The following is a 72,089-nucleotide window of genomic DNA, read 5'->3' on the forward strand; positions in this document are numbered from 1 at the left end:
CTAACCACTAGCCCACGAACAGCAGTAGCAGCAGCAGACGCCCACGCCCATAGCTCCATCTACTCTAATGACCTCCCAGTACGCTTCAACGAGCTACTGCAACGATGGCTCGTCAACGCCCTATGCCAAAGGAGGCTCCAATGACCACCCGTGTAGAAAGGGCCAAGGCTTCATCATCCAAGCAGCCTGGCCACGTCCTGCTCGACTAAGGCTCACAGGCTACCCCTGCAACACACGCTCACGGAAGGCACTCAGGCCTTCCACAGTTCCTACGCTCAACAAGCCGCTTTCAGCATGCTCAAGCAAATCACCAGCCTCCTTAGCTACCAAACGACGCCTCCATCTCCTGCAAAAGCTCAACATAAGAGCTCTTCAACGCCCAATAAGTTTTCGTCAATGGAATTTTCCTGAGATTGCGTTACTACCTTAGAAGATTCCGGCCCACAAGAAGTTGACATGTGGTACATTGTAGTTAACCATGGTTATGTTTGGTCGGTCAACAGAGTGACACATGGCAGATAAGCTCCACCCTGGGTCAGGTCAAGTTGACCCCAGTTCTAGATAGGGTTGGTTAACTTCATGACACATGGCAATGTCAAGTCAGCACGCCCAATTAGCACTGACACATGGCACTAACCCCCTGCTTGGCGCACACAGTCCTCCACAGGCACACTGTGCACACACTACATGTGGACCTACCTACCACATCATCACGGTTCTCCACCGGCACACCCCTTGCTAAGCACAGCTGCCACATCTTCACTGCATGTGACTCACCCTACCACATCATCATTTTGCAATCCTTTTGGCCCCTCCACCTATATCAAGCTGTATCTCTTGATCCAGGAAGAATTTGAGGGCGCTCCAAAAAGGAAAAACGCTTGATTTTTTGTGATCTACACACTCATCACATCATACACACATTTGGGCCTAGGTATCAGACACTTTTAAGCCTCACCAGCAAATCCACTTCTTACATGCACATCAGCCTCTACATCGACGCATCTGACCTAGCACCTAAAACAAACAAAGAAAATGAATTATTTGATACTTTTTCATCACTCGACGGTTGATCTAGATCTAGTTCAGAGAAGATTAGATCATCCATAGCGGAGAGAACTCCAAAGCAGCCAATCAAAGCCATGCCAAAAAATTCCTATATAGTTCCTACTCGAAGTCAATCCCTATACTCACATGCAGTTTCACATCATCACATTACTTGAAACTTGCCATTCCACAGTTCAGTGAGCATACTTCAAAGTGTTTAGAGACATTGACTAAGTCTTCAATGACACATAGCACATGATTCGATTTCACACACACATGCAATCATTCTAAAGCCTATTTGGCTATTTTTCGGCATTGTGCACATCATTTTAAGCCTCTGGGCTATTCCTGGCATCATTTGCCACAAGCCTTGTAACAGATTGGATTATATATTGCAATTCTATATTCATCAACAATTCATATTTCACTTGATACATTTAGTGTTTTGCTGTTAATTCAGACAATGATTTCACACACTTTGTGTCGATTAAGTGAAGTTAAAGATGCAAGATCATAATGTGAGAGACATATGAGATGATAGATTTTGAATACATTTAAATCTATGAAATAAAGTGATTGAAGACATGAATAATATTATTATCACACTCCCTTCTTTTGTCCATCCTAGTCCTTCTACAAGCACATTCTTCTTTCATCACTCTTAATTTACCATCTCCTCACCCACCATGGATGTCCTTGGCATCATCGCAGATGTGGAGTCCAGAATCGATAGTCTCAAAGAATGGATTGCTGACCAAAGAGCAAGGAGAGATGCAAGAATTCGACAAGGCTCTCCACTTACACAAATGGAGAGAGAGGAATTCGATGCATAGAGGCGGGCAGAGAGGGAGGAGACTCAAAACATAGCAGAGAGCAAAAAACTTTTACAATGTATTAAAAAGGCATGATAAGATCTCTTAGACTTCTTAAGTAGCCTACGTTATCCTAGCACTCAGTATGGTCGATTTGATACAGATGCTGAAAGAACAATAAGGGCCTCCCAAAGAGACTATAAAGAAACAATCTATGATTGCTTGAATTTCTTCCTTCATTATAATTATGTTGAGGATATGGATGTGGAGTCCGTGGAAGACTAGGTTGTTGAGAAGATAAGAGATACTAATGATGAGATCTTCTAGTGTGGTCTTGGCCTGTGTGCCCTGTAATAGTTGTTAACTTTTATTTTGTATTCTTTGCAACAAGCCTAGTAGAGCTGAGCAGATCATCTTAGAATTGCTAATATAATTTATTTTTGAGTAGCGAATTCTCATGCAGTGTGGCTCTTATGACTCTATAATGTTATAAACTTTGACCCTATAGCATGAATTGAGTAATCTTATTGTTTTGGGTCGCAAATTCTCATCAAGTGTATCCATGATAAATTTCCCTTATGTATCCATGAGAGACTGCCCCTTATGTATTCATATATAATCAAATAATAATACAAATTGAATAAATATCATAAGTAAATATCCTAATGTATTGTAACATTTAACATTTAAAAAAACACTATCATTAGTCAACACAAACAAGGTAAAAATATTCAAGGACTCAAGTTTCTTTCTACATGCTCAATGGAATAGAGTATGAAGAATCCTCTTGAGGCTGTGATGCTCTAAGAGTTCATTGAGTCTCTACTTCTTGTGTAGATGGTGTACATTGAGTTTCTACTTCTGGTGCAATTTGTAGAATGCATTGAGTCTCTAATTCAAGTGGAGACTGTAATGCTTTTGCTATAGACTCATTCTCTGCTTGAGGCTGTGATGCACAAGGAGACTGAATTGTCTCTTGTTTTTCTTTGGATCCATCAAGTTCTTCATTGACATCATGTTGTTTCCCAATGGTAGCAGTTAGGTCATGAACAATCTTAGCCATAAAATCTTGTAGCTTGAGCTTTGTATATGCTTCTATTGAGACATGTTCAAAAATTTCATTGAGAAACAACATGAAGCTATAGGAAACTCTCCACCCACTACTAAACCCATCTTTCTGCTCCACTGCAAGGTGTGTCTAGAAATTTGGTTGGTCTTGATGCTCCCTGATTTTTATAACTGTAGATACTAACTTGTTTGTAGACCTGTCCATCATGACATATGACAAAGTAAATTTGTGTAGTAAATAGTAAGATGCATGTTCATAATGATATGATAAAAGAACACTTACTTGTTCAAACACCCTGTGAAAGTCTCTAAATGAATTGACAAACCAACAATGGTTGTCATCAAGATCCCATACTATCAGGCTCCAATGTGAGCTACATCACCAATAAAGAAAAAAAGATTTATTGACACAATATTACAAATAAAAGAGTAAAAGAAAGGTTGAGATGATACTTACTTCTCATAAATGGCATAAAGACGACTAGCATGCCATCCAAGTCTAAAGGTTGTAGCATTGTGAACATACATCATCTACCTTCTTCTTGGTATCACTAAGTACAACTGAAAGGAGAGAATCGAGCATACACACATGATTTTGTCCTAGTCTAGGAAAGTGAGATATAATGGTACTGCAGCAATAAATAAACAAATGTTAGAAGCAGATTGAATCAAATGATTGAAGTATGAAGCCAAGAGAAGTGAGAGTGCTCTCAACGGAAGCAAGAACGGAAGAGGGAGAGAGAGAAACAAAGAGCCACACAAGTTTTGGTGGGTGGAGAACCACCCTAATCTTCTTTTTCATTCATTTATATATGTGTTTGAGTATTGTACATAACTGGGGTAAAGGCACAGTGACCTTTAACCCCCACAACCTCCCACTTAAAGGACAATGTGCCTTTAAGGGAGAACAACCAGTGGGCATACTATCCAATGCCCATCAATACACGACAATACTCAAACCGCTGACTAGGTAGACTCTTCGTCAGCATATCTGCAGGGTTATCATCTGTATGAACCTTGACAAGCTCTATGTGCTTGTCCTCAAGTACCTCCCTGATGAAATGGTACCTGACCTCAATGTGTTTGGTCTTTACATGAAAGACCGGATTCCGTGCTAGCTGAATAGCACTCATGGAATGACTATGCAATGTCGGTACACCTGTATGAATCCCGAAATCTCCCACTAGCTGATCAAGCCATATAGCCTCCTTGCAACCCTCTGTGGCTGCAACATACTCAGCCTCTGTGATAGACAAAGCAACGCACTTCTGTGTGTGAGACATCCACGACACCGCACCACCTGCAAAGGTGAACACAACCAAAAGTGGATCTCCTACTATCCACATGCCCTACATAGTCTGAATCTGTGTATCCAAGTACACGCATGTCTCCTTTACCAAAGCAGATGCACATCTCCTTGGTACCCTTCATGTACCTCATGATGCACTTAACTGCCTCCCAATGCCTCTTTCCTGGATTAGCCATATACCGGCTAACAACTCCCACTGCAAATGCAATGTCTGGTCTAGTAGCTATCATAGCATACATAAGACTCCCAACTGCTGATGCATAAGGAACGTTGGCCATCATGTCCCTCTCCTCATATGATTTGGGACTATCTGTATGACTCAGTTTCACATATGGAGGCAATGGAGTACTCACTGCCTTCCCCCCCTCCATATTGAAATGCTGCAATACTTTTGTAACATACTCTTTTTGTGAAAGCCAAAGGAGTTTCCTACTCCGATCACGCATGATGCGCATACCAAGAATATGACCTGCAAATCCCAAATCCTTCATATCAAAGGCCTCATGCAACTTGGCCTTTAATGCATCTAGCTCATAAGTATTCTTGCTAGCCAATAGCATATCATCCACATATAGTGCCAAGATTATCAGGCTATTATCCTTAGCCCTTTTAGTGTAGAGGCAGTGATCAATTTCACTCCTTCTAAAACCCTGGGACCGAATGAAAGCTTCAAACTTTTGACAACATTCTCTAGGCGCTTGCTTAAGACCATAGAGACTCTTCTTTAGCTTGCAAACTAAATGCTCTTTGCCCTTTTCTTCAAAGCCTTCCGACTGCACCATGTAAATTTCCTCATCCCCATGCAAGAAAGTTGTCTTGACATCCATCTGCATAAGCTCCATATCCTTTGATGCCACTAGTCCAAACATGCATCTAAGTGTGGTCATCTTCACAACCAGAGAGAATATCTCATCAAAGCCCACACCCTTCTCTTGCTTGAACCCTTTAGCGACCAAACGGGCCTTGTACCTAGGCACATCATCACCTGTGACCTTCATTTTGTAGACCCATTTACATGGCAATGCTTTCTTTCCATGTGGCAAAGAAACCAAGTCCCAAGTCTTATTATTCATAAGTGAACTCATCTCTGATTGCATAGCATACTCCCACTTGCTTTGATCCTCACGCATCATAGCCTCTCTGTAGCAAGAAGGCTCCCCGCAATCAGTAAGCATCACATAGTCTACCCCTGGAACAAACTTTTCAGGTGGTCTAGACACTCTAAAAGATCTTCTCAAGGGAATTTCAGCTTGCTGTCCCACCTGCATATCAGCCACATTTGGCTCATCATTTCCACCAATAGATGATCCATCATCTACCCTTGATTGTATACCTGTGGGAGTACTTGGTGGTACCATTTATTGCACATTTGGTGCATGAACAGCTTGCTGTCTATCAACATATGCAGGTGGATTCACATCCTAGAAAGTGATTCTCCTCATTTCCACATCCCTCATGGGTGCCTTATGCATCTTCTTCTCATTGAAGACCACATCATGGCCGCATATGATCTTCTTTGCTTCTGGATCCCAGAGACGATAGCCCATCTCTCCACTTTCACCGTAACCCAGAAAGATGCATTTCGTAGACTTAGGATCTAGCTTCTTTCGAAGCTCTTTTGGCACATGTGCATATGCCTCACACCCAAATATACGCAAATGAGAGTAAGAGGGCTTCTTGCCACTCCATGCCTCTTCAGGAATACCACCATCCAAACTCTTACTAGGTGATCTATTGATCACATGCACTGCAGTCTTCATTGCCTTAGCCCAAAAACCACCAGAAAGACTTGCATTGGAAAGCATGCATTGCAACCTTTCTTGAATGGTACGGTTTATCTTTTCTGCAACTGGATTTTGCTCTAGAGTACGAGGGGATGTGAGCTCCCTCTTAATCCCACGTGTATCACAGAAATTCTGAAAGTCATGAGAGAGATACTCTCCACCATTGTCAGTCTGTAGGCATTTAAGCATTCTACCTGACTGATTCTCAACCAAGGCCAGCCATTTCTGAAATACCTGGAACACATCACTCTTCCAAGCTATAGCATAAGCCCACACTTTCCTAGTTGCATCATCAATGAATGTCACATAGTATTCAACCCCACCTAATGACCGTGTAGGCATGGGACCACATACGTCTGAATGCACCAAATCAAGCATTTCAAGCTCTTTCTTTCCCCTTCTTTTATGGGCTGATTTAGTCTGCTTCCCATAGAGACAATGCTCACAAAATTCAAAATCAGAGAAACTCAAATGCGGTACATAACCCAAATGGCATAAGAGTTTCATTCCATTCTGGCTCATGTGCCCCAACCTACAATGCCACAAAGAAGTGCTTGGCTGCTCGATTATTGCAACAACATGATCAAATACCCCTGATACATGTAAGGGATACAAAGTCCCACACTTGGCACCCTTGGCCAAAAGCATAGAGCCCTTCTGAATTTTCCAACTCTGAAAGCCAAAAGTGGTGTGAAAACCAGCATCATCTAGCTGACCCACTGAAATAAGACTCTTGGTAAGCTTAGGCACATGTCTCACATGTTTCAAAACAAATGCAGACCCATTTGCAAAAGAAAACTTTATGTCACCTGCTCCCACTATGTCACATGCATAGTCATTTCCAAGATGCACACAACCTGTCTTTCCACTGTCAGAAGTGGAGAACCATTCCCTATGGGGAGTAACATGGAATGAAGCACTAGAATCCAAAATCCAATCCAAGGAATATGCATCATCTGAAGTGGTAAGCAACTCTACAGATAAACTAGACATGAAGAGAACGTCATTGTCACTATCATGTGTGACTGCATTGATCTCCTCGATCTTCACTTTTCCTTTGTCCTCCCTTGGACTCTCTTCCTTTTGATTTGCACCCCAATTTGCATTCTTTTTCTTATCCTTTTGCTCTCTTTTTAGCTTGTAGCAATCCTTTTTCATATGGCCCTTCTTGCCACAGTGGTAACACTCAATGTTCCGTGCCCTGGATTTGCTACGAGACTTCCCTCTTTCTTGGGACTTCCCCCTGAACTATGATCTACCCCTTTGCACATTTAAGGCTACATCCTGCTTGTTGCCATCCATAGACTTCCGTCTAATCTCCTCGGCCAACAAGCTACCCACAACATCATCAAATTTCAGTATTCCACTAGGTGCAGAGTTACTGACAGCTGTACGGAAGGTATCCCATGAGGATGGCAATGAACATAAGAGAAATATTGCCTTAGTCTCCACATCAAAATTCATCTTCTGAGCCTGAAGCTGGCTGAAAATAATATTGAATTCATTCAAGTGAGAAGCAATGGAGACCCCTTCTTTCATCTGTAGCTCAAACAACCTCTTCATGAGGTAAACTTTATTAGAGGCAATTTCCTTCTCATAAGTGGCACACAGTTTCTTCCACAAATCTTCCGTAGTTTGCTCATTTACTACTGTGAAATAAACTGACTCTACAAGATGAAGTCTAATAGTAGACTTTGCTAATGCATTCAACTCATTCCAATCATCCTCAGACATATTTGCAGGCTTAGCTTCAATCCTTGCCAAGGGTTTAATCTGCTTCTTTTGAATAAGCACATCCCTTATTTGTTCTTTCCACAAAGAAAAGTTTGTCCCATCAAACTTTTTAATGCTGAAAAACTCCTTTTCAGACATGGAAGAGGATGCCATGATGCAAATGAAACAAAATCCCAAATGCTAGTGCCTGTAAGAGAGAATCACACCAAATTCCAGGTGCACCCAAATGTGTATGCCACAATAGAGTGAAATATCACCAAAACTCAAAGCTCAAAGCATCAAAAGATGAATCTGACTCATGTGCATATACTATACATCCATATGAGCAAATCTGGCCCAAAAGAAAATGCCAATAAGTGCCAAATGACTCAAGCATAAACACCGTCCACTAGCATATGCATCAATAATATCTCATCCAAGAGAGCATAGCACTATCAATGCATCACCTGCAATGTGTCAAATCTTTCCCTCAGCATAAAATAACATCCATGTGCAAAGCGTCCATAAGAAATAGCATCCCACAAGGCAATTTGGGCCTATCAGCGCATCCAATAAGGACCGCAATGCATCCAAATGGCCTATAAATCATCCACTGCAACCCAATGCACACCACAAATGAGCGCACACTGCTCAAACTGCAACCAGAGTGATCTGCATAAGGTATGCTCAAGAAATCATAGTCCCACGATAATGACCGCTACTGAAAATAGAACCTGAGATGCCTCAAAACATGGGCGCCATTGCATAATTAGACTCAGCAAGAAAATTTGCAAATATCTCTCTTCTGCTAGAACTCCAAAATCCCAACCGATGAGTGAGAAATGGGATTCAACACTTATCTACTGCCATGTGGCATAAATCTAAGGTTTCAAAACCTTAGAATGAAAAATGGATAACAGAGAGATGACATCGAATACACAGAGATCTATAACTCTGAAAATGCTCCACCGAATTGTGCAAGAATTAACAGGTAGGGGTCTTTGGGCATCCGGAATGCAATGGGACAGACGGTTTTGGCAACCGTGGTCTCAATCACTGGGTCCAACACACGGATTGAAAAACGTTTTTGGGAACAGAGCTGTTTGTAAACTCCATCGGAGTGTGAATGATGAGCAACATAGAAGTTTTAGGACTCTTGAGTCCATCGGAACTGACAGATCTGCAAATGGTTGCTCCAAACTTGAGTTCCAACACCCGAGCAAAAAACGTAGAAACTGACACAGTGAGTCAGAAATCCAATGAAATGAACCCAGATTCAAGAATGAAGGTGTTTCCAAGCTCCTGAAGTGAAGTGGACACCAAAAGTAAGCAATAGTTGCCTTTACAAGTCAATATGGAGTCTCTGTCATCGAACGGAACAGGAAAAAGCTCAAAAAACGACTTTTTCTTTGAAAAGACTTAAGAAGCTCTCAAAACCACTTTGCAAAACCAAAGTGACTTTTACAAAGATTCCTCTAAGGTCTCTACACACTCGGATGCAAGTAAAGTCACCCACAAAGCTTCCCACAGAGCTTCTCCTTCCTCCCACAGAGCTGCTGCTTCAAGCATTCATGCACGCTCAGCTAGATCACCCGGGCTCTGATACCAGTTGAGAGTGCTCTCAACGGAAGCAAGAACAGAAGAGGGAGAGAGAGAAACATAGAACCACACAAGTTTTTGTGGGTGTAGAACCACCCTAATCTTCTTTTTCATTCATTTATATATGTGTTTGAGTATTGTACATAACCGGTGTAAAGGCACAGTGACCTTTAACCCACGCAAGAAGTTCATAGTAAACCTGAGGATGGCCATCATGACTTTGTCATTAGCCTCTTTCAAAGGGTCAGAGAGGATTGTAACTTCCTCACTACGAAATGTCAAAACATGAGGTCGCTTGCTAATGATAACCCTGACCTCAAAAGAGCTCCCCATTTCATCCAATACACCAGTTACATTAGTATAACTTATGGGTGTAGTAACCACGTCATCAATAATTTCCTTAATGGTAGATGACATAAATGCATGCAAATGGAAGTCTATATATGTCAACAATGAGGTTTCACCACCGCTCAAATTAAAAATTTGAGCAAGGAGCAAAAAGCAGTTATATTTGACTCTCCACCCACAACTGTGGCCATCATTCTACTTCACTGTTGGGCATGTTACATATTGCTCTATTTGATCTTCTAAGTCACCTTCCAATTGCATAAGTGCATCTATAGCACCTACCAACTTTCGAGCTGATCTACACATCAAAATAGATAATATAAATGAATGTGCACATTGCATAGGATGCATCTCATTGAAGTAATTGTGACATAGGTAGGTTATAATTACTCTGACACACTGCCATTGATAGAGGCTATTGAATTGATAAAGAAACATTGCTTGGCTAAGATGTCCAGAGTCACCAAGCTCCAATGTGAGCTGTATTATAACTTAAGAATAACTATTATTTGACATAATCCTCCACAGTGTAAGAGATAAACTATGTAAGGATTGATACTCACTCCTCGTGATATGCAGTAAGATAACTGGTGCCTACTCAAATCAACAAGTTGTGACCACTTGAAAACATCATCTATGGTCTTTTTCTTGTTGCTAATTACATTAGAAACAAGAGGATCGACCGTTTATGCACGTCTCTATATATATAGGGGAAGCTGTTCTAAAACCATACTGTAAAAAAAAGAAAAGAAAATTAGTTCAGTTGATCCAATGGAAATACAAAAGCATAAAGTTAAGAAAAAGTTTGTATCAGAGGATGGCTATTATGACATTGTCATTAACATCTTTCTTGGAGTTTAAGAGGATTGAAATGTCCTCTTCATCGAATAGAAAAGTAAGAGGTTGTTGTCAAACTTAAAACCTAGCTAGAAATGATTTCCCCATTTGCTGCAAGGTATGATTATTTTCTAGACTCATCCGATGGATAGCCACAGCAACTTTTCTTTCTTGAGATGAGCTTCCTATATTCTCTACTCCAGCTATGTCCTCCTCATCCATGTCCTTCTCATCCTTCCACCTTTCCCCCCTATAAAACGATAAAATAATTATGAGATTCAAAATTTTAAATTAATTATAATTAAAAAAAGGCTTTTAAATAAAGAAAGAAAATTAAGGATAAATTTTCATGCCTCTAGATATCTTTGTGCTCTTTTTATGTAACCTCTTGAGGCAAGGTCAATGTCATATCCATCTCCTTTAGCTTCCTCACTTTCGTTAGTGCCCTCGCTATCATATCTAGGGCTTTCATCATTTTCATTCTCTTTCTTACTCTCATCATACATGGCCATCTCTATGTCAGCATCCTCTTCATGTGAGATCGGATCTTTCTTATCATACTTCATTGTGAGAGAAGCCACTCAAGGTATTCCAACCAAGCAGGACTCTCAATAATATTTACAGGGTGTCCTTTTTTTATAAGAGCTTCAAATAAATGTCCCATTTGACACAATGTGACTTCCCGTCCAGGTGGTAGCAAAAATTCCCATCATACTAATTAAAAGATCAGCACTTTTTGCTGGCCTTTCATAGTGATTGGTGTTATGATGGAGGGGACTTGGAGGTTCATGCTCTTCTAGCATTAGTTGCAATCTATTTGCATTCCCTCTTATGTTGTTCTATAAGGACTGTAAGGGCTCATCATGCACAAGAAAAAGGTTTCAAGACTCTTTATCTTGAGACTACATTCTCTCTTGTCCCTCTTTCTTGAGTATATACCATTGTTAATCTTAAGCTTATTCCCATATTGTTTTTCTAGGGTAGAATACATTTTTTCCTTGTCTTCTTTATCAGCAAATATGACGATGTTACATAGTCCCACTCTACCAATGGTGGTATGTAATATTCTATCAAGGAGTTAACGAATATCATCAGCTGATATTTCGTAGACAAAAAAAGGCTAAGGCCTCTCCCAAGCAGTGTCGTTGGACAAGAAATCATTCAATGAATCTCCCTCTCACTCAACACTCTTTCCAGACTCTAAAATGATCTCATGTATGTTAAAAAAGCCCTTGTTTATAGTTTTTGCTTTTTTGAGAGTGTGCTCATTGATGACTTTTTGTGCATATGCATGCACATTTTTCGGAATGTCATTCGCCATAGAAGGAGTAATTTTAGATCCTCCTCTTCTACCTTCACCCATGTGTACACCCAAGCCTTTTGTTTAGCCAACGGTAAAGATGATGCCGTCTACCTCACAATATTATGATCAACTTTACATTGGCTAATTGGAATATTTATTTTTGCCAAAAATATCGAACAAGAACTACTTTAGAGACTTGAATAGAGAGAGAAAAGAACATAGGGATGGAGAAAAGGAATAGAGACTCAAGGAAAATGATAAGAAGTGACTTTCATTGCCATGAGAGTAAGACTCCACTCAAATAACAAACACAAGGGAGAAGAAGAGGTTTTATACATGCAAGAGGAGTGGAAGCTCCAAGACTACTCATAGAGATAGAATGAACTAGAGAGAGATGGACTCAAGAGTCTACATAAGAGAATATCTACAAGAGGAGAGAAGGCTCATGGAAGAGGCTTGAGGAAACAAGAGCTACAACAACATGAGGCCTAATGGTGGAAGAGATGATGAACAAGGGACAGGAGGGCTTCTTTTATAGAGATTTTGTCACCCTCCTTCACCCATTTACAATTGCTGCCTGTAGATTCTTTTCCCCATCAATCACATAAGCCCATATGTCACCATCCATGTCCTTTTTGGCTACTCTTGCCAGGTGTCCCATCAAAAGATGCTCAAGACTCTTAAAATATTGAGAATGTCAAGAGTCTCCCCACATGGAGCCCATATGGACCCTCTCTTTTCCATATGTCCACGTCCTCCTTATTCCACATGGAAATTCTAGAAGGATTCCTCTTGACTCCACACTCCTCCACATGCCTTCCACATGCTTGGCATGTGGGCTCTCTTATATTATTGGAACACATGGACATGAGCCCACCTCTTTATATGAATCACTCTTCCTATTTTCTAAAAACCCCATAATATCCCATACACAAATAACTCTCACCCCATACCAAGGTATTTATAGTTCATACCTATGGTATTTTCAATGATCCATTCCACTCATCCTCTCAATCCCATACAATATCTTAGAAAATAGAAATAAGTGAGAGCCGCTAGGCTATCACTTGATACTCAAACTCTTATCAAACATAGAAGAAAAGAATATCAATGCTAAATAGAAAATATCAATTTTTGGCATCACATCTTTCCCCCCCCATCAGATCCTCTCTAGTGACAGAGAGGGTCTGCTGGCCCTCAAAGTGGTCAAGCATAGAAGAATTTAAGGCGATACTCATTGGTGCATCCGAGTATCACCATGCCATCAACATCCTGAAGCTGATAGGTTCCATTCATGAACTTCTTTTTGACTCAATATGGTCACTCCCATCGGCCGATAAACTTTTTGTCGAACCGCTTGTCCAGATGGCTATCAAATCTCATGACCAAATCTCCTTCTGCAATATCTTTCTTCTTTCGTAATTTGGTGTCAAAACGGGCCTTGTGCCTTTTCTAAGAAGCTTCCAAGTTTTGTAAGGCCTGTAATCTACATTCATCCAAGGCTTCTAGATATACCAAGCATTGAGCATAGGCATCCTCCTATCCTTCTTTTATTGTAACAACAGTGTGAAGACTATGTATCTCCAATTCAATGGGCAAAATGGCTTCTATTCCATACACTAGTTGGAATGGTGTAAACCCAATAGCTAGCTTGTATGCTTCTGTAAGCCCATAAAACTTCTGCCAAGTGCCTATCCCAATGGCTTTTATTGGTGTCTACAAGCTTTCCCATTGAATTGCACAACAATCCATTTTTTTTCTTAGCCAATCCATTACATTGGGGATAGTATGGCATGGACATGCTATGATTTATCTTTAGCTTATGCACCACATCTTCAATTAGTTCATTTCTAAAAGAGGTTCCTCCATCAGTGATAATTTCCAAAGGACAACCAAAGCATGAAAAATTTGATCAAAGAGAAATTTTGCAGTTGTGCTTGCCTTGCTATTGACTGTGGCCTTGGGCTCTGCCCACCGAGTCGCATAATCAGTGGCCACCAATAAATAATGCTTGCCCTGAGATGAGAGAGGGGTGGGCCCACAAAGTCCAACCCCCACCTCTCAAATGGTCCATATGCTGGAATAGGCTTTAAGGGACCAGGAATCAATTGTCGCCTTCCAAAATTTTGGCATACTTTACAACTTTGACACCATTCATATACATCTTTATGGAGGCATGGCCCAAAGTAACTTGCATTAAGAATTCTCCTAGCTGTGCTCGCTGAAGTAAAATTACCGAAGCATTCATGACACATTTCTAGGATTCTCCTAGTCTCCATGGGATGGACCACCCGACGGATCACCTTATCTTTTCCTAATTTATAAAGAATGTCATCAACAATAGTATAGGGACAAGCCTTCCTTACCAATCTCTGCTTCTGTTGTGGAGTTAACCCTCGAGGAAACATGCCTTCTTCCACATATTGCTGAACATCTTACAGTTCTGGCCATCCAGTGTCTACCAAAGAAACCACCCCCATTCTTGTACTACAATGGCTTGAGTAGCTAACTCATCTGCCCTTTGATTTTCTTTCCTATTTATATGAACAAACTTGCAAAAATCAAATCAACTACATAGTGCCATAGACTTTTGATTAAGCTCCTTCAAATGAGGACTTCTTTTCTTGTAATGCCCTTGCATTTGCTTTATATTAAGCTGAGAATCTCCTCTTACTTCCAATTCTTTAACTTGACTTTGAAGACAACCCTCCAAACCAAGAATCAAAGCATTATACTCAACTACATTGTTAGTTGTGATATCTGGAAGCTCTTGTCCTCTTGCCCACACCTCTTGACCTTCAAAATTCATCAAGACTATCCCCTTGGCTCCTTATTGGCATGAAGGACTAAAAGCCCCATCAAAATACAAAACAAGAGATGTTGGTAGTGTATCCCTTTCATCTTTGTTCTCCTTACATTTCTTTTCTTCTCCTAGATCCTCTCGTCTTGCGAGCAAATCTGCCATAGTGGACCTAGTGGTATTTTTAGTGACAAAAGAGAAAGAGAACTCTTGAAGCTCTGACAACCATTTTGCAAATCTCCCCCCAGGATAAGGCTTGCGAACTAGATATGCTAATACAGACTGAGAGGTAAGGAAGAAAAATGGTTGAGGTAATAAATAGGAGCGAAAGTTTCTAACTGAAAACACCAAAGAGAGGGCTTGCTGCTCCATTTCTTCATACCTTGTTTCCACCTCTGTCAGCTATCAATGGGCATGATATATGGGTTGCATTCTACCTGCCTCTCCTTTTTGTCACAATATAGCACCAACTCAATGCAAAGATACACTTGGATTTACATAAAAGACTTGAGACCCAATCAGGGGGCTTTAATATTGTGCACTTACTCATGGCCTCCTTAAGTTGATAAAAAGACTCTTGTTGCTCCACACCCCATTGGAAAGAAACTCCTTTTCTTGTCAATAAGTTCATGGGATGCACTATCTCTGTGAAATCATCACAAAAGTGTTGATAATACTTGCTTTTTCCTAGAATTCTGTGAGGACACTCTCAGGACTTGGCAATGCCATGATTGCTTGAACCTTGTCAGGATCCATTTGTAGGCCTTATTTAGACACAATATGGCCCAACAATATGGCCCAACAAGACTGCTTTTGTTTGAGCCAAATGGCACTTGCTAGGATTAAGACACCCTTTTGCTTCATCAATCCTGGCTAAGGCCATCTTTAACTTCTCCATGTGATCTATGCATCGAGAATAAATGCAAAAATCATCCAAAAACACCCTTATGAACTTTCCCAAGTAAGGCTCAAGCACTTGACTCATGAACCTTTGAAATGTAGTTGGTGCATTGCTCAACCCAAAAGGCATCACTCTATAAGCAAAAACTCCACAAGGTGTGACAAATGATGTTTTCTTTTGATCTTCCTCCTCAATACAAATTTGAAAGTACCCAAAATACCCATCACATATAGAATATATCTCATGCCCTACTACTTGGTCTAGTATTTCATCTTGGAATGGCAAAGGAAAATGATCCCTCTTAGTGCATGCATTCAAAGGACGAAAGTCCACACAAACCTGCACTTATTTCCTTTCTTTGGTGTGACAAATATAGGAGATATCCATTCTGAATCATCAACAGGAAAGATGAATCCCACCTCAAGTAGTTGTGTTACCTCTTTCTTTAGTGCCTCAGCTTGGATCACCCCCAATCGCCTTAAACATTGCACAATTGGCTTGCATTCTAGCTTCAACTCAATCTTGTGCTCCACAAGAGAGACTGGTCGAACTTGTGAATAGCTTGTTGCAAAGAGACATGGAAAATCATCTAACATATCCCAAAGGTGATATGAGCTTCCTTTTCTTTAAGGTCAAACAACAAGTCATAGCTTCCAATGCCTTGTCCTAAAGGAAAATTTGACTGGCTAATTCTCCTTCTAGATGCCCTCTTTTTCTTAATATAGTGTTCCTCTTCTTGATGTTCCTCATCTGCTTCTTCCTTGCTTTCTTCTTCTTTCTTTTCTTTACCACGCCCCTGTTTAGCCATCATTACCTCTCTTTCCTCATCCCCTGAAGAAGCTTCTAACAAGGATACTTGTTTTTCTTCTTTCTTTCTCAATCTAGGACACTCAGGATGATAGTGAACTTACTTCTTCCTTGCTTTCTTCTTCTTCTTTTGCTTTACCATGCCCCCTTTAGCTATCATTACCTCTCTTTCCTCATCCCTTGAAGAAGCTGCTAACAAGGATACTTGCTTTTCTTCTTTCTTTCTCAATCTAGGACACTCGGGGCGATAGTGAACTTTTTCATTACATTCATAGCAAGTGGCCCCACTCTTATCTCGAGGCCTCTCTTCACTCTTTGGTGCTGTAGGTTGTCATGCATTAACCAAATGCAATTTCAAATCAGCAAACTCTACCATCAATTGGGAGATATTATGATCTAACTCAGAGGACTTTGGTACCTGAGGAGTGCCCATTACCTCCACCTTAGAAGTTGAAGCTGTTGAAGACACAAAAGAGGATTCAATCTTTGGAGAAGCTTCTTTCTTGGTCACAATGCGAAGTGCCTCCATGTATGTTGTTGGATCTTTACTCATTACTTTTGAGCGAAGATGAGGCTCCAAAGCCATAACAAATTTGCTCATCTTTAAGTGCTCCATCTCTGCAAGGCTTTGAGGGGCTGATGATGCAGATGCCACAGCTTGGAAAGCTACCCTTTCATACTTTATCCATAAAGTTTCATATCGGATTGCCAACGCATAGACCATCTCACCCTCTCCTTGATAGAACTGGTCCAACTGCAACATCAAAGCATTTGGTGACTATACTGCCTCAAATCTCTACTTCATTACTGCCACCACTTGGTCCTAGTCCTCCTTGGTAGTGTCCAGCAAGGCCTCATGCCAACTCAAGGCTACACCTTCACGAAAATCAGGCAAAATCTCTACTTGATCCTTCACGGACCATCCAAAAATCTGGCATCCTCGAACAAAATCCCAAACATAAGACTTGGGGTCGGGCCCCTTGGGTCCCTCGAAACACTGGAATCTTCACCATGATGAAACATAGAAAGGAAACACCAAGATCCAACTAATATCCCAAACAAGATCCCACAGAGCCTTAATATATCAAGACCAACTTATTATGCATAACCACTTGTTAAAAACCCTCCACAATGTGATCCTCAACAAAATCTTCAAAAATAAGTGACCAACCAACACCATGAAAACATTGTGTATACATGCATTTAAGAATCACCTTTCTCACAATTGGAAGTGCACATAACAGCTTTTAGATATTGTACTCTTCATCATTTTCATAGAAAAATAATTTGAAAGCATTGAGAATCACCACTCCACTGTTATAGTAAAAAACTACCCAAAGACTCAACTCTTCTTCACACCAAGCTGCTAGTGCATGAAACAATCCCCAATCTATCATTGTGCCTACTGATGGTGTTGTCGATTCACCAATATATTCAAGAGTGCAAACATAAAAAAAAACTAATAACATGGGAGTGAGACCCTTAAAGAGAGCTTTGCGCTGATATAAATTTCATTGAAAATAGATAACTGGTTGAAGAGATATGGACAGTTTACTGAAAGGGGGTAAAAACTACCATAGAAATAAATAGTCATACATAGAGCCTCATAACGTCCTATAGTGGACCCAATGCAAGAAACTACTTACATGGGAGGGAGACCTTAAAGAGATCTTTGCGTTGATATAAGTTTCATTGAAATCAGACCACTGAGGAGAAAAATATAGGCCAAATACTGACAGGGGGTCTAACTGCTATATTAACTGCCATCTGCTCGTGTAGATTTTGCCTAAGCAAACTACTCCCTTAAGGCTCCACAATTATCAACGATCCAATACCCCTAGAATTTGCCTAAAAGAGAGGAAGAAGCTTGCATGGTGGCTTGGGAAATGGATGGACCATGTGTGCATAGTGAGCGGTCGAACAAGAACTACTTTGGAGACTTGAATAGAGAGAGAAAAGAACATAGGAATGGAGACTCGAGAAAAATGATAAGAAGTTACTTTCATTGCCATCAGAGTAAGAATCCACTCAAATAATAAGTACAAGGGAGAAGAAGAGGTTTCATACATACAAGAGGGAGTAGAAGCTCCAAGACTACTCATAGAGATAGAATGAACTAGAGAGAGATGGACTCAAGAGTCTACATAAGAGAATATCTACAAGAGGGAGAGAAGGCTCATGGAAGAGGCTTGAGGTGACTAGAGCTACAACAACATGAGGCCTAATGGTGTAAGAGATGATGAACAAGGGAGAGGAGGGCTTCTTTTATAGAGATTTTATCACCCTCCTTCACCCATTTACAATTGCTGCATGTAGATTCTTTTCCCCATCAATCACATAAGCCCATATGTCACCATCCATGCCCGTATGTCACAATCCATGTCCTATCAAAATATGCTCAAGACTTTTAAAATATTGAGAAGGTCAAGAGTTTCCCAACATGGAGCCCATAGGGACCCTCTCGTTTCCATATGTTCACATCCTCCTTATTCCACGTGGGAATTCTAGAAGGATTCCTCTTGACTCCACATTCCTCCACATGCCTCCCACATGCTTGGCATGTGGCCTCTCTTATATTATTGGAACACATGGATATGAGCCCAACTCTTATATGAATCACTCTTTCTATTCTCTAAAAACCCCATAATATCCCATACACAAATAACTTTCACCCCATACCAAGGTATTTATAGTTCATACCTATGGTATTTACAATGATCCATTCCACTCATCCTCTCAATTCCATAAGCATAAGCATGAGCATATGTCTCCTTCTCTTATGCTTATGCTTATGCTTATGCATAAGACTCCTCTTATGCATGAGCATAAGAGAAGGAGACATATGCTCATGCATAAGAATGAGCATATGTCTCTTTTTCCCTCTTTCCTTTCCCTCTTCTTTCCCTCCTTTCCTTCTCCTTCTCCTTCTCCTTCTCCTTCCCTTATTCAATCTCTTTCCCCCTCTTCTTCTCTCTTTCCCTCTTCTTCTCTCTTTCCCTCGTAATAGGTGGGGGGAGGGCTAATGCCCTCCCAATTAAGGGTGGGTATTAGCCCTCCCCCCACTTATTGCGTGCATAATAAGTCAACGTCTAGGCCGGCCTATTGTGCACACAAAAGTTGGGGGGGAGGGCTAATGCCCTCCCTTATTACTCCATTTAGCCCCCCTTAGACCCTACTTAACCACCCCCTTAGCCACTCTTCCTTAACCACCCCTTAAACCCCCTTAACCACCTACTCCTTAACCATCCTTTAGGACCCCCCTTAACCACCGCTCCTTAACCACTTCTCTTTAACCACCCCCTTAGACCCCTCCTTAACCACTCCCTCCTTAATCACTCACCTCCTCCTTAACTATCCCTTTAGGACCCCCCTTAACCACCCTTCCTTAACCACTTACCTTTAGCCACTCTCTATACTCCTCTTTAACCACTCCCTCCTTAATCACCCCCTTAGACCCCTCTTTGACCACCCCCTCCTTAACCACCCCTTAGACTCCCCTTAACCACCCCTCCTTAATGATTCCCTTAGGCCCCCTTTAGCCCCTTTAGTTCCCTTATTAAATTAAGTTTAATTAGAAATAAATTTACATTTAAATTTAATTTAAATTAAATTAAAAATAATTAAAAATCAAGTTTAATTTAATTTAATGTTTTAAAAAAGTAATTATAATTTATAATTAATTTTCTATGTTCTTATTATTTGATTTTTGAATTACATTTTAGCTAAATGTACTTCATTTTATTTTAAACTAAATAATTTTTAAATATATATTTAAATTATTTGGGTTGAAATATAATTAAACTTTTTTATTTGTTTAATTGCAAAGAGTCATGGCTCCCAAAGTTGCTTCCAACACTCCCAAGATGATCGAGAAATACCTTGAACATGGTTGGTATCTTTGGGGGTTCACTCAATAATTTATGTGACTATCACGTGAGTTCAACATAAAGGAATATTTAATTTCATTTGTTCTCACATTTTCACAGATAGAAGGGTTCCAAAAAAGGTATTAAAAAAAATAATTACACATTGAATAGGAAAAGGTTGCATTTTATTAATGAAAATTTCACAAATAAGGGGTTTCATAATTAGACCTTGAATGCACATGATATATAGGGTTCATACATAGTGACCCCCCTCAGGTTGGTATTTCATGGAGTGTAATTCAAAGTGTTTCTTGGTGATCATTAATGAGGCTGTGTTGATCTCCAATTACAATCATGAGGCAATAAGAAATGTTGGAGTAGTTTCAATGATATGTATTAAAGACAATGGTTCGATTGAGGTTGCATGCAGAAGTAAGAATGAAGATGTGGTATATAAGTTATGGGTTATTGACAAGAGGTACATGTTGAAGGTTGTACCAGACTCAGCGGAAGGATCTGCAGAACTACCTGATGCCTTAAGATTACTCAGGATAAATTGGGATGGTTTCCAGAGTGTGCCAACAGTAGTACCTACAATTATTGTGCCAGTAGTAGTACCTCCAGTTATTGTGCCAGTAGTAGTACCTACAATTATTGTGCTAGTAATAGTACCTCTAGTAAGTGTAGCAACAATAGTACCTATAGTAATTGTGTCACCAATAGCAAGTTTGCTACTAGTAGCATCTCATTCTAAGGTTGTACACCCTGCAACCACCATGGCATAAAGTACAAGTACTCCATCTCTAGCTAAAACTACAAGAAAGTGAGTGTCATCCTGGGGCAAGATCAACTTCCACAGCTACTCCAAGAAAGAGAACAAAAAGAACTCCAGCTCCATGGGTAGATCAAGTGAGTGTAGGTTATTTAGCGCCAGGCGAGCAGTTGGATAGTGAAAGTGAGGCTACAGAGTCCGAGAAAGAAGATGCATTTTCTAGTGTTGAAAATTGACATCCTCCTGAAGATGAGGGATATATTTGGGGATTGGTACAATTTCTCGTCATCACACTGCTCATTGATCGAGCTTCCTTGTTCACAAATCAACAGAAGCTAGACGTGCATTTTGCACGCAAGTTCTATGAAGAGACCAGGAATGCTAAAACTCCCTTTGTAGGCAATGTCACTCTCCATCCAATGAAGTCTGTGAGACTTCCAAACCTCAGTTGAAGGAAGTCACATTTCCCCAAAAAAAAAAAGCATGGAGATTTTCTCAAAGCCTTCGAAGAGTTTAAAGATAGTGAATTTGCTTATGAAGCTAATCTCTACCAGAGTAGATATGGGAATTAAATCGAGAAGAGATATATGCTCGCAAAGAATAGGTTCCTTGATAAATGTAGGTTTGAGCACATTGATGGGCAATAGCTTTGCAAAGCTTGTAGAATTTCCCTTGAAGAGGGACAAAAAGGAAACTTGAATCACACTCAGTATCTACAAAAGTTTCAATGGTTTGTCTGTTACATATGCCTATTTAATGATGACAACAAATATATTCTTGAATTCGAAAGGTTGAATTTAGTTCCGTTGGCTAGGAGGAAAAACTCAACTCTTTCTGAGATCCTAACAAAGGCAAGGGAGTGATGGATCAGATGCGGCTCACCACCACAAACAGTAAAGGGAAGGAGACCTACTACTAAATACAATATGAAGCAGACTCATTTTTAAAAATGCTTGAAGGGCGTAGTGAATGATACACAGTCACAGGTGTGCACGACTTGAAGACTACAGCTACAAGATATAGGGACTTTTCTTGCATAGTGTTCTATAAGAAGTCAATCTTTCAGATTATCTTGGATGTCTGTAAAGCATATGAATCAAGAAAGATATCCTATGAGGCACCAAAGCATGCGATAGGTCAAAAAAATACAACAATAAAGCAACTGTCAATTGTTTGGTGGAGACCATTATGCTATGTTCCAGATGAAATAATGAAGGATGTATGCCAACAATTTCTTGATGGTGACTGCTTATTGGGAAGAAGTGCAAGCAGTCACTTGGATGAAGTAGTCACTAGAATGGTCAAAAGCGAAGCTGTTTTATCAATAGTAATGGTTTTATTGAATTCGGATCAAGAGTTCACTGGAAAAGTTGCTAATGTGGATAAGCAAAGAGTCCTTGTTCTTGGTCAAATGATCGATAAGTTGTGGGCCAAAAAGTGGGTGTGTTCATTAGATGCGGATGGCACTCCAACAAAGGATGCAAGAGGAAAGATGCCAAAGATTTTAGACAAAGGTATGCGGAGATGAAGGAGAATACCTTGGCGATAAACTTGCAAAGTATTGTAGTAGTAGTGGGTTCAGCCTTCAGCTTCTCTTATGACATCCTCTTATCAAAGGAGGATACAAAACAACTCTCTATGATAGCACTACCTCTTAGGAGCCACTATTTGTCTTCCCATACACAAAAGTTACAAGCAATATATCCAAAAAAATTTCGGTCCCGTCCTCTCTTCAACCTTTTATAGAAGGGAAGATTAGGGCTAAAAAGGCCCTAATTTGACCTTTAAAAAATTTCCCCTACAAAAAAGCGTTGATATTTACATTGAAACAGCTTCGAGTTTCCATGACAGCATCGATAAACTATTTCGAGAGTCGATATTACTGTCCATATTAGTGTCGAAAAATTCTTTATCAATGTTAATATCAATGGTAATATGGATGCTAATATTGACCATTTGTTATTGATAATAATACGGAAAGTAATATCAAGGCTTAGGATTTTAAAAAAAAAAATTCCAATGTAATCTACATTGATATAAGTGTCGAAAATGAGGCCAATCCTAGCAGTGGCTTGCTTATGTCACTCCCCATTCGGACCTTTAAATCAATTTGAAGGCCACCTTTCTTAATGCCAATTACCCATGCTAAATCTTAATGGCAAGGATGTTCTTGTGATCGTGGAGCTTGTCTACATCGGTGCTATGATTATGACACAACAACACAAAGCAACTATAGATGCGCTTGGTAGATGCGCAAAATAGTGGGCGCGTCTATAGGCGTTGCTTTAGTAGAGGAATTACGGGCACGTCTAAAAGCGCATCTAACAACTCGTCTATTTGCGTGTGTATTAACACGTCTATTTGCCCATGTAAACTGTGAAAATATGGGCCCATCTAACATCGCGTTTATCAGAGTGAGACTTAGATGCGCATTTAGACGCGTAGATAGATGCAAACCAGAGAATACAGAAAGTGAGATTTTGGTGTACATCATTGCTTTCCAAACATTGCCCATGATTACCAAAGCACATAATTTTTTGCAAGCCCACATATACAAGAATTAAGTGAGGTGAGGAGAATGAGACAATATGTAAAATAGTTTTGCCAATATCAATGATGGGGCTACGGTTCGGGCTACGGTTCAATCTCATCCTCAATGAGATCAACCCTTGCCAAACTATCTACTTCAAAATCCAAACAAGTGTTTAGATCTACAAATACATTCAACCCACTACTACTTGTGCTACTCATGTGCTCATCAAAATCAGCATCTCGAATGGTAGGCTCGTCCTCATGGGTAATGGCCTCAATATCTGTATCTCCTATCTCATGATCATCCTCCTCTCTCGTATCACGGTCATCATTATGTCCATGGCCATGATCGTCCTCCATACGCTCCATATTAGTAAATGTACTATACATCACTTTGGAACGTGGCATAATAGGTATGACATGCCACCAACTATTATTATCCACCATTGGTTGATAGACAACCTAATTCAAACACAAATACAATCATGTTATTTTTCTTGCATCAAATATTTAAAGGCGAGTATTTTTATATGTGTGCATAGTACATGTTCACATTGTTGCGGTAGTACTAGTGTGTCCTTCCTACTTTGCCAAAACTTTGTGGAGTCAATAGTTACAAAGCCACTTGCATGGTGTTTGATTGTTGCATTAAGGCCTCTTTCCACCATGTCCTTAAACCACATTACATCCAAAACATACACAAAGAAGCGTCGAAAGTCAAGCATAATAATATCTTAGATTATGCCACAATCATCATCCATGGCTCCATTGGCTCCCTCAAAGCTAGCAATGATGTCGCAATCTTGTGTGTTTCTCTTATCATCAATCCGTTGTGTTCGAAAATGCTTGCCCTCACACCATATAGCATTGAATATAGTGCACTACACCAAGAGAAAATCAATTAAATAAGCAATCTAAATTATTGAAAGCTCCTAACTTATGCATAAGATTTTGTATACTGACCTTGATCATGCATCCCCTAGCATACTCCCATTCTTCCATTGTGATATGCATCCCCTCGCCTTTCTCTACTTTCTCCATTTCATCAAGTAGCCAATCCACATGAATATCCTTTGGAAGTGCTCTTAGATACTGAGGGTATGGCACATGAGATCCGTGGTGTGTATGAAAGAGGGCCCTTTCTTCTTGTCTTCTTGCCTTTGCATCCTCGTATCTTGTCACCCATCTTTTCATCACATCACTATTAAGCATGCAAAAGAGGTTGATACTATTATGCAACTCCGTGTCTATTACTTTGTTGTGTCCTTTCCCTTAAGGCACAATAGAGGTCATCCTTAGGTCTTCATCATCTCTCCATAGTCGTGGGAGAGAGCTATCCACATCAACAAGAACTCATAAATATATACAAGTGACTCTTGTACCAACCAACCCTCAGCCATGCTACCTTCGGGTCTTGCATTTTGTCTCACGAAGACCTTCAAGGTCTTCATGAAGCGCTCGATGAAGAACAACCATCGTGCATGTATAGTACCACACATAGCAATCTCATCCACCAAATGCACTATAAGATGTAGTTGGCTTGTGAGAATAGAACGTGGAAATGTCTCCTCCACTAAACAAACCACCTCCACTGAGATAACTCGAGCATTCTCAAGTATGGTGGGATCTATTTCCTTTGAGCTCACATACCTAGAAATGAAAAAGTACAGCATATTGGCAATATGCATTCAAACTTGCATGGAGCATTGATACGCATCATATTTTGTATCATGTAAAGTACCTCACAAGCTTGCCCATCTTGTAAATACAATCTTTCACGTCCTTCGATGCACTACGTGAAATGCTAGTAGGTAGTACGAACTGAACCCATGAGGAGGTGGTTAATTAGTTGCTTATATTTATTCACTCACAAATTTGAAAGGAAAAAGATATTATGCATATAAAATACTTACTTGGAGCATCTTGTGCCAATAGTTACAAACCCTTACCGACTCATGCCAAGTGGTGGAGGAGTCGTGGAACTGTCCCAAATTCTCATCCAATCTCCTGCGGTGAGTGATTGTGGGAGGACTTCATTCCAAGGGGCAACATATCTAGGATGATTAGGTGGGAGAAATCGATGGTGATTCTCATAGATGACCTTATTCAATGTGTCTGCCCGTGAGGCAACTAGTGAAGGACCACAAACAGGACATGCATGGTAACTCGATGTAGTGAGACCTGAACAATAGATGCAATTAAGAGTTGAAGGTGGGTTTAGGGTGCCACATCCTTTGCCTATTCGTAATTAGAAGTGCAATGCTTACCTAAACACTCGCCATAGCCTGGGAAGTCATGCATCATCCACATCAAGACTACTTTGCAGTTGAAGTCTCGTGACGAGGGAGGCCTGCTCACATCATGCACCTCGATACCTCTCCAAAGTATCTCTAGCTCGTCAATCAAAGGCTCCAAATAAACATCAGGGTTTTTGACTTTATGTTTCCCTGGAATTAGAAGGGACAGCATAACATGTCCTTTCTTAATAGCCATAGAGGGTGGAAGATTGTAATTCATCAATATCACTGGCCATACACTGTAAGACGTGCTTTTGAGACCAAATGAATTCACACCATCCATACCCAATCCAAGTCTCAAGCTCCTAGGTTCTTCCTTGAAGCTTGGCCATGTGTCTTCAATATGTTTCCACGTAGGAGAGTCCGCGGGAGTTCTCCACTTGCCATCGGTTGATCGATGGGAGGAATGCCATGACATGAGCTCTGCAATAGATTTGCACTTAAACATATGTTGGATGCGAGGGATTATGGGAAAATGTCACAGAACCTTACGAGGCACGTCCAAAGTTTTGAGATCTACTCTATATCTTGCCTCTCTACAAGTAGGACACTCTCTTGCATCCTTATGTAGTCCACGAAACAAAACGCAATCATTGACACATGCATGGATGCGCTTGTAATCTAATCCTCCCAGAGAGGTCACATGTTGCCTTACAATATCTCTTGAGGTCGGTAATTTATTCTCCCTTGGAAGCATTTTACACAATATCCTGCACATGAAGACCATAAATGAGGAAAAGCATTCGAGTAATTGACCCACTAGCATAATTCACCATGTTTGCAAAATAGACTTTAAAGCTTACTTGAGTAATGCATTCAAACTTGCATTGCTCCATCCATAGATGGTTTGCAAGTTTAGTAACTCAAGGGAGGCACGTAGAATACAGAATGTGTACCCCTCAAACAGTGGAGTCGATGTTGTAGTAGAAAGATCATCTTGCTCCATGCTATCATCCCTCCCTTGATGGACATATAAATCCTGCACCATATCATCAAACACCTCCTCCTCCATGGCTTCATGAGGTAATGGTGGAGGGCTACTATCACCATCACTCCATGCATCTGTAACGGTCCCTCCTGAAGATGCCACCTCATATCGCTGACGCTTTGCCTCCTCACGGCGAGCATAGGGCAACATATGTGGGTGTGGCACTGCATCCTGTATCAAATTAAAATGGGATCATAACTCAAACATATGAACACCCATAGGTATCTCAATCAACCTTAACTTACAAACCCTTACCCTGTTTACGATCACATCCCATTCTCCATACTTTGAGATGTGATTGAGTGTAATCTTTCATGCACGATACATGTTCCCTCGACATCGATCACATAGACATTTGATTTTTTACTCCAACCACATTTTGCGATGGTGGATACGAAGGGATTCATTCTCACTGGAGCTACTTGTTGAAGATGAAGACATCCTACAAACAAACAACCCACCAAATTTGCTCTTCTTCAAATGTTTAATTTTAAACTCTGTGGCACATCTGAAGGCGTGTCTAAAAGCACATCTAAAAGCGCGTATAAAAGCGCATCTAAAATCGTGTCTACTCTGTGTATTTAGACGCACCTATAGATGCGCTATTAGACGCGTTTATAGATGCGGGTTTTAAACTTGCTTTTAGCGCGCTCGCTTTGCTTTTCTTCACATTACTTATACTTTGCACGGCTTGCTTGCTTCCTTATTAGCAGATCCACAGTTTCAATGCTTAAGAGGAAGGCTCCCATACTTACTTCCAAGCTTACACTTAAGAGGAAGGCACCCACACTTACTTCCAAGCTTAAAGGAGAGGAGGACGAACAAGGAGGAGAAGCAACTTTGAAAAAGAAGAAGAACCTTCCATACCTCTATCCAAGGTAAATCTTTTTGTAGTTGATCTTTTTTGGAAGTTTGCTCTCTTTGGATTTGTACTTTCTCGTATCCAAAAAATGCATGATCAAGATATCAGTGTCACGTTTGTGTGTCGGGCGCAATGTCCTTTTCTACTTTTTAGAAAAGTCCGTCTGTCAGAGCGCGTCTATAGGTGCGTCTCAGAGTGCATCTAAAACCACGTCTATAGGCACATCTAAATGCACATCTAGCTTGTTTGTAGACACAGACAGACGCATCTATAGATGCGTTGTTATATGCAAAATAGACACGCTAATCAGACGCGTCTAGAGACATGCTCCGACAGTAATCCTCTCTTCCATTCCCCTTTCTTCTCAGCTCATTAGTAATAGATTTTTTTTCTTTTTTCCAGTTCAACATGTGGCCAAGAAGCGCTTCCAGCTCACCTGATCCCCGAGATTCTATTTGGAGGGACTTATACAACCTTTTAGGGCACTCTCCTAGTCCTATGGAGTTATACGGGTATATGACGAGTACTCTAAACACCACCCAGGAGTCGACACTATAGACTCCAAACCACCCCACACCAGCTGAGATCACCCCAGCAGAGTCAGCACAGCCCAGCCGGCTACACAGCGTAGGCCCATCTCCCATGCCATCTTATGCCCCTTCCCCCATGCCGTCTTATGCCCCTTCTGCCATGCCGTCTTATGCCCCTTCCCCCATGCCGTCAGGAGGTCCTTCTGCCTTGCAGAGCCGTCGACGTACTCTTGCATAGTCAAGACTCGATTCTCCAGCTACGAGTTGTCAGCGTAGTGCCATGCAGTCTCCAGCTACGAGTGGCCAGCGTACGAGCTCGGCATGACACGGTAGTAGGCATAGTAGTAGGGAGAGTGGTGGAGGATGCATGGCATAGTGCTTTGGGAGGGGTGGCAGTGGGGACGATGATGATTCAGATGATTTAGACGTGCCTCCGGTTGATGGTATGATATTCTATGACATCACTCAGACAAGAGGCATCTTGATGGATGCACGGGGGAAGGACATCATGGCCTTCATGTGTTCTATAATTGCTAACAATTATAGAGATTGCTTTATCCACTTCAAAGACCAGCCAAAGAGGTTGGCTGATGAGATCCTCGCTGCTATTCGCTCTAGGTATCCTAACCCCCCCAATCGCCAGTTCACAGATAAATGGGCCAAGTCAAAGATTGTTACGATACTTGGCAATAAAAGATCTTCGCTTAAGAGGCAGGCACTAGCGGAGCTTGCCAGGCTCGAGGGAGGTCAACCACCAAGGGGCCCGCCCCACACTGCTCACAAGCGTGAGTGGAAGAAAGCAATGAAGTCAGCAAGGGAGGACCACAGTCTGCAGCACGTGGAGGCACGAAGGATCCAGATGGAGGAATATGGAAGCGCGCATTTTGAAGCAAGGGATGTTGATTCATGGGAGGCCTAATTTATAAGTATCGATCTCAAATTATATTGCTTATGTAGTTTATTAGGAGGTTGTTTCTTTGTACTAATCCCTCCGCAAATTGTGTCGTCTTGCAGCTTGAGATCGTGGACAGATACCCTACTCCTGTGGAGATGGCCTACCACCACCACCATCATAGAGGAGATACATGGAGGCACTTCTATGATGACGGGTTGATTACTGAGGAGCAGTATACCCGGGCTACTAGAGCAGCCCCCGAGGTATTTGAAAGTAATTAAATAATGCCAAAATTATAAGTAAAGATTTGATTTTTCATACATTGATATATGTTGTCCCTTGTTTACAGGCCCGTGCACAAGACGAGGAAGGAGGCACAGAAGGGAGCGCAGAAGGAAGCATGGAAGGTAGCGAGGATTAGTCATAGAAGTAGTGCTAGCTACTCTTTTTTGTACTTAAAGCCACTGGCTTGGCTTCGTGCCTCTTGTATATACACTCTTATTTTTTGTACTTGAAGCCACATGACGTGGCTTAGCTTCCTTATTTTTTATACTTGAAGCCACATAACGTGGCTTAGCTTCGTGCTATATGTACATACAAGCTGCACTTTTTGAGCTTTCAATTTTATTGCATTTTGGAGTTGTAATGTTGTATTGGAATTGTAATTAAAATGGGGTTGGCTGTAAGAATTGAATTACACAATGTGGAAATGGGATTTAAATTTAAAAAATATTATAAAGCGCGTCTATCAGTGTGTCTATAAACGCATCTATATATGCATCTGTCTGTTTGACAAGCGTCTATTTTTGCATCTATAAACGCATTTATAAGAGCGTCTATTTAAGCATCTAAATGTGCATTTATACACGCGTGTGTTTGCTATATAGACGCGCTGGTAGACGTGGGTCTCCAGATGCAAAAATAGACACGCAAATAGATGCACCCGTAAGTTTTTTATTTAGTTTAGTAAACATGTCTGTGTGTGTGTCTATGGATGCTTTGTCTTGTTGTCTGAAATGCACTCCTTGGAGAGCACGTAGAGGAAGCAAACCCTACCACTATGTGTTAAAGGTGAGGACATCTCAATGCTGTCTACACCATGCAATCATTTTTGCATGCCCTTGAGAGGATGAATTGAGAGAGTCATACAAAGCATGTCACAGCCCATCATCACAATTGCGAACTCCAACAAAGATGATGAAGAGATGCAAAGAGAATTGAAACCGTGAACTCCAACGATCGTAACTCCACACGGCGGGCAAGAATACATCCAAGGGCCCAAGTTTTAATGTGACTGATCTAACAGCCTAGGATTGTCCAATTCTCCTCCCAAACCTCTCCTTAATAGAGAAAATAAATTTTAGTATTTTGGGTGATACTTGGGTCATATTGAACCCTAAACATATGATACATAGGCACTTTCGACAATCAATTGAAAGAAAATTTTGGACACGATCCATGCATAAGTCATAAATACAAACATGGTTATCACACAGCTAAAACTAGCAGCTTTGGACTTTGCATTATGAACCTTGCTATGTTACTCATAAGGAACCTAAATAACATCATCTCATATGATATCATATGAACCTTTGTAGCCCATGGTCAATTACCAAATCTTGTGTTATAAGACTAGCCATAGGTGAGCACAATTATTTTATGGTTCCTTTCGTCTCCACATAGATGGTCTTTATAAAAGTAGGAAAGCTCATACAATATCTATCTTTCTCGTATAGTGAAATGTGCATTGCCATATAGAAGGTATTTTGCCTTTAGGTTTAAGTAATTAATAGGCACATATAGATCATTGCATTGATTGATTATGTTAACAAGGGCACAAGTGCACGTGGGCACTCCCTCCTAGTATGGTGAGTGCTTTAATGAAAGCAAATGATTATAAAAAGCTAAATCTCGATAAAAGGCAATTTCATCAATTAACATCGTTCAAAAAGTTTCCAAGGGGAAATTCATGAAAGAGTTCAACTCTCTATCATAGCACTACGTCTTAGGAGTCACTATGTGTCTTCCCATACACCAAAATTAATAGCAATATATAGATCATGTATAAATAATTAATAGCGAGATACATATATCATTTTATTAATTTGATTATGTTTATTAGCACTAGCTTTCCTAGAGACAGTGCTTAAGGATTGAGTTGAGTGGGACTTTTATGATTATTTTTAGTTTTTTGGAAATTTTTATTAGGAATTTCTTAACCTTTACTTTTAGATGGTTGTTGGCTTTTTAGCTTTTAGCTTTTGTGTCGCTATTGGCTTTTCAGCTTTTAGATTGTGTGTGCTTTTCACCCCCCTCCAACATGGCTATAAATCAATTCAGGGGCTCCGCTCTCCCTCCATGCTTGAGCCCTCCCTAGAACGATTGCCTTGGCTTCCTCAAGCGATAAGTCTCCAAGTCACTTCAAGCTTTCTGGTTGGTCATCCATGTCTTGCGTGTTCGTTTGTGAGCAAGGCCTAAAGCCGATTTGCCTATTAAGTGCTGAAACCGTTGTTTGGAAAAAAAATTGCTATCCAGAAAGCCGTTTGCTAGAAAAGAAGGTTCGCCTGTAAAAAAAAATCATGTTAAAAAGGGCTTTATGCTTGCACAATGAGCTTTATGCTAGCCAAACGGGCTTTATGCATGCTGGTCAGGAGATTGTCGTCTATTGGATCTATTTATATAAATAAAGCCAAAACCCCCTAGAAAGTTGACATCAAAACTTTGCACATATCATTCGTAAAATCTTCAAGGAAAAATAATACCAATTTATCTTTCAGTTTTAAAGTATAGTATTTTAAAAAAAAAGGCAATGGCTTTGCGATAATTGTTAGAGCATGCAAATAACTATAGAACCTTGGCAAAGCCTAATGGATCTTGCGAGTCCTCCAAGCGTTTCTTTTCTATTATTTCTTACTAAACAATCGACAGTGTCTAAAGACCCGTAAAACCCACAAGTTGGAGCCATGTGCTTTCCTGCATACATGCACCCTTGTTAAACAAGATATTGAGTTACTACAATTGGGCTCCTAACACGATGCTTCCCATCTGTCCATGTGAAGTGACCGAATGAAATTCGGTCCCGTCCTCTCTTCGCCTTCAATGTTACACTAAACTGCTTCTTCTCACCTAGGGCCGAGAACACTAGCATTGAGGGAACAATATCCACTTCAATCCCCTTGGGAGGCCTTACAACCACTTTATACGTGTTATTTCCTCCCACATAAGTCACAGTTCTAACCACTCTACGTTCTGCAACTAAATTGACAGATATAGATGGGTAATTAAGATCCGCGACAGTTAGAGGATTCTTAGGGCAGATGAGCTTGTTGCTTCCCGTAAGAGTCATCAATGCTGACTGGTTATAGTTCAGACTGCACAAAAAGAGGAAATAATCGTTTATAGATGCGTCATAGATCAACCCAGGATCGGCAGCTGCATCGGGATGTATGTGGCCACCTCCATAGTTGAATGGATTTGCTGTCGCTTGTGATCCGTTGACAAGCGCCTCCTTGTCATTATCCTGATGGGTTGCTGCACAAGGTGGAAATGCGAAATTGGCGAACATTTTGAATTGGTTTGGCGCTGAAGAGTTTGAACCGCTTTGCTATATGTTGACATTCCAAACTTGACTTGCATGACGGAAAGAAAATTTTTGGTAACCTGATGTCATTATTGCAGATTTGATAGCGCCTGGACTCCAGGTGGGGTGAAGAGCCCGCAGTAAAGCAACAACGCCTGCCGTGTGAGGACACGACATGGAAGTGCCAGAAACGACATTGTATTTCACGATTCGAGTGTCAAACGACTCAGTTGTAGGTGAAGTAGCTTCCGACCAGGCTGCCAAAATGTTCACTCCGGGAGCAGTAATGTCAGGCTGCAAGGAAGCGGCGATACGACAATATTTAGTAACACGTTTATAAGAAACGCGGAGCAGAATGCAGCACTTTCTTCTGAGTAGGTCGAAGCATCACCTTCAGAATCTCGGATGTTAGGGAATTAGGCCCTTGCGAAGAGAACGACGCCATCTGAGGGGCTGGTTTTGCATGCAAAAGAGTTTGTGGGTATTCAATGTATGCAACGGCGGAAGATCTGCGTGTGCAAAAGTCCAAGGGGTGTCGGAACAAATCGCAAGAAGATATCACGATTCATAAAACGATCGTTGCGATCCCTATTCATATTATCCTCAATAGAATAGCGGGCTGTTTTAGCTCCATCAAACGCTAAAGTGAGTCAATAACTATACGTTCCATTTGCGCGGCTGGATAAATCCTAAGGGAAACTCACCCGGTCCTTTTAATGTAACTCAAGATGGACAGCCCGTCAGCGGCATTCACATGTGTCGCCGGAACGAGTTGTGGATCTGACAAGAGCTCGTCTCCTTGGATGGGCGCGTTGTATAGGATCATCCCCACACCGCCCGCTCGCTTCACAACGACGCCCTTCTCCACGCGAGCATTGATCCCACGCATGCATACGACGATCTTTCCCTTAACCTTGGTTGAATTCAACGAGTCCGGGAAACACAGCTGGCTGCCAATGCATCACTCAAACGCACAGAATCAATGAGAATGATTCCAAATTGCTAATCTCTGGAGAAATTTAAGGGTTTTCGAATCGATTACCTTGCGGTAATGTTTGAATTATCCGCTTTCACGTCGACTGAGTAGACAAGCGGATACATCTTTGCTGCAAGTTTGTACTCGGAGAGGCTAACTCCCTAGGATCACACAACGTCGAAAGCGTCATTGGCGGCTTGCCAAACAAAGAACAACGTCGAAAGCGTCAAAATTATTGAGGGAAGAAACAACTTTTCATGGTAAAATTAACACATGGATAATGAGGAGCCAACAAAGACCGACTGTGTATCTGGTTTGGTCTCCAAGGATGGCAGCCGCTGGAAACGTTCTGTCGATGCTACTGGCTGCCACCGTAAGAATCCAGGGAGCCACATTAGTGACGGAACCTGGAGCTGGACCGTTGTTTCCTGCAGAACAAACAACGACCCTGCCTTTCGCCACGGCATGGAAACTCCCGATCGCAATACCATCTGCAACATAGTCCGGAAGGGGTGGAGAACCACCCACAGATATAGAAAAAACATCGACTCCATCTTCAATGCCAGCATCGAAAGCTGCAAGAATGTCAGCATCATAGCAATTGTCTTGCCAGCACACCTTATACATGGCAATTCTGGACATGGGAGCACCCCCTGTTGCAGTCCCGTTGGCAAACCCAAACTCGTTTGCACCTGCGACAGGGATGCCCCCAGCGGTGGAGGAGGTATGAGATCCATGGCCTTCTTTATCCCTTGGGGATAAGAAGTTTCCTGTGGCAGTCTCATTGAGAGGACCATTCGCAGCCTCGTATCCTTTGACGAAGAAGCGAGCACCGATAAGTTTCCTATAATAACATAACAAAATGGAACTCAACCTCAGGGTAAGAAAAATACTACATATCACCGACAATGGAAGTGTGTAAGGCCTCCTTTTCCTACTTGCCATGGTGGGAAAAGTAATTGCCCATTTTAAAGGTCATAATGGTGGTGAAAATTTGGATTTTTATGTCAAATGTTTCACAAAGTTCTTTTTCCCACAAAACCAGTTATCTCAAAAGCTCATTTTTTTTAGTATAAAGGGGGCCAAAAAGGTGGGAGCCACATTTCACCTTGGCATTAAATTTCCCATTTGGCACAAGACTATGAGAATGCCATAAGGCCTTAAGGCAAATTCTTAATAAATTTCAACCATGAAGCAATTTACCTATTACAATTGGCCAATGTGAAATTTGTTCCGACTTCACATTCACCTCGCCATCGCATAGGGATAGGACCAAATCCATCATCACTAAAACTTTGGGATTCTGGCCAAATACCTACACAAATTAGAAGGAATTGTGTGAGATGACTATTCCATTTTAAGATTCTTATATGCATTCAATCACATTCATTTACATTATTCAAGCTATGAGACTTACCTGTGTCAAGAAGTCCAATGATAACATCATCTCCATAGTTAGCTCTCTTCCAAAGGGAAGATTTGGGCATCACATTGGAGTCCTTTTCTAAACCAAGGAATTGCCATGAATGAGTTGTATGCAAGGTGTGGACTCGATTTGGGAAAACAGAGATGACACCGGGCATTGCTACAAAAATGTATAAAATGTAAGTTATATATAGAAGTATGTAGTCCTAAGATTCAAAATTAATAAGAGAGCACTTGAAAGTAGAGGTCTGCATGTGATAAAAAAATTCCATCTTGTACCAGAGATAGTAGATACATGTTCGGGCTGGAGGAATGCAGCCAAGCCATTGATCGAATTCGTGTAACTATAGATTAATGACTCCTCGGCAGCTTCATGGCTGTTTCAAAGTAGATGTAGTTAACTTAAAGCTTTACAAGCACTCTATCAATAGTGTCTACTTCAAAGTAATATCACACACCAACTATCATTTTCCACTTAAAAATGTTACCCACAACACTTAGCAAATATTCTAGTTGCCTAGGTTTTCTCATGGTAGGCCTCCCAAGAAAAGGCAAGAATTGTTAGAGACCTTGCCCCACCTCACAACCTCTTAGTGAATGCCCAATGCAAAGGGGTATTACTTTAATTATTTTGGAAAAAAATAAAATACAAAAATAATAAAATTATATTATGGGCTAGATGGACCTCTAAAAAGATCAGACACCAAAGGGTAAGGTTTCTCTCTTTAGAACCAATACCAAAAAATCCAAGTCTTAGTTGCTATCTTTATTCCACCAATGCAAATTTCTTATGAGTCCCTTCAATTTTCCCTTCACAAATAGTCTTGCTTCCAAAAGCAAAGTCCTTGTTGTTGTGTTTAGGTATTCCTTATGAACACTATATGTGAGACCAATTCTAAAAACCATTTTATGTTTGGTGGATCCAATTGCTAAAAAAGGTGATCCTCATAGTGAGGGCGAGACTAAGGCAAGGATGAAACTAGGGCCCCAATAGTATCATGTGACTCCATGCTTTTAGGTGAAGGAGACCTCATTGAAAAAACCAACTAAGTTAATCCCAATGTGTAGTTTTATTCCTATAGTCCTAGAAATTGGGCACCTTTTCGAAAATTGGAATTTGTTTGTGTAGTAGTCCTATAAAGTAGATGACAAGCATTAATTAGAGGGAACTTTGATAGGTGGTCTACCGTCTTTGAGTAGAATCCACTAATATTGAAGCTTCCACATGAGAAATTTGAAGCAAGGAAAGAAACCATTGTTTCCAAATTCTCACATTGCTTTTGCTCTAGGTCAAGGATGAGCCTCAAGTTTTCTAGACTTGGAACATCTTGTTATCGGTTGTCTACTTCCCATAGTTTATGGACCTAGCTTGCTAGAAAGACTTTTCCCATGGTGTCTTTCCATACCAAATACTCATTCTGATTCATTTATTTCTCTGTTGGTCAGCCCATTTCCCTATACTAAACCCTCTATTAACAACAAATGCATGTCATGACTACTAGTTTAGCTCTTCCTCTTATGTCCCTTCACTTGTCTAATTATGTGGAAATTTTTCATTTTCTAGATTGACAATAGAGCATCGAAAGAATACAAATCGGTCGCTTTTGTGAAGCATGAGTGCAAGGTGAATTGCACTACTCAAAGTGAAGTGAATCCTTAAAAAGATATGAAAGGAAAGTGTGCAAACATTGTACTTCAAAAAGTCCTTCTACTCAGGGGGTGCACCACTAAGAGATCCTAGGCCATCACGTGCATTTAAGGGGTATTAAAAAAACCCCTCAACTAATTTTTTTTCCCTAATAAAACAATCCCTCTTTACTTATGAACTACCAGTTTTTTTTCTAAAGTTTAATTAAAAACCCCTCCTACTATTGTAAATCTATTAAAAATTTTCCAAAATTGGAATTAAAATACCCCTCCTTTTGAATGCATGTGGTATACTAAACATGGATGAATTTTTTAACTTAGTTTCGTTAAGAAGCTAAACTTTTATATTGGTCTCAAAAGTTTGTAGGTCCTAATAAAATTAAATAATTGAATGATTTGTCATGATTTGAAACTTTTATGCAAAAGAAATTTAAGTTCGCCAAGATTTACTTTTTTTACTGCAAAATTCAGAAGAAAATAGATAAAACTGGACTGCATCCTATTAATATTGTGAAACTAAAAAAATGATTTCGATAAACTTTTGTCAATATTTTATATTAATATATAAGCCTAGCTTTGATAAAGACATCCATGATACTAAAATTTTGGGAGGTGAACCCCCCAAGTCTTTTTATCATGTAGCCCAATCAGCTTGGATACACATAGCTCTATGCTATAATTTTTATTACTTAAGACACATGAGTATGTCTATATTTCAAGACTGATCGAGAAATCTAGGACTCTTAGGAACTCTATTTACCCACTTCGACCTTGTTTGGCCTATGAGCTTCCTCCTTGCCAAAGTTGAATCCATGAAACCTCTATTTTGGATCTCAATATCCGACCCACCACACCTTTGAGTTATATCATGTGGTTTAAATGTGTCGGGTATATTCATGGGCTTGACTATGTGTCTTGGCTTTAGTTGACTGCCCATGGTTGTGTAGGCCATGAAAGCAAGTGGAGTTATGAGGGTTGGTGGGAAATTGGGGCAAGTAGTAAGTCTAGTCCTTCGATTACCATTTAGTGGAGTAGGCATTCAAGAGTGGCTTGTGTTGCACAAGCCATGCTTGGCATGAGACCTTTAAGGCCTAGTGTTTCTTGGCTTCGTTTTGGGTGTTGAAGTTACTTGGGGTTAGCACCATCGTGACTTTTCTTGGTGGGATCTGCTATGTGCCTTGGCTACTCATCCCACCAATTTCATGGTTGCAAAATGAGGCCTTGGCTTGAATTTAATAAGTTGTGGTCATCGTAATAAGAGACTATCTTACTATCATGATTCCCAAATTCCTTATACTCTAAGTCAAACTTTGATGACCTCTAGCTAAGGTATGCCAAGTATCTTCCACTTCTTACTTGAAAGTACAAACTTTTAGAAGGATAACATGTACTTGAAAGGGGATGTTGCCTAGTACTCCAAGAATGGAAAAGGATCAGAGAGAAGGGAGGTTGACCTAATTTTCCCTGGGAACAATGGTAATATGTACCATCTAGCATCTATGGCATACATCGTATGAACTCATGAATCCCTATAGTAGGGGGTGTACTTGTTGGTCCAATTGTTCATCATTACAATGCTAAGGTGCTTGAGAATTATGCATAGTCTATCAAAGCAAGCTTGTCTATAGTCTAGACCAAGCATCCATCTCAACAATTGATGTATCCCTTTTGGAATGTCACTTATCTATTGCTTATATAATTCCAAGACTTCATAGTGAAAATATAGTTGTGTAAAGCAATGCTAGCTACTTTTCGTATACTAACAATTTGCCCTTGTGTTTAGGGTAAATTTTAAGTGTGACTATTTTTCGAATGGCAAATCTAGAAGCTTCTCCAATTGAAGGGGATAATATTGAGAGAATCAAATTTGATGAATTCTCCCAATTGGCAAAGATTAGCATAATTTCCTCTTACTACGAGGTCTGAATTTGGCCCTCCAAGTACTCGATCGACATAAGTCACCTATAAAATTAAAATTCTTAAATTCTAGCTTATAAAAAACATGTATATGAACTTTAAGTATACTTAACCCCATTGAAGCCCTCAAAATGGTACCATGGGCCAACTTTTGTACCTCTACCGTGGGAAATATTCCACCATTGTAACGTCAACGAACTCTCATGTTTTCCAAACCCGTTGCAACGACCCACTGAAATTCAAGTTAGTGCCCCATGATGGAAATGATGCCTGCCACAAATCTAGTTTAAAAAGGAGGTAAAAGTTCGACCCCCATTTCCTCAGAGAGTACGTGCAGAGAATTGCTTGCATAGCTTAATGGTTTGGATAATCGACTTCCTACACGTAACTCTGCTGCCCCTCCGTCCGTCCGTCCATTTTTTGGATATCATCCTCAGATTTTGTCTCTGGAGTCTGCACCCCTTTTGCTTTGAGGAGAGGGAAAAGCCTGACGTCGGACCCTCCTCCCTTATGATAACCTCATGGCCTGACTGCTCGCTATCTTACTCCTCCAAGCCTTTCCTTACCACATGTCTCTCTCTCTCTCTCTCACTCACACCCACAGACATCTCACACACACGCTTAAGCATTCAAGTTAGATAAAGTCGGAGTCTCGGAGGTAAAGTTTCATTAGGAATTGCTCCCGCATTTATTGATGGACTGATATAAGTTTTCCCTGAGCTGCTCGCACTGATGTATGCTTGCCATGTGGGCACCGAATTTGGTCCTCACGCTCAAGATTTTGTAATGGAAAAACGCAGAAACGAGCATATACGAACCGAAGCCAGCAAGAGCTACCGCTGCCGCTTTTTTTAATTTTCTACATTTTGTTCTACATGAACGTTTGCGAATCGTTTGCTGGTGGTTATGTCATGTTTATCAATCCGTAACCAAGAAATGCAGAGGCTAGCATTCAAGCTCCTGCTACTGCTCTTCCGAACACGTGTGAATCATTCGCTGGTTTAATTGGTTTAAGCGATCCAACGCACCTGCCCATAACGTGTTCCAGCAATTCGTGATGAGTCATGTGCATGCTTTGAGTCTCCACACCCTCTGGGGGGCTGCCCATATAAACAACATACGACTGGAAAGGCATGACAACAACAAAATCCGTCAAAGCTTGGCCCGTGATAAGAAATTCCAGATCGACCAGCTGACAGAGAATACAAAAGCAATCAACATACCTCGCTAGAAGCCCATACAACAGTGGGCAGACTAGAGCCAAGCAGAACCCAAAGGAAAGAGATCAGTATGCGCAAAGCCATAGCTGCTAGTGGAATGATTCAGGGACGCCAGAAGGCGGAGGAATCAAGACATTTAACATCGACTCTCCACAAATGGAAGAAGACGGTCCCTCTTCAAGGCAGCTATAATTATGCTAGACGTCGGCAAGCAATTGGCGCATTGGAAACGGCCAGAGTAAAAACCAAGGAGCATCGTCGTTTCGTCTATGGTGCTGTCCAGAGGTTCGATAAATTTGATGCGAGAAACTCCGCTCTCGGAGGAATTTGCTGGCCGGCAGCCCTGTATACATTCATTTATTTCTGAATGTATGCGTTAATTTTTGTATCCCAGGACCTAAATCCATTTATATACAAAAATACATATACATTTGGAGTCGGCATTCTGAAAGCGAGCATGGCACGAGGCAGGGAGGCTACACGATTGCACATTAGACCCGTACCTTTTGTAGGGGCCGTTAAAGTAGGTCTCCATGCAACTTGGACTTGCAGAGGAGAGTTCCCATGGCAAGTCGACCTCAACCAAGCCCTTGATTGTTGATCTCCCGTCTATTCTTTCCCTCCACAATGATCAGTCGCCTGCTAGTGCAATCCCTCCTCCGAATTACCTACAAAAGCCAATCCTCTATAACACTCTTGTGAGTCACTCCATGCACATCCACACCGAGGAATAATCTTTTTAGCGCATCCGTTGTGCTTTTTTGTGGTCTCTATTCCTCTTTAGCAGCCTCAGCATCTCTCTGTGTTGCACAACCCTTCACTTTTGCCAACCATGGACACAAAGGAAATCGAGTAGTGGCAATCAACTCGGTCAACATTTGCTTGGATGTAGCCAATCGCAAAACTATTTTGGGGCTGCGACGTGACACGCTTCTAGGTGAAATTTTAAATTTTATGTGGACCCACGCTCTCATCGAAAATTTTCTCGATGTCATGATGCCGCATTGGCGTAATAATGAGACACAATCTATTTATTCTGAACACCACAAAGATCAACACGTGGCAACCTTGCACTACATCATGCATCTCTGCACTGCTTCGTGTAGCGCAATCTTTGGATTGACCACCTATTATCACGCAGCCTTTTACCGCATCTTTGCCACCAGGCAGTGCGCCCATGGAGATCACTCAAGGTTGGCTTGGAGAGACCGTCGCGCTGGTTCTTGGCATAATAATGAGATACAATCTATCATTTTAAATACTGTCGCAATTTAGTCTCTGGCCTAACCACCTATTATCACGCAACCTTTTGCCACAGCTTTGCCACATGCCACTAGACAGTGCACGCATGCAGATCATAGGTTAGCTTAGAGAGACCACTGCACTGGTTTTTAGCATAATAATGAGATGCAATCTATCATTCTGAACATTTCCTCAGCTCAGTCTCTGCCCTAACAACCTGTCATCACCCAAAATTTAAGGTTGTCTTGAACCGAGCAGTACCGTGCTAGTTCCTGGAGTTATAGCTCCGTTACCTATTTTTTCATATTATAGGAGGAGGTCTATGATGACCACCACGGTGGCAAATAGAAGGAGATTAATGACAACCATCGCGCTGGCTCTTGTAAGTATATATTTATGTACCAAGGAAAATGTATTTCCTTGTGCAACCAAGGAAAATGCAATTGATGATATGGCCTTTGAGGGGTCCCCTTTAAGGACAAGGGCCATATCAACATGCCACATCTATCTAGTGGCATCCTGGATATTGTATAATGCATGTTGATATGGCCCTTATCCCTAGAGGGGATACCTCAAGGACCATATCATCAATTACATTTTCAAAAAGTTTAATTGTATTTTTCTAGATGTATCTCCATGCAACCATTACGGTGGGTCGTTGGAGTTGTTTTAGTGCTATTTTAATCCTAAACCACTACTACACATGCCATATCTATCTAGTGGCATCCTGGATATTGTATAATGCATGTTGATATGGCCCTTGTTCCTAGAGGGGATCCCTCAAGGACCATATCATCAATTACATTTTCAAAAAGTTTAATTGTATTTTTCTAGATGTATCTCCATGCGACCAAAACGGTGAGTCGTTGGAGTTGTTTTAGTGCTATTTTAATCCTAAACCACTACTACACATGAACCCTATTGTGACGCTTAAGTACTGACATTTACCATGCATGGGGTGCTAATTGTCGATATTGGAAGTGGGCTTCATTAAGGGTCGCTATATAGCGACTTTAGGCAAATGTTGCTATCAATGCGTAAAGTCACTATATAGTGACCCTTATCAGATTGGTAATGGTCGTTATATAGTGACACTGAGATAGTAATTTCCTATAGCTACGTTTTATAGAGAGTTTTTTTCCCATACCAACCTTAAAAGATGGTTTTTCCCAATGACAAGATTTTTTTATTTTCATACATGTTTGATCCTTTAAGAGAATAAAAGTACAAGAGAATGTACATCAAGCCTTTGAAGCTCATATATTCATGTCCATTTTTGAGATGTGAAAAATCAATGAAAAGCATTTACATCAACAGTTTCATCCTGAGCCAAGTCTAACGCACCCACCAAGTGTACCTCTAACTCTATACCGAGTTGATCTCCTATATCATCATTGTACTCTAGCATCATACGTTCACCTAAGAGTACTTGATTATCTTCTTCAATAAAGTGTGGTGATTCTTGCACAACAACACAAAGCAACTATAGACGCGCTTGATAGATGCGCAAAATAGTGGGTGCATTTATAGGCATTGCTTGAATAGAGAAATTACAGGTGCGTCTAATATCGTGTCTAACAGCTCGTCTATTTGCGCATCTACACTGAGAAAATACGGGCCTGTCTAACATTGCGTTTATCAGCACGTCTATTTGTGCATGTATTAGCACGTTTATTAGCACGTTTACACTCGGAATTAGATGTGTATTTAGACGCAAAACAGAGAATACAAAAAGTGAGGTTTTGGTGTACATCATTGCTTTCCAAACATTGCCCATGATTACCAAAGCACATAATTTTAACAAAAACATCAATGCTTTTTTGCAAGCCCACATATACAAGAATTAAGTGAGGTGAGGAGAATGAGACAATATGTAAAATAGTTTTACCAATATCAATGATGGGCTATGGTTCAATCTCATCCTGACCCTTGTCAAACTATCTACTTCAAAATCCAAACAAGTGTTTCGATCTATAAATACATTCAACCCAGTACTACTTGTGCTACTCATGTGCTCATCGAAATCAACATCTCGAATGGTAGGCTCGTCCTCATGGGTAATGGCCTCAATATCTGTATCTACTATCTCATGATCATCCTCCTCTCTCGTATCATGGTCATCATCACATCCATGGCCATGATCATCCTCCATATGCTCCATATTAGTAAATGTACTACATATCACTCTGGAATGTGGCATAATACATATGACATGCCACCATCTATTATTATCCACAATTGGTTGATAGAAAACCTAATTCAAACACAAATACAATCATGTTATTTTCATTGCATCAAATATTTAAAAGCAAGTATTTTTATATGTGTGCACAGTACATGTTCACATTGTTGCGGTAGTACTAGTGTGTCCTTCCTACTTTGTCAAAACTTTATGGAGTCAATAGTTACAAAGTCACTTGCATGGCGTTTAATTGTTGCATTAGGGCCTCTTTCCACCATGTCCTTAAACCACTTTACATCCAAAACATACACAAAGAAGCGTCGAAAGTCAAGCTTAATAATATCTTGGATTATGTCTCAATAATCATCCATGGCTCCATTGGCTCCCTCAAAGCTAGCAATGACGCTACAATCTTGTGTGTTTCTCTTATCATCAATCCATTGTGTTCGAAAATGCTTGCCCTCACACCATATAGCATTGAACATAGTGCACTACACCAAGAAAAAATCAATTAAATAAGCAATCTAAATTATTGAAAGCTCCTAACTTATGCATAACATTCTATATACCGACCTTGCTCATGCATCCCCTAGCATACTCCCATTCTTCCATTGTGATATGCATCCCCTCATCTTTCTCTACTTTCTCCATTTCATCAAGTAGCCAATCCACATGAATATCCTTTGGAAGTGCTCTCAGATACTGAGGGTATGGCACACCAGATCCGTGGTGTGTATGAAAGAGGGCCCTTTCTTGTTGTCTTCTTGCCTTTGCATCCTCGTATCTTGTCACCCATCTTTTCATCACATCACTATTAAGCATGCAATAGAGGTTGATACTATTATGCAGCTCCATGTCTATTACTTTATTGTGTCCTTTCCCTTGAGGCACAATAGAGGTCATCCTTAGGTCTTCATTATCTCTCCATAGTCGTGGGAGAGAGCTATCCACATCAACAAGAAACTCAGAAATATATACAAGTGACTCTTGTACCAACCAACCCTCGGCCATGCTACCTTCGGGTCTTGCATTTTATCTCACGAAGCCCTTCAAGGTCTTCATGAAGTGCTCGAGGAAGAACAACCATCGTGCATGTATAGTACCGCATATAGCAATCTCATCCACCAAATGCACTATAAGATGTAGTTGGCTTGTGAGAATAGAACGTGGAAATGTCTCCTCCACTAAACAAACCACCTCCACTGACATAACTCGAGCATTCTTAAGTGTGGTGGGATCTATTTCCTTTGAGCTCACATACCTAGAAATGAAAAAGTACACCATATTAGCAATATGAACACCTTGCATGGAGCATTGATATGCATCATATTTTGTATCATGTAAAGTACCTCACAAGCTTGCCCATCTTGTAAATACAATCTTTCACGTCCTTCGATGCACTACGTGAAATGCTACTAGGTAGTATGAACTGAACCCACGAGGAGGTGGTTGATTAGTTTCTTATAATTATTCACTCACAAATTTGAAAGGAAAAAGATATTATGCACATAAAATACTTACATGGAGCATCTTGTGCCAATCATGAGATTTCAAGCCATATAATTGCTCTACATCTCTTTTCTTTCTCTTTGTAAAGGCTCCCTTCAAACACCTCATGCATCCAGTGGGAGTAGAATTGTAGTAATAGCGTGCTTCACCACTGCCATCTCTAGCTTTGATAACCTCCATGGTGCATGAGGTAAAAAAACATGCCCATTTGGTCTCTCTTGTGGCCAATCTTTACGCATCCTCCCTGTGGTACGTAGATCCTCCCTTATGCCTATGGAATCTCATGTCCCATTCAAATGCTCCCAAATGGTAGATGCCACATTCTTGGAGATATGCATGGGATCAAGCAGGTGATTGATCTTGAGGTGGGACCAATATGGTAAACGATAAGAGATGGAGTATCTAAACAAAATAAAGTGTTAGCGGGCAATCTTTATTTCCAGCCAATATAGCACACAATAGTTACAAACCCTTACCGACTCATGCCAAGTGGTGGAGGAGTCGTGGAACCATCCCAAATTCTCATCCAATCTCCCGCAGTGAGTGATTGTGGGAGGACTTCATTCCAAGGGGCAACATATCTAGGATGATCAGGTGGGAGAAATCGATGGTGATTCTCATAGATGACCTTATTCAATGCGTCTGCCCGTGAGGCAACTAGTGAAGGACCACAAACAGGACATGCATGGTAATCCGATGTAGTGAGACCTGAACAATAGATGCAATTAAGAGTTGAAGGTGGGTTTAGGGTGCCACATCCTTTGCCTATTCATAATTAGAAGTGCAAGGCTTACCACAACACTCACCATAGCCTAGGAAGTCATGCATCATCCACATCAAGACTACTTTGTAGTTGAAGTCTCCTAATGAGGGAGGCCTGCTCACATCATGCACCTCGATACCTCTCCAAAGTATCTCTAGCTCATCAATCAAAGGCTCCAAATAAACATCAGGATTTTTGACTTTATGTTTCCCTAGAATTAGAAGGGACAGCATAACATGTCCTTTCTTAATAGCCATAGAGGGTGGAAGATTATAATTCACCAATATCATTGGCCATACACCGTAAGAGGTACTTTTGAGACCCAATGGGCTCACACCATCCATACCCAATCCAAGTCTCGAGCTCCTAGGTTCTTCCTTGAAGCTTCGCCATGTGTCTTCAATATGCTTCCATGCAGGAGAGTCTGCGGGAGTTCTCCACTTGCCATCAGTTGATCAATGGGAGGAATGCCATGACATGGGCTCTACAATGGATTTGCACTTGAACATATGTTGGATGCGAGGGATTATGGGAAAATGCCGTAGAACCTTACGAGGCACATCCAAAGTTTTGAGATCTGCTCTATATCTTGCCTCTCCATAAGTAGGGCACTCTCTTGCATCCTTATGTAGTCCACGAAAAAAAACGCAATCGTTGATGCATGCATGGATGCGCTTGTAATCTAATCCTCCAAGAGAGGTCACATGTTGCCTTGCCATATCTCTTGAGGTCGGTAATTTATTCTCCCTTAGAAGAATTTTACACAATAGCCTGCACGTGAAGACCATAAATGAGGAAAATCATTTGAGCAATTGACCCACTAGCATAATTCACCATGTTTGCAAAATAGACTTTAAAGCTTACTTGAGTAATGCATTCAAACTTGCATTGCTCCATCCATAGATGGTTTGCAAGTTTAGTAACTCAAGGGAGGCACGTAGAACAGAGAATGTGCACCCCTCCATGGCTTCATGTGGTAATGGCAGAGGGCTACTATCACCATCACTCCATGCATCCATAACGGTCCCTCCTGAAGATCCCACCTCATATCGTAGATGCTTTGCCTCCTCATGGTGAGCATAGGGCAACATATGCAGGTGTGGCACTGCATCCTATATCAAATTAAAATGGGATCATAACTCAAACATATGAACACCCATAGGTATCTCAATCAACCTTAACTCTTTAACACTTACCATGTTTACAGTCACATCCCATTCTCCATACTTTGAGATGTGATTGAGTGTAATCCTGCGTGCACGATACATGTTTCCTCGACATCGATCACACATACATTTGATTTTTTGCTCCAACCACATTTCGCGATGGTGGATACAGAGGGATTCATCCTCACTAGAGCTACTTGTTGAAGATGAAGGCATCCTACAAACAAACAATCCAAAAGAATTTGCTTTTCTTCAAATATTTAATTTTGAACTCTGTGGTGTGTCTAAAGGCACGTCTAAAACTGCATCTGTCTATTCTGTGGTGCACATCTATAAGCGCATCTAAAATTGCATCTGCTCTATGTATCTAGACATGCAATTACACACGTATTTAGATGCATGTATAGACGCACTATTAGATGCGCTTATAGATGGGGTTTTTAAATCTGCTTTTAGCACGCTCGCTTTGCTTTTCTTCACATTACTTATGTGGGGGTTAAAGGTCACTGTGCCTTTACCCTAGTTATGTACAATACTCAAACACATATATAAATGAATGAAAAAGAAGATTAGGGTGGTTTTGCACCCACAAAACTTGTGTGGCTCTCTGTCTCTCTCTCTCCTTCCATTCTTGCTTCCGTTGAGAGCACTCTCAACTGGTATCAAAGCCCGGGTGATCTAGCTGAGCATGCGTGAATGCTTGGAAGCTCAGCAGCTCTGTGGGAGGAAGGAGAAGCTCTGTGGGAAGCTTTGTGGGTGACTTTACTTGCATTCGAGTGTGGAGAGACCTTGGAGGAACCTTTGGAAAAGTCACTTTGGATTTACGAAGTGGTTTTGAGAGCCTGTTAAGAGCTTTCAAAGAAAAAGTCGTTTTTTGAGCTTTTCCCTGTTCCCTTCGATGACAGGGACTCCATATTGACTTGTAGAGGCAACTATTGCTTGCTTTTAGTGTCCACATTACTTCAGGACCTTGGAAACACCTTCATTCTTGAATCTGGGATCATTTCATTGGATTTCTGACTCACTGTGTCAGTTCCTGCGTTTTTTGCCCGGAACTCAAGTTTGGAGCAACTATTTGCAGATCTATCAATTCCGGTGGACTCAGGAGGTCCTAAAACTTCTATGTTGCTCATCATTCGCACTCCAGTGGAGTTTACAGATAGCTTTGTTTCCAAAAACGTTTTTCAGCCCGTGTGTTGGACCCAGTGATTGAGGCCACGGTTTCCAAAACCGTCCGTCCCATTGCGTTCCGGATGCCCAAAAACCCCTACCTATCAGTTCTTGCATGATTTGGTGGAGGATTTTCAGAGTTATAAATCTCTGTGTATTCGATTTCGTCTCTCTGTTATGCATTTTTCATACTAAGGTTTTGAAACCTTAGATTTATGCCACATGGCAGTGGATAAGTATTGACTCCCATTTCTCACTCATCGGTTGGGATTTTGGAGTTCTGGCAGAAGAGAGATATTTGCATATTTTCTTGCTGAGTCCGATTATGCAATGGCGCCCATGTTTTGAAGCATCTCAGGTTCTATTTTCAGTAGCGCTCATTACCGTGGGACTATGATTTCTTGAGCATACCTTATGCAGTTCACTCTGGTTGCAGTTTGAGCAATGTGTGCTCATTCGTGGTATGCATTGGGTTGCAATGGATGATTTATAGGCCATTTGGATGCATTGCGGTCCTTGTTGGATGCGCTGATAGGCCCAAATTGCCTTGTGGGATGCTATTTTTATGGACGCTTTGCACATGGATGCTATTTTAAGCTGAGGGATAGCTTTGACACATTGCAGGTGATGCACTGATAGTGCTATGCTCTCTTGGATGAGATATTATTGATGCATATGCCAGTGGACGGTGTTTATGTTTGAGTCATTTGGCACTTATTGGCATTTTCTTTTGGGCCAAATTTGCTCATATGGATGCATGGTATATGCACATGAGTCAGATGCATCTTTTTTGATGCTTTGAGCTTTGAATTTTGGTGATATTTCACTCTATTGTGGCATACACATTTGGGTGCACCTAGTATTTGGTGTGATTCTCTCTTGCAGGCACTAGCATTTGGGATTTTGTTTCATTTGCATCATGGCATCCTCTTCCACGTCTGAAAATGAGTTTTTCAGCATTAAAAAGTTTTGGGACAAACTTTTCTTTGTGGAAAGAACAAATAAGGGATGTGCTTATTCAAAAGAAGCAGATTAAACCCTTGGCAGGGATTGAAGCTAAGCCTACGGATATGTCTGAGGATGATTGGAATGAGTTGGATGCATTAGCAAAGTCTACTATTAGACTTCATCTTGCAGATTCAGTTTATTTCACAGTAGTAAATGAGCAGACTACGGAAGATTTGTGGAAGAAACTGTGTGCCACTTATGAGAAGGAAACTGCCTCTAATAAAGTTTACCTCATGAAGAGGTTGTTTGAGTTGCAGATGAAGGAAGGGGTCTCCATTGCTTCTCACTTGAATGAATTTAATATTATTTTCAGCCAGCTTCAGGCTCAGAAAATGAATTTTGATGCGGAGACTAAGGCAATATTTCTCTTATGTTCATTGCCATCCTCATGGGATACCTTCCGTACAGCTGTCAATAACTCTGCACCTGGTGGAGTGCTGAAATTTGATGATGTTGTGGGTAGCTTGTTGGCCGAGGAGATTAGACGGAAGTCTATGGATGGCAACAAGCAAGATGCAGCCTTAAATGTGCAAAGGGGCAGATCTTAATTCATAGGGAAGTCCCAAGAAAGAGGGAAGTCTCGCAGCAAATCCAGGGCACGGAACATTGAGTGTTACCACTGTGGCAAGAAGGGCCATATGAAAAAGGATTGCTACAAGTTGAAAAGAGAGCAAAAGGATAAGAAAAAGAATGCAAATTGGGGTGCAAATCAAAAGGAAGAGAGTCCAAGGGAGGACAAAGGAAAAGTGAAGATCGAGGAGATCAATGCAGTCACACATGATAGTGACAATGACGTTCTCTTCATGTCTACTTTATCTGCAGAGTTGCTTACCACTTCAGATGATGCATATTCCCAGGATTGGATTTTGGATTCTGGTGCTTCATTCCATGTTACTCCCCATAGGGAATGGTTCTCCACTTATGACAGTGGAAAGACAGATTGTGTGCATCTTGGAAATGACTATGCATGTGACATAGTGGGAGCAGGTGACATAAAGTTTTCTTTTGCAAATGGGTCTGCATTTGTTTTGAAACATGTGAGACATGTGCCTAAGCTGACCAAGAGTCTTATTTTAGTGGGTCAGCTAGATGATGCTGGTTTTCACATGACTTTTGGCTTTCAGAGTTGGAAAATTCAAAAGGGCTCTATGCTTTTGGCTAGGGGTGCCAAGTGTGGGACTTTGTATCCCTTACATGTATCAGGGGTATTTGATCATGTTGTTGCAATAACTGAGCAGCCAAGCACTTCTTTGTGGCATTGCAGGTTGGGGCACATGAGCCAGAATGGAATGAAACTCTTATGCCGTTTGGGTTATGTACCGCATTTGAGTTTCTCTGATTTTGAATTTTGTGAGCACTGTCTCTATGGGAAGCAAACTAAATCAGCCCATAAAAGAAGGGGAAATAAAGAGTTTGAAAAGCTTGATTTGGTGCATTCAGATGTATGCGGTCCCATGCCTACACAGTCATTAGGCAGGGCTGAATACTATGTGACATTCATTGATGATGCAACTAGGAAAGTGTGGGCTTATGCTATAGCTCGAAAGAGTGATGTGTTCCAGGTATTTCAGAAATGGCTGGCCTTGGTTGAGAATCAGTCAGGTAGTCTAAGAATGCTTAAATGCCTACGGACTGACAATGGTGGAGAGTATCTCTCTCATGACTTTCAGCATTTCTGTGATACACGTGGGATTAAGAGGGAGCTCACATCCCCTCATACTCCAGAGCAAAATCCAGTTGCAGAAAAGATGAATCGTACCATTCAAGAAAGGTTGCAATGCATGCTTTCCAATGCAAGTCTTTCTAGTGGTTTTTGGGCTGAGGCAATGAAGACTGCAGTGCATGTGATCAATAGATCACCTAGTAAGAGTTTGGATGGTGGTATTCCTGAAGAGGCATGGAGTGGCAAGAAGCCCTCTTACTCTCATTTGCGTATATTTGGGTGTGAGGCATATGCACATGTGCCAAAAGAGCTTCGAAAGAAGCTAGATCTTAAGTCTAGGAAATGCATCTTTCTAGGTTATGGTGAAAGTGGAGAGATGGGCTATCATCTATGGGATCCAGAAGCAAAGAAGATCATACGCAGCCATGATGTGGTCTTCAATGAGAAGAAGATGCATAAGGCACCCATGAGGGATGTGGAAATGAGGAGAATCACTTTCCAGGATGTGAATCCACCTGCATATGTTGATAGACAGCAAGCTGTCCATGCACCAAATGTGCAAGAAATGGTACAACCAAGTACTCCCACATGTATACAATCAAGGGTAGATAATGGATCATCTATTGGTGGAAATGATGAGCCAAATATGGCTGATATCCAAATGGGACAGCAAGCTGAAATGCCCTTGAGAAGATCATCTAGAGTGTCTAGACCACCTGATAGGTTTGTTCCAGGGGTAGACTATGTGATGCTTACTGATTGCGGGGAGCCTTCTTGCTACAAAGAGGCTATGATGCGTGAGGATCAACGCAAGTGGGAGTATGCTATGCAATCAAAGATGAGTTCACTTATGAAGAATAAGACTTGGGACTTGGTTTCTTTGCCACATGGAAAGAAAGCATTGCCATGTAAATGGGTCTACAAAATGAAGGTCACAGGTGATGATGTGCCTAGGTACAAGGCCCATTTGGTTGCTAAAGGGTTCAAGCAAGAGAAGGGTTTGGACTTTGATGAAATATTCTCTCCGGTTGTGAAGATGACCACACTTAGATGCATGCTTGGACTAGTGGCATTAGAGGATATGGAGCTTATGCAGATGGATGTCAAGACAGCTTTCTTGCATGGGGACTTGCATGAGGAAATTTACATGGTGCAGCCGGAAGGCTTTGAAGAAAAGGGCAAAGAGCATTTAGTTTACAAGCTAAAGAAGAGTCTCTATGGTCTTAAGCAAGCGCCTAGAGAATGGTATCAGAAGTTTGATGCTTTCATTCGGTCCCCGGGGTTTTAGGAGGAGTGAAATTGATCACTGCCTCTACACTAAAAGGGCTAAGGATAGTAGCCTGATAATCCTGGCACTATATGTGGATGATATGCTATTGGCTAGCAAGAATACTTATGAGCTAGATGCATTAAAGGCCAAGTTTCATGAGGCCTTTGATATGAAGGATTTGGGATTTGTAGGTCATATTCTTGGTATGCGCATCACGCGTGATCGGAGTAGGAAACTCCTTTGGCTTTCACAAAAAGACTATGTTACAAAAGTGTTGCAGCATTTCAATATGGAGGGGGGAAGGCAGTGAGTACTCCATTGCCTCCATATGTGAAACTGAGTCATACAGATAGTCCCAAATCAGATGAGGAAAGGGCCATGATGGCCAAGGTTCCTTATGCATCAGCAGTTGGGAGTCTTATGTATGCTATGATAGCTACTAGACCAGACATTGCATTTGCAGTGGGAGTTGTTAGCCGGTATATGGCTAATCCAGGAAAGAGGCATTGGGAGGCAGTTAAGTGCATCATGAGGTACATGAAGGGTACCAAGGAGATGTGCATTTGCTTTGGTAAAGGAGACATGCGTGTACTTGGGTACACAGATTCAGACTATGCAGGGCATGTGGATAGTAGGAGATCCACTTTTGGTTATGTGTTCACCTTTGCAGGTGGTGCAGTGTCGTGGATGTCTCGTGCACAGAAGTGCATTGCTTTGTCTACCACAGAGGCTGAGTATGTAGGCTGAGTATGTTGTAGCCACAGAGGGTTGCAAGGAGGCTATATGGCTTGATCAGCTAGTGGGAGATTTGGGGATTCATACAGGTGTACCGACATTGCATAGTGATTCCATGAGTGCTATTCAGCTAGCACGGAATCCGGTCTTTCATGCAAAGACCAAACACATTGATATCAGGTACCATTTCATCAGGGAGGTACTTGAGGACAAGCGCATAGAGCTTATCAAGGTTCATACAGATGATAACCCTGCAGATATGCTGACGAAGAGTCTACCTAGTCAGCGGTTTGAGTATTGTCATGTATTGATGGGCATTGGATAGTATGCTCACTGGTTGTTCTCCCTTAAAGGCACATTGTCCTTTAAGTGGGAGGTTGTGGGGGTTAAAGGTCACTGTGCCTTTACCCCAGTTATGTACAATACTCAAACACATATATAAATGAATGAAAAAGAAGATTAGGGTGGTTCTGCACCCACCAAACTTGTGTGGCTCTCTGTCTCTCTCTCTCCTTCTTCCATTCTTGCTTCCGTTGAGAGCACTCTCAACTTATACTTCATGCGGCTTGCTTTCTTTGCTATTAGCAGATCCACAGTTTCAATGCTTAAGATGAAGGCACCCACACTTACTTCCAAGCTTACACTTCAGAGAAAGGCACCCACACTTACTTCCAAGCTTAAAGGAGAAGAGGGTGAACAAGGAAGAGAAGCAACTTTGAAAAAGGAGAAGAAGCTTCCATACCTCTATCCAAGGTAAGTCTTTTTACAGTTGATCTTTTTTGGAAGTTGCTCTCTTTGGATTTGTCCTTTGCCGTATCCAAGAAATGCATGATTTTGGTATCAGTGTTATGTTTTTGTGTCGGGCGCATGTCATTTTCTACTTTTTACAAAAGTCTGTTTGTCGAAGCACGTCTATAGGTGCATCTCAGAGCGCATTTAAAACTACGTCTACAGGCATGTCTAGACACGTGTCTAGCCTGTTTGCAGACACAGACAGCCGCATCTATAGACGCACTGTTATACGCAAAAATAGACGCGCTTTTCAGACGCATCTATAGATGCACTCTGATAGTAATCTTTTCTGACAGTAATCTTTTCTTCCCTTCCCCTTTCTTCTCAGCTCATCAATAATCATCTTTTTTTCTTTTTTCCAGTTCATCATGTGGCTAGGAAGCTCTTAGGGCTCACCTGATCTCCAGGAGTCTATTTTTAGGGACTTATATAACCTTTTAGGGCACCCTCCTAGTTAGACGTGGGTCTCTAGATGTGGAAATAGACACACAAATAGACACGCCTGTAAGTTTTTTTTTAGTTCAGTAACCACGTCTGTGTGAGTGTCTGTGGGTGCTTTGTCTTGTTGTGTTGATGATCGTCATCTTCTTCCTCAATATCGTGATCTCCATCTTTCTCCTGTATGATGTCATTATGCACATCTTCCTCTTGGCTCATATTGTGATCTTCATCTTCTTCGCTAGATTCATCTGGATCAATTAGATCCGGCATTGGTAGTGGCATCTCCATATCCACATCTCTATCTTTAAAAATTTGCTTACTTTGTGGTGCAAGTTGGATCACGTACCACCATCTTGGATCAGAACGATCCGGATGGAAAACCACCTATATTAAAGATGGGTGCTAAATGCCATCAATTATATATATGAAATTATGCTTAAGTACATGTATCAATGGATCTTTAAAATTGAAAGCTTCGATTAATTAAATCATTAGTATGCACCTGGTCACAGTGCTTGGGAAGAACAAAAGTATCACTTTCATCGGTCCAAAGTTTGGTGGAGTCTATTGCAAAGAAACCGCTACTGTTTTTTCTCATTGTCGCACAGGGACCATTGTAAATAGTTCTAAACCATTTTACATCAAGAATTAAAATACTAAATCATCTGAAATCAATTTCATAGATTTCGTGTATGGTTTCACAATAATCAAACTATGAGGAGAGAAGATTGGTATCCTAGGCACTTGCTCGCCTATCTTGTGTGAAGTTAGCCATGACTCCACAATCATACATGACTCTCTTTAAATTGATGCGTTCCACGTAAAAATGTCATTCTTGCAGCATATCGGGATCCATGGATGCAAGAAACTCCATGATATATACTAATGACTCTTGCACAAGCCATCCCTTTGCCATGCTTGCTTCTGGTCTTGCTCTTTGTCTTACAAATCCCTTCAAATTTTTCATAAACTGCTTGAGAAAAAACATCCATCGACTATGAACGGGACCTGCAATGTCCACCTCATCAATTATGTGCACAAGCAAGTCCACTTGAGTTGTCATAATGCTCGAGGGAAAGTGCTTCTCAAGCAAGCATACGGCTTGAATGGATTCCACCCTAGCCTTCTCGATGCTTGATATGGAGATCTCTTTTTAAGATATCCACCTATTTCACATGCCCATGTAACATATATTCATAATCAGTCTACAGATTATTCAGCTTAAATTAGAGAAAATGCAGTCAATGTGATTTGATACTAAGCATACCTCACAATACCACTGATCTTGAATATAGCATTTCTAACATCTTAATCTTGTAAGCATCCTTTTATTGTAATTGAGAGGATGAACTATCAAAGCAACAAGGAAGTCATGTCAACAATATAACATAATCATAATTACACTAATGCATCACAATTATCGGTACACTAATCCTACAGCTTAGAATACCTATAAGACCTTGTGCCAATCATGGGACTTGAGCACACTAAGCTTATTATCCTTTGAAAATGCTCCTTTTAAGCACCACATGTACCCTGTGGGTGTTCGAAAAGAGGCAATGTTTGCCTTGATTGCTGCCTCCTCTCTCACAGAGAAGATCCATTGTGCTTTTGGGAGATAACTTTTCCTGAAGCACACACTTGGGCCCACAAACGAGACATCCTATTTATAGTACGCAAGTCTTCTCACACTCCTCTTGAGTCTTTGGAACCAACCAAGTGTGCCCAAATAGCAGCCCCCACATTCTTGAAGATATGCATGGGATCCAAGAGATGATTGATTTGTAACTGACCCCAATAAGGAATCTCATGAAAGATCGATAGCCTCTTCATACCACGAGGAGGTTCCTCTCCATTCACCCTTCAAGCCTGAATCTAGTCACTTGCCTTCAAATATGGTGGTGGTGGATCAAGCTGACCTCCACGTGTGAGATGGTCTAGCAGAAGGTATTGAGCATGACCTTCATAAACATTTTTCCTCATATGTTTGGAGTATCGTGCAAGCGATTTCAAACCCGGTCCACAAATAGGACAAGCATGGTACCCACTTGTAACAAGTCCTGCACGTGTGCATGAATGTGTTAGTATAAGACATGCGTGCGAAAGAGAGTCATAACAGCATAATCATATATTATGCATGTAAAGACACAACCACATACCTGCGCACTCTCCATATCCTAGGTAGTCATGCATGGTCCACATCAAGATACCCCTAACCAAAATATCATTGGTATGTGTAGGAGCTCTGGAAATATCAAATACCCGCACTCCTCTCCATAAGATCTGTAATTCCTCTATCAAAGGTGCCATGTACACATCCATATTTCTGGCCTTGTACTTCCTTGGCACAAGTAGTGCAAGCATGAGGTGTCCTTTCTTTATTGTTAGCCATGGTGGGATATTGTAATTCACCAAGACTATGGGCCATTTCGACCAAGATGTCGAGTGTAACCCGAAAGGATTCACGCTATCCATGGAGAGCCCAACATGTAAGTTGCATGGCTCCCTTGCAAAGTCCGACCACTGATTTCCTATGTGCTTCCAAGCTGCACAATCTACAGGAATCCTCAATGTGTCATCAGTGGACTGATGAGATGCATGCCATGTCATCAACTCCGCTATGGATTTGCATTGGAACATGTGCTGTATTCTTGCAATGATGGGAAAGTCTCTCAAGACCTTTACCGGTATCTGCTCACCTTGCAAGTCATCTCTATATCATTGTTCCCCACACTTTGGACAACTAGCCAAATCTCCATGCTCACAACGAAAGAGAATACAGTCATTACGGCAAGCATGGATGGTATCATAATCCATACCCACCGTTGTTAGCATCTTCTTCACTTCATCTCTTGATGCGGGCATGGTATTTGGTGCAAGCAACATCTTCTGGAGCAACCTATCACAATTCAAACATACATAGGCTTTGAATAAAAAGAGAGGAAAAGAGAGGAAAAGAGAGGAGAAAAAATAAAGAAAAAGAGAGGAGATAAGAGAGAAAAGAGACGAAAAAGAAAGGATAAAAGAGAGAAGGATAAAAGAGAGTCACAATTCAAACAACTTCGAATAATGATGATTCTCAAACATACATGATGATTCTCAAAACAAACAATATCCAAATAATGTTGAATTAGAGTGACAGAAGTCTATATCTACTTGCTCAATGTCAGGCTATTGAAGCTTCATGTTTGTAGGAGTCTGTAAATGCTTGCTCAATGTCAGGCTATTTTTTTCTCTCTTACCTTTTCCTATTTAATTTCTTTTGCCCCAATGATTGCATGCATGATGGAAAGAGGGCATGCATGATGGAAATCTTCTTCTATTCTTTTATGCAGTTCATCATGTGGCCAAGAAGCTCTTCAACCTCACTTGATCTTTGAGATGCCATCTTTCGGGAGTTATATAACATTTAGGTCACCCTCCCACTCCTGAGGAGTTATACACATACATGACAGGTACTCTAAACACCCCCAGGAGTTGGCAATATAGATTCCAAACTACCTCAACCCCACACCAGCTGACACTAGCAGAGCTTGCCAGGCTCGAGGGAGGTCAACCACCAAGGGGCCTGCCCCACACCGCTCACAAGCATGAGTGGAAGAAAGCAATGAAGTCAGCGAGGGAGGACCCCAGTCTGTAGCACGTGGAGGCACGAAGGATCTAGATGGAGCAATATGGAAGCATGCATTTTGGAGCAGGGGGTGTTGATTCATGGGAGGCCCAATTTGTAAGTATTGATCTCAAATTATATTTCTTATGTAGTTTATTAGGAGGTTGTTTCTTTGTACTAATCCCTCCGCAAATTGTGTCGTCTTGTAGCTTGATATCGTGGGCAGATACTCTACTCCTGTCGAGATAGCCTACCACCGCCACCATCGCAGAATACAAAATTGATTAGGTCTTCCTAAATGTGCAAAAACGTGCATATGCCAGTGAGTATGTGTAACAATCTAGTGCAAACTATATGTGCAAAAACGTGCATATGTTAGTGAGTGCACGTGTAATAATTTGGTGCAAACTATTGAATACTTGGGGCTCCCAAAACTTCATTATTGTCGAGGATGGCTTGCGTGTTGATGTTGTATCACTTCAATCGGCTCCCGTTTATTATTGTGTTAAATTGGACTCTGTCCAATGTTTCTAGCAGCACAGCTTGAACTTCAAATTCTTTTAGTGGTCTTGGCATTGCTATGGGGACACTGCCACTTGTGTTATTGTTGAAGTACTCACACACTTCTTGAAGATCAGCCTTTAGATGGTGTTGAACTAACCTGACATGTGCCATGTATACGGGGTGGCATAGTATTATAACTAATTTGTTTGGCTCTTGGAGACCTTTTTTTTTTCCCCCTTTTTTTTTTTTGGTGAATTCTCTTGATCGATCTTCATATGCACATGTGGCTTATACTTTCTAAACTTCTTACACTGGGAACTATAGGGTAACTTTTCCTCAAGGGTTCATTTGCTGCACATACTCCTTCCAGTCCCTCAAGGGACCATTCAAGAGGTGGTGGTTCTGATTTTGAGGGAGGTGGCTTTGCAAGATACAATTCAATGATCCTTGTTTGGACTCATTTGAATTCATTGAAGTGTGCGGCCTTGGCTTTTCTGCGATTTCACTCCGTGTCAAATGAGGTGAAAGCATCAATGATGTATGATAGAATGGTATCACTTGAGGAGTTGAATGCAGTGGAGCATGTATCTCTAGAGGCATACTGCTAGAGATGTGGGTCCCTCATACTGAGGACTTATCTACTTAATAACTGCATGATCATAACTAAACTCCTACTATGTGTCTGCATCTGATGTGACAATAAATGGAGTAGGATCCATGCATGAAGATGATGAATGTGCATCATAAGAATCAGTCGGGATTTCCTCATGCTAAAGGCTTACTATCAAATGTGCCTCGTGCTAAGGGCTTATCGACAAATGTGCATGAGAAGAAACTGTGAGCTGATCCATGCTAACATTTGAAGCATCTTTGTCCAATTGCTCATCAAGACCAATCTCAAGGCCGAGTCCATGTCCTAAATTGGTACATACCCTGTGGCAATAAATGATCGAAGAAGGTTCTCCTTCCACTCATGGATCTCGTCTAGAGTCATGACTCATGTATCATCACCTATGTGATGATAATAACTAGAGGTGGTATGGTGCTCTTTGTAATAGGATTACCCGTGTATTGGAGAGAGTTTTTACCCATGAAAACATTGTGAGAGTTGCCATCGGGCATAGCTAAGAGGATGTACAAGGCTAATGGGGATATGTGTAAGACTCCAATGCCAAACATAGTCAATAATGTGTGGCTTTACATGGGTGGCATGTGTGTGCAAGAAGAATGCAACAATCCCTGAATAGGAGGAAGATCACCACCAAGTGTCACACTATGTGATGAACTACTCAATGCCAAGAGATTGAGCTAGTGTTAGATGTATGAATGTGTGTATGGATGATAGATCTGATGGGACTAATGCCAATGGGAAATAAAAAAGTAATGTAGCAATGGATTACTTGGCTTGGTGGAGTTGGATCTCCTCTATGGCGATGCTAGTCTACATGTCAAAGCACAAAAATGCAGCAAATGAATTTTATCTGGAAATTTCATTTTTTATGTGTTGGGTACACTGAAATGGATCAGGAGGTGATTTTGATGAAGAGGATTAAATGTATAAGAAAACAATACGTCTGTGCTCAATATATAATAAGATCTCGTATGCAAGAGAGAAAAGTAGATAGTATAGAGAATCAAAAAATTTGATTATTGTAGAACTGATATAATAGAAGGCGCTGCCTCCCAACCATGCGCTCCTATGAAAGAAGCTTTGATGGCATGCTGGAAACAGTAGAGGATGGAGGCTGGATGCTAAGGAATCAGGGTTGCTATAGCCAGATGTTGAAATGGGCTTCACGGGCTTGCTCTTATATAGCCACCAATCGTAGTCGGTTAGACCCAATTACCCAGTCCGCCCAAAACAGTCGACTGGCACTACAAGGCATAGGCCATTTTCTGACGAAAATACCGACGCTTTTTACATTAAATTTTTTTTTTTTCACGGGCGCAAAGGTCGCTATAAAAGTCACTAATTTAAGCATCAGAAAAGAAGCGTCGCTATAAACCGTCGCTATATAGCGACGCTGTTAATCGTCGCTATATAGCGATAATGCAAACGTCGCTATATAGCGACACTATTAATCGTCGCTATATAGTGACACTGGTAAACGTCGCTATATAGCGACGATTAACAGAAGTAAAAAAAAAGGGTTAGTGGGGCTAAACAGGGCTTCCTTTTGGCCCTGTTTAGCCCCACTAATCCTTTTTTTTTTTTGTAATTACAAAAGAAAGTTTTTTATAACAAAATTTCCCTTGCTTGCAGGGTAATACAAAATTGTTCTTGTGAAATGATGAGGAAAAAATGCATATACATATATAACAGTGTTTGTAACAAAATTACCCTGTGAAAGGGCGATACAAAATTGCTCAAACGAGCAGATATACAAAATGCTACTACCACTACTCATCCGAATCCGAATCATCTTCGTCTTGTTGGCCTGTTCCTTGGTCCTCGACACCTACGTCTTCTCCCTCGTCCTCGGCACCTGCGTCCGATCCTTGCCCCTGTTGATCGCTCGCCTCTGATGATGGGACGCTTGAGCTTTGACCCTACGAGTGAACCATATAAATCGAAAATTAGATTGGAACTTAAATTAAAAAGTGAGATTACAAGTAGGAGTAAACTTATACCGTGCGAGCAGCCACCTCAGCCCAATCGACTGTCGCTCCCATTGCCTCTTGCTCAATGCCACGGCTTTGTTCCTATCCGAAATGCGTGCCGCATCTCTGCATCCGTAGGAAGACGATCCATCGCAGCTTGCTGTGGATCCAATTTATGAGAGTTAGAGTTAGCTAAAGTGCATGTAATATGTAAGTAAAACAAATAGAACAATACATTAAATGGGAAGAAGTAGACTTACCACGGTTGCCTCGAACGCATACCATCCGCCTGCACCAAAGTGCGAAGTACCTACGACGTCTAGCCATCTCTTCGCAGCCCTCCTCTGACCCTCGAACATTTTGGGATGGTCCCTATGTTGCTTCTTGAAGTACTTCCAATCAGCTTTGTCTGCCCAGCTGGGTTTAGCCAACCCCTTTGTAATGGAAGTACGCAAGGTTGATCTACGATGCTTTAGGACCAAACCCATGTGCTCGAGCATATAATTGTCATTAAACTCCACATTTGGCGGATTAGGGTATCTTTGTTTTAACTCATCGATCACCGCCTGCGTCTTTTGGGCATCTTGATACTGCCAATCGGTCTTTATGCCGCTCTTGAAGTGATGACTCATCAACCTCCTCATGGCGGCCATCACTGCTTTGCCCTTTTTGTCTTCTATTATCTCTCCGGCAGATGTGATTTGATAGGAGAGATCCCCTAATGAGTAAGGGGGACTGACGGTAGTAGAGTCTGAAGGAGTGGAAGCTGCGCGACCGCTTTCGGATCGAGGAGTAGCAGTGGGAGTAGGAGAGGGAAAGGGACCTGACTGATACTATGTCTCCGGACCAAGTGGAGACCTAAAGGAGCGTGAGTGTGCTGACTCGTCTACATCTCTTGAGTCAGCACAACATGAGCCGCCCCTCCTACTCTTCCTTCCCTTGCGGATGGCATGCGCAGGTGATGATCCCGTGGTCGAAGGAGCGCGAGGGGATGGTTGGGCAGTACGTCCACCCGTCACTGTAGGGGAAGGAATTGTGGAGGTCCTTTGAGAGAGCAGAGAGAAGAATCTCGCTGCCTCCTCATCGCTCATCTGCGCTACAAACTCGTCGGGAGTCTCGACAAAGCCATGCGCAGCTAGTAAAGGAGTTCCCCGAGGGGTAGTCGCAGTGCTACGTGGAAGAGGGGTCGGACCAGGGGTAGTCGCAGTGCTAGGACCGAGAGGAGTCGGACCACGGACCAGGAGTAGTCCTCGGGGTAGTGGCCTGAGAGGAATCAAAGTCCTCTGGAGCATATAGATCGTGAGCTCTCCTCCTGCGAGGCTGTCCGTACTCGCCGGATGAGCGACGTGATCCCATGTCTAACATAGACACAAACACGAAAACAGAAAACAAAAAACAAACATAAGCATTCTCATAGGCATAGGCATAGGCAAGAAGAAAGAAGAGGGAACGGAAAGAAGAGGGAAAGGAAAGAGGGAAAGAAGAGGGAAAGGAAAGAGGGAAAGAAGATGGAAAGGAAAGAAAAGAATGAGAATGAGGAAATAGAGAATGAGAGAAGGGGGAAATAGAGAAGGGGAAAGAGATGAGGGAAAATAGAGAAGGAAAGAAGGGGGAAATGAGAGAAGGGGGAAATAGAGTGGGAAATAGAGAATGAGCTTATGCGGAAATAGAGAATGAGCTTATGCTTCTCTCATTCTCTATTTCTACATAAGCTCACACATAAGCATGAGCTTATGTGGAAACTTAAGCATAAGCTCATGCTCATGCATGAGCATAAGCATGAGCTTATGCTTATGCTTATGCTTAAGCATAGGCATCGGAAATAGAGAAGGAGCTTATGCAAAAATAGAGAATGAGTTTCCGCATAAGCTTCTCTCATTCTCTATTTCCGCATAAGCTCATGCATAAGCATGAGCTAATGCGGAAACTTGAGCATAAGCTCATGCTCATGCATGAGCATAAGCATGAGCTTATGCTTATGCTTATGCGGAAAGCATAGGCATCGGAAATAGAGAAGGAGCTTATGTGGAAATAGAGAATGAGCTTATGCGGATCTCATTCTCTATTTCCGCATAAGCATGAGCTTATGCGGAAACATGAGCATAAGCTCATGCTCACTCATGAGCATAAGCATAAGCTCATGCGGAACAAGAGAAGGAGCTTATGCGGAAATAGAGAATGAGTTTCCGCATAAGCTTCTCTCATTCTCTATTTCCGCATAAGCTCATGCATAAGCTCATGCTCATGTATGAGCATAAGCATGAGCTTATGCGGATGCTTATGTATGAGCATAAGCATAAGCTCATGCTTATGCTCATGCGGAAAAAGAGAAGGAGCTTATGCGGAAATAGAGAATGAGAGAAGCATAAGCTTCTCTCATTCTCTATTTCCACATAAGCTCATGCATAAGCATAGCTTATACGGAAACTTAAGCAATAGCTCATGCTCATGCATGAGCATAAGCACGAGCTTATGCTTATGCGGAAAAAGAGAAGGAGCTTATGCGGAAAAAGAGAAAGAGGAGCTTATGCGGAAAAAGAGAAGGAGAGAAGCTTATGCGGAAACTCATTCTCTATTTTCGCATAAGCTCCTTCTCTATTTCCGCATGAGCTTATGCTTATGCTCATGAGTGAGCATGAGCTTATGCTCATGTTTCCGCATGCTCCTTCTCTATTTCCGCATAAGCTCCTTCTCTATTTCCGCATGAGCTTATGCTTATGCTCATGAGTGAGCATGAGCTCATGCTTATGCTCATGTGGAAAAAGAGAAGAAGCTTATGCATGAAAAGAGAAAGAGGAGCTTATGCGGAAAAAAAGAAGGAGCTTATGCGGAAATAGAGAATGAGAGAAGCATAAGCTCATTCTCTATTTCCGCATAAGCTCATGCATAAACATAGCTTATGCGGAAACTTAAGTAATAGCTCATGCTCATGCATGAGCATAAGCACAAGCTTATGCTTATGCTTATGCTTAAGCATAAGCATAAGCATAAGCTCATGCTTATGCTCATGCGGAAAAAGAGAAGGAGCTTATGCATAAAAAGAGAAAGAGGAGCTTATGTAGAAAAAGAGAAGGAGAGAAGCTTATGTGGAAACTCATTCTCTATTTCCGCATAAGCTCCTTCTCTATTTCCGCATGAGCATAAGCATAAGCTTATGCGTAAACTTAAGCATAAGCTCATGCTCATGCATGAGCATAAGCTCATGCTTATGCTCATGCGGCAAAAGAGAAGGAGCTTATGCATAAAAAGAGAAAGAGGAGCTTATGCGGAAAAAGAGAAGGAGCTTATGCATAAAAAGAGAAAGAGGAGCTTATACGGAAAAAGAGAAGGAGCTTATGTGGAAATAGAGAATGAGAGAAGCATAAGATTCTCTCATTCTCTATTTCCGCATAAGCTCATGCATAAGCATAAGCTTATGCGGAAACTTAAGCATAAGCTCATGCTCATGCGGAAAGAGAGAAGGAGCTTATGCATAAAAAGAGAAAGATGAGCTTATGCGGAAAAAGAGAAGGAGCTTATGCGGAAATAGAGAATGAGAGAAGCATAAGCTTCTCTCATTCTCTATTTCCACATAAGCTCATGCATTGTTGAGATATCGAGCTCCACTCGCGATATGCCAGGGTGACTGTTGTGCATTTATGTCACCGACTTGTTAGCTGGAGATGCGGTTGGTACACCGCTCACGAATAATAGCTGGATGACAGCTATCCTTATCTACACTAGTTCGTGGCTCAGTTAGTATGCCACCTTAGTTAGTTGAGTTTGGTTTTGAGACCCACATATAGGATTCTTCTATTTCTTTGTACATGAGTTCTTTTGGCTTTCACAACTAAGAAGAGGAAAACTGTTTTCAGCCTCCACCTTTGTGTGTATTCCCCCATTGTGCATGTGAGAAAGCCACAAGTGAGACTCCTTCCCTCTCTCCCACAATCTTCACATGGTATCAGAGCCTTGTTCGCTCGTGGTAAGGAGCTCAAGAAAGCAAGCCAAGTTCGTGGTGTCCTGGTAAGAGGACCAGTGTTGCTTTCCTATTTCAAGTTTGGGAGTAAATCTCTGCAGGTAGCAGAGCCAGAAGTGCAGGAGTGCACTATTTCAGATTGAGACGCCCTTCGCGGTGTGGCGAGAGCGCAATATATGCTGCAGGTGAAGGCGAAGCCCTTAGTGACTTTATTTATTTGATTTGAGGCCGTTTCGGGGCCTGTTTTGAAGGCGGAAGTTCTTCGCAGGCACTCAGAAAAAGGCCCTATTTTTTGCTGTGCGACCACTGCGCGGCTAGTCGGTGGAAAGGTGCCGTAGAAATTGCATCGTATGCCTGTGTGCAGAGATATTGGGAGTTGCAGATTCATGCCTGTTGCGTGTTGATGCAAAATCGTCACTAGGAAGTGACTGTGTGGTGAAATACCACTTTCGTCAGTTTTGCAGATCTGCCCGTGTGAGGCAAAAGCTGTGTTTTTTACAGTGACAGAATATTTTGCAGTGTTCTGTAATGGCATCTGATTCTCTTTCACAGATTGTCACTGAAAAGCTTGATAAGAACAACTTCCAAGCATGGAAGTTTAGAATGACGAATTTCTTGATGGGAAAAGGCTATTGGGAATTCATTACAGGAAATGAAGAAGAATCTGTTCTTCCTAATGTTCCCAGTCAACAGGAAATGCAGGCATTCAAAGGATGGCATGAGAGAGCCAAGAAAGTTATGTACTGGCTGTCTATCAGTATTTCAGACTCCATGATTGTGCATATTCAGGATGCAAGTACGCCAAAGGAGGCATGGGATACTTTGGCAAAAATGTACAGCACAAATACGCAAGCTAGGAAAATGCAACTCAAATAGGAGTTGCACAATGTGCAGAGAGAAAATTTGAGCATAAATGACTACCACATGAAAGTGAAGAAAATTGCAGATGCACTTGCTTCCATTGGGTCGCCAGTGGATGATGATGATTTGGTTTCTGTGACCTTGAATGGTCTAGGAAAGGATTATGCACAGTTCCGGACATCCATTGCCATCCGTGAAAAATTTCCAGATTTTGAGGAGTTGATTGCTCTTCTAATTTCTGAAGAGCAGAGAAATGGGGGTGCATCTTCTTCAGCAGGAACTTCAAAAGAAACTGTCTTCTACTCAAATGCTGGCAGAGGTAGAGGTAGAGGTAGAGGAGGCCGATCCGCAGGCCGTGGTAGAAATCAGAATATGCAGCAAACGCAAGAAAACCAGTCCTATGCAGGAGGACGTGGTAACTCTAGAGGCAAGGGGAGCCAAAGAGGCCGTGGTGGATGGCAGAGAGGCCAAAATGCAAACAGCAATATTGAATGCTACTATTGTGGCAAAATGGGTCATATGGCTAAGGACTGCTACAAAAAGCAGAATGACATTATGAATGGAAAATTGCAGTAAGGCAATTATGCATCTTCTAGCAGGCAGGGTGATGACAGAAATGAGCATCTATTTATGGTGCAGCATATGACCAATTCTGTGACAAGTGCAGAAGAACAAAATGATGTGTGGTATGTTGACTCAGGTGCGTCAAACCACATGACAAGTCATGCAGAATGGATGCAAGATGCAAGGAAAATGGAAAAGCCAGGATTTGTGGAGACTGGTGATGATACTGCACATCCTATTGTGCAGATTGGCAAAATTCCTTTGTCCATGCAGGATGGGAAAAAGAAATACTTGTCTGATGTATTTCATGTCCCGAACATCACCAAGAACCTGGTTTCTGTTGGTCAGATGGTTGAGCAGGGCTTGCAGGTCAGATTTAATCCTCATGGATGCTTTGTTGAGGATATGAAAAATAATTGTCGCTTGATAGCAAAAGGAAAGAAGAAGGGCAGGATGTTTACGTTGGATGCAGACATGCCTGAATTGAGTGCAGCAATGTTTGCACATGGGACCGGTGTAGTTGCAGATATTGATATCTGGCACAAACGCATTGGCCATGTTAATATACAGCGACTTAAATCAATGCAAGCCCAAAATATTATTGCAGGATTGCCAAAATTCAAGGTTGCAGAAATGCACAAGGTTTGTGAAGCCTGTCAATTTGGGAAACAGGCAAGGAAACCTTTTCCTAGGCATGTTCAAGAGGGTAAAAAGCCATTGGAATTAATCCACTCTGATGTGTGGACTACAAAAGCTGCATCTATTGGAGGCTGTCACTATTTTGTCACATTTATTGATGACTTCAGCAGAAAACTGTGTTTATGAAAAAGAAAAGTGAAGTGTTTGGGCACTTCAAAGCTTTCAAAGCTATGGTTGAAAAAGAAATAGGCCTGCAAATAAAATGCCTAAGGTCAGATGGAGGGGGAGAGTACCTCTCAAATGAGTTTGCAAGGTTCTTGCAGGAGCATGGTATAAAACAGCAATATTCATGCAGTCATACCCCACAGCAAAATGGAATTGCAGAAAGAAAAAATAGGCATATTGGAGAGGTATCTCGGGCTATGCTAAATGAAAAAGATCTACCAGATTATTATTGGGCTGAAGCAGTTGCTACAGCAGTCTATATAATGAACAGGACTCCCACTGCAGCAATACATGTTGCAGCAATACATGGCATGACGCCAGAGGAGATGTATACTGGTAGGAAACCAAATATTTCTCATCTGAAGATTTTTGGTTGCATTGCCTATGTCCATGTGCCAGATGAGTTGAGGTCCAAGTTGGATCCAAAAGCTGAGAAGTGCGTCTTTACTCTGCAGCAGAAAGGGTATAGATGCTATAACCCTTCTACACGTAACTTCACAGTGAGCAGAGATGTTGTTTTTGATGAGATGAGCAGCTGGTATAAACTAGTAAATGTGATGATTGATGTAGATGCACAAAATGGTAATGCTGCACAGAATGCACAGCAGCAATCACAAAATATCAGTGGACCTGGAGTGTCCTCTACCAGTGGTTCACATACTTCGCCATGGACAGGCAGATTGAGATCAGGAGAATCCCCTCAAAGTAATGCAGAGAGTGGTACGCAGGTATCACGAAAAGGAAAAGAGAAGGTAGATCAGCCCATGTATGATGTGAATGCAGGTCACTCTTGTGTGGATGGTGAATCCAGTGGCTCAGACCAGAGCATTGATGATGAGTTGGGTATTCCTTCTGTTGTTACACCTGGAGTAAGGAAGACCAGGGATGTTTTGAGAGCACCTGGAAGTGTGTCTATTTTGCGCAGGTCTACCAGGGTTAGGTATCCTGTGAATAGGCTGAAATATGATGGATTTACAGCCATTCACTATGCCTATATGGTCAAAGTGATACAGGAACCAGAACCCACTTCTTTTGAGCAAGCCATGGGAAATGAAAAATGGGAGAAAGCCATGGATGAAGAAATGGATGCCTTGGATGCTAATGCTACATGGGAATTGGTGCCTTTGCCTAAAGGCAAGAATGCAATTGGTTGTAAGTGGGTTTATAAGATCAAGCACAATGCAGATGGTTCTGTGAATAGATACAAGGCAAGATTAGTTGTCAAGGGGTATGCACAGACATATGGCATTGATTATGAAGAAACTTTCAGCCCGGTTGCAAGGATGGCAACCGTAAGAGCAGCCATTGCTATGGTTGCATCAAAGGGATGGTCTTTACATTAGATGGATGTAAAGAATGCCTTCTTGCATGGTGATTTGCAAGAAGAGGTCTTTATGGAGCAGCCAGCAGGTTATGTTCATGCTACTCATCCTGAGTTTGTTTGCGAGTTGAAGAAAGCCTTGTATGGCTTGAAGCAAGCACCTAAAGCATGGTCTGACAAGATAGGACAGTATCTTGTCACTATTGGCTTTCAGATTTCCAAGGCAGATTTCTCACTCTATGTGAGAAAAAAAGAGAAAGGGATTATGCTGCTGGTCATTTATGTTGATGATTTGATCATCACAGGTGATAGTGATGAAGATATCCTTCATGTGAAAATGCTACTGAGGCAGAAGTTTGAGATGAAGGATTTGGGAGAGCTGCGTTATTTCTTGGGCATTGAGGTGATTAGATCACCAAGTGGGATACAGCTCTTGCAGAGGCAGTATGGACTGGACATGCTGTCCAAATATGGGATGACAGGCTGTAAGCCTATTTCAGTTCCTTTGGAGCAGAATGTGAAGCTGAGCACAGATACAGGTGAGCTTCTGGAGGACCCTACTATGTACAGACACATAGTAGGAAGTTTGATTTACATGACTATTACCAGGCCAGATTTGAGCTATGCTGTTGGGTTGGTAAGTCAGTTTATGCAGGCTCCAAGGAAACCGCATTTGGATGCGGCTAGACGCATACTCAGGTATGTGAAGTCCACATTGTAGTATGGACTATTTTATGAGGCTGGGGTTCAGATACAGTTGCATGGATACACTGATGCTGATTGGGCTAGTAGCATTTCAGATAGACGATCTACCAGTGGATATGTGTTCTCTTTTGGGAGTGCTGCAGTCACTTGGAGCAGTAAGAAACAGCCTACAGTTGCCTTGTCGAGCACAGAGGCTGAGTACAGGGGTGCAGCAATGGCTGCATGTGAGGTAGCTTGGTTGCATAAGCTACTTTATGATATGCATCAGTGGGCCGGTTGTCATTTATTGTGACAACATGAGCAGTATACATTTGGCAAAGAACTCAGTGTTTCATGCTAGAACAAAGCACATTGAGGTGCATTATCACTATGTGCGGGAGAAGGTTTTACTAGGTCTTATTGATCTAGTTTATGTCAGCACAGAGGATCAGGTAGCTGACATATTCACGAAAGCATTGGGTGCAGAGAAGCTGCGCAAGTTCAGAGACCTGCTTGGTGTGCAGGATTTGGGATTGAGCTCGAGAGGGAGTGTTGAGATATCGAGCTCCCTCGCGATATGCCAGGGTGACTGTTGTGCATTTATGTCATCGACTTGTTAGCTGGAGATGCGGTTGGTACACCGCTCACGAATAATAGCTGGATGATAGCTATCCTTATCTACACTAGTTCGTGGCTCAGTTAGTATGCCACCTTAGTTAGTTGAGTTTGGTTTTGAGACCCACATATAGCGTTCTTCTATTTCTTTGTACATGAGTTCTTTTGGCTTTCACAACTAAGAAGAGGAAAACTATTTTCAGCCTCCACCTTTGTGTGTATTCCCCCATTGTGCATGTGAGAAAGCCGCAAGTGAGACTCCTTCCCTCTCTCCCACAATCTTCACATGCATAAGCATAAGCTTATGTGGAAACTTAAGCATAAGCTCATGCTTATGCTCATACGGAAAGAGAGAAGGAGCTTATGCATAAAAAGAGAAAGACGAGCTTATGCGGAAAAAGAGAAGGAGCTTATGCGGAAATAGAGAATGAGAGAAGCATAAGCTTCTCTCATTCTCTATTTCTGCATAAGCTCATGCATAAGCATAAGGTTATGCGAAAACTTAAGCATAAGCTCATGCTCATGCTGGAGCTTATGCGGAAAAAGAGCTTATGCGAATGAGAGAAGGGGGAAATAGAGAAGGGGTAATGAGAGAAGCATAAGCATAAGAGAATAAGAGGGAAAGGAAATAGAGAATAAGAGGGAAAGGAAAGAGAGAAGGGAAAAGAGATGAGGGGGAAAGAGAGAAGGGGGAAAGAGAGAATAAGAGGGAAAAAAGAGAAGGGGAAAAAAGGAGAAAAAGAGAAGGGGGAAGAAGGAAAGAGAGAGAGGGGAAGAGAGGGTTCCTACACCCATCACTGCAGCTAGCGCCCTAGCTGCAGGCCAATGCAAATAACAAAAATAATAAATGGAAAGAAGAGGAAGCACTTACCTGTAAAAGTATGTCCTGCTCGGTGTAGTGGACTGGCCCTACAAAAGAGAGAGTATGTCCCACTCGGTGTAGTGGACTGGCCCTACAAAAGAGAGAAAACAACCCATTTTTTCAAATAAGATGTTAGTGGAAAGAGGAGATTACAAAAGCAACTTCTTGAAGGGAGGAGATTGAGGAGACAAGGAGAGGAGGAGATTGAGGAGACAAGGAGAAAGAGAAGGAAGAGAAATACAGAAAAAAGAGGTGAGTTTTCTTTCTTTCTTTCTTGAAATCTCGTTTTTTGTTTCAATCCTTTCAAATCAAGCATGAAAACTAGTTTACAGGTTTAGCAATACAAGTAGAAACACTCACAAAACCAAAGCTAACAAACAAACAACCTACATTGTTGAAACAAACTCACCTCTTGAAGAACTTTCTTTCAGGAAACCAAAGAGGGAAAAGGAGAGAGAGGGAGTACAAGAGGTAGGAGAAGGGTGAGGAGTGGAAAATAGAGTGGGAGGTTTCTTGGAATAGATGGGAGGTCGTCGAAAATAGGTGGGAGGAGATTTTGGGATGCTTACTTGAGAGATTAGGGAATGGATTGAGCAAAACGCCGTGCGTTTCGGCATTTTGGGTTTTAACCCACAGTGTCGCTATATAGCGATGCTTATTCGTCGCTATATAGCGACGTTTTTAATTACAGAGCGTCGCTATATAGCGACGGAACAGAGCGTCGCTATATAGCGACGCTTACTGTTCATTTTTTTTATATGGCCTCAAGTGAAGCTCAAACATGCTATGCTTATAATTGTCAATATCTCCTCTTACTATATAGCCTTACTATATAGGATTTTTTGTTTCAATCCTTACTATATAGCAACGTCATTCTTTTTATATGGCCTCAAGAGAAGCTCAAATTAAACGTGCTATGCTTATAATTGTCAATATCTCCTCTTCATGCTTATGTTGTGATTTTATAAGTGTAGATGGAAGGGACGAGTGGAAGCTCATCCGATGATGCGCCAACGCCCGGGAGCACGAAGTGGCTTACGGAGAGGTTATATTGTCATTGCACTCATTGCAAGCGAGAAGTACGACATCAACGTCGTATTATCACGCGCCACTTGCGGATGTATGGGGAGGAGCCAGAACCAGTACCCCCCATTGGTGTTGCACATGTTGATGGATCATCGGTAAGTCAAAGCTATTTAAGTTCGCAATCTTATTGTATACCAGGAAATAGAAGATCTTATATTTACACGAATGAGCTTATGACAGGACATTAGGAAAAAAGGGAGCTCATTTTGGGAGCTTTTAGAAGAGAGATAAAATAGGCTCTCAACCAATCAGGAGTGGGCCAACGTAACGTTGAAAATTCAACAAAAGAAGATGAAAATAAGAAAAAGAAATAGTACTATATGTTCGTAGAAGCATGTCACATTAATGAGGTGATCTAATTTGAATCTTTTAAAAATTTATTTTCTGTGCAGAATTTGGTGATTTTGACACCGCAAACACGTCCGGAACGGCCCAAAACTCCAAAAACGGCACTGGAAACGCTGGAATCGGACATCCGGAGGCCCGAAAACAGCCAAAAAAGGCCGAAAAGTGGGATTTGCAGCAAAAGGTGATCGCGTTTTGCTGCAAATCCCACTTTTCGGCCTTTTTTGGCTGTTTCCGGGCCTCCGAATGTCCGATTCCAGTGTTTCCAGTGCCGTTTTTAGGATTTTGGGCTGTTCCGGACGCGTCTGCGGTGTCAAAATCACCAAATTTTGCATAGAAAAGTGTTGCTCTTATATGAACATTGAATGTAAAGCATGTGAAAGAATATATTTATTCTTTTTCACACTGACATTTCTCACGCAAGTATCCATATTTTCT

At 41.4% G+C, this 72,089-nt stretch overlaps 1 protein-coding gene across 1 annotated transcript; it reads right to left on the reverse strand.

Annotated features, from left to right (window-relative positions):
* Positions 1-32,062: 32,062 nt before the first annotated feature.
* On the reverse strand, positions 32,063-39,919 carry LOC147884565 (subtilisin-like protease SBT5.3). The gene is made up of 11 exons (XM_087398010.1): positions 39,839-39,919; positions 39,644-39,738; positions 35,331-35,428; positions 35,044-35,211; positions 34,830-34,941; positions 33,930-34,470; positions 33,693-33,787; positions 33,355-33,600; positions 33,042-33,159; positions 32,731-32,944; positions 32,063-32,601 (listed from the first exon to the last, which is right to left on the reverse strand). The coding sequence occupies exons 1-11, from the start codon at positions 39,917-39,919 to the stop codon at positions 32,063-32,065; spliced, it is 2,307 nt and encodes a 768-aa protein (XP_087254136.1).
* Between the last annotated feature and the right edge of the window lie 32,170 nt (positions 39,920-72,089).

This window comes from Dipteris shenzhenensis, chromosome 26, assembly GCF_047967505.1.
Source record: "Dipteris shenzhenensis isolate YYH24624 ecotype China chromosome 26, Dip_SZ_1.0, whole genome shotgun sequence".
Lineage (NCBI taxonomy): Eukaryota > Viridiplantae > Streptophyta > Polypodiopsida > Gleicheniales > Dipteridaceae > Dipteris > Dipteris shenzhenensis.

What these genes read in the sequence shown, in the direction of transcription:
- LOC147884565 (XM_087398010.1), bottom strand. Translation starts at nt 39,919, where the DNA reads ATGGCTTTGCGCATACTGATCTCTTTCCTTTGGGTTCTGCTTGGCTCT. An exon ending in ACATTGGCCAATTGTAATAG is followed by an intron (nt 34,471 to 34,829) that starts GTAAATTGCTTC and finishes ATGTTATTATAG; the next exon opens with GAAACTTATCGGTGCTCGCT. An exon ending in ATCTGCAATAATGACATCAG is followed by an intron (nt 32,602 to 32,730) that starts GTTACCAAAAAT and finishes CACCTTGTGCAG; the next exon opens with CAACCCATCAGGATAATGAC.